The sequence below is a fragment of the Hoplias malabaricus genome, chromosome 2, assembly GCF_029633855.1.
Source record: "Hoplias malabaricus isolate fHopMal1 chromosome 2, fHopMal1.hap1, whole genome shotgun sequence".
NCBI classification, from domain to species: Eukaryota; Metazoa; Chordata; class Actinopteri; order Characiformes; family Erythrinidae; genus Hoplias; species Hoplias malabaricus.
Window position 1 is genome coordinate 60,584,328 of NC_089801.1, and position 72,089 is coordinate 60,656,416.

Here is a 72,089-nt window from a genome sequence, read left to right on the forward strand (position 1 = left end):
GTAAATGATTCAGGTCTTTCTTGTTGGCAAATCATGAACTGATGAATCCTTGATGATCAAGAACAACATCTGAGTAGTTTAAGTGTTCTTAGCCTTTGTGTTTTTGATTATTGTATTCCTGAGTAATGAAAATTCAGCAGTGGAAGATGACATCAAGCAAAAACATGAGAATGTCAGATCACACTAGAACACATTAAGAAACAGCCAAAGTTCCAGCATTGATAACTTCAACCCTCAGGCCCATTAGAGTTCATACTCTAATGGTTTCATTCATTTTGACCTTTAAAACATGGAATGATAACAGCTTTAGAGTAAAGGAGGACAACACTGCTGCTGGTGTGCCGAATGATGTGTTAAATGATGCTTTGATCGAACCTGGGGACTCTGTTACGGATGAAATAAAATCCAATCAAGATCACGAACAACAACAACAACAACAACAAAACCAGGTGAGGGGTTGTATTTGCTCTAACAACCCTGTTAAGTTTATAACGCTGATGAGACAGGAGATCGCTAAAATCTCTATTGAACAGTGTAGGCAGGCTGCTTTAAACCGCAGGCGTGACAATATTATTCAGAAACAGGTTGAACGTATTGAAGCCTTGTGTAAAGAAAAAACAGCTAATACCAATTTAGTTAAGGATATTCTTGGTTTGTGTAAGAAACAGGTTGCGCACAGTAAAACGGCGTTAGAATTGTTGTATAAATTAAACAGACTTTTGCAGTTAAAAAAATCAACACGTATCCCTGTTGCAGGACTGTCTTTCTTGCAGATAATAATAGTTAATATTATTATTGTTATTATTACTATTTGTGTTGATAATTTACTGTAGTTTATTTTCAAGTATGTGTTAAATAAATCAAATCATTAGCGCACATTCAAAAGTAATAGCATTATTTTAAACCATTGACATTTAAAAACCAACAATTTGCGTATCGAAATGCAAATAGGTCTAAACAGTTAAGGCATCTACAGATTTTGCATGTGATGACCCAATATATGAAGCGTGGAAACAGTTGTCTCCGAGTGAAAAAATGCATTGTCTTATAGATGAGTGTGACATGGCTATTGACGAACTTAGTAATAACCAGCAAGACGTAGACACACAAGACAGCGATAACAGTAGTAACGCACATGGATTATTACAAACTACACTGGATGAATGGTTAACAAACACAAGGCAAACATCACATACACAACCGGTTAAGCGTTGTAGATATGATAGTAGTGGAGACCAATCAACAGATTTTGCATGTAATGACACAACATATGATGTTTGGGGGCGATTGTCTCCAAGTGAAAAACTACGCTGTCTTATCGAAGAATGTGACATGGCTATAGCAGACCTAGAAAATGATATTCAAAATAACACACAACACATAAACACTGAACAAACAGGTAGCGGTGTGACGACACCTGGACATTCAACATTTGACCCAACAGCTCCTAACTTTGGTTTATCTGACGGTAATATAGCAGAATTGGTGAGAAATGGTGGTGTTGTAGACAATTATACCATAGTGTCTAGGAATCGGTTTAACAGCGTTGTGCTTCACCGGATGCTGAATTTACATGATGTGCAGACATAGCTTCATACACGTCCTATATACACAATGTGTTGTCAGAAATTGTCATTCTCCAGGGTCTTGGCTGGTTATGGCGGCATTAGCGACATCACCCTAGAGGTAGTAGTTTAACATCTGATGTAAACACGGTGTTGTCTTCAAGGGATGGTTACCGTGTAGACAGGTTTTCAGATGCTATTGAAAGGGTTATGCAGAGTAACAACAGTATTAAAACGGATGAGAGTTTGGCGCTGACTGTCTCGATAGTCGTGGGTAAAAATGGTGGCATTTGTCGTAAGGTGCGTGACCTAGCACACGATCAGGTGATCAAAAAGAACAGACTGAATCTTTTCTGCCCAACAAACATCTTAAACAATCTGTGTTTTGCAATCTGCATTGCTCTTTTTCTGAATCCGCATGTACCACATAACACATTAGAACCTATAGCCGAACAGATACAGATACACATTGGCTACACACCTGACCATAGAGTAGGTTTTAATGATATTGGTCGTTTTGAATATAAGTATGGTATTAAAATATTTGTGTTCCACAAGAGTCGTTTGGGTAAATTAGAGAAGTACCAAACCAAAGACAAACCACATACCAAGACAGTGTTTCTGTACCTCCATGACGGTCATTATTATTTGGTAAAACATTCATGGGGGTGCCGCATGTTTGCGCGTTTTGTTATATGGGCTACACTAACGCCAGAGATCATAGCTGTAAATATAGTTGTGATGTGTGTCAAGATGCGATGTGTCACAAACACCCCAGGCGTGTGAAATATTGTGACAACTGTTCGCGTTACTGCAAGTCCGCCTATTGTTATGAGCAGCATAAGAAACAGAAACAACAGTCTACTACAGGGGTGATAGCATCCTCATGCAATCTAACTAAGTATTGCAAAAAATGTGGCCATCGTTATCACGTAAGTTTAATAAAACCAAAACCCCACAAGTGTGTGTCGGGTCGTTGTCTTCATTATGGTTAAGATTTAATATCGGACACCACACATGAATGTTACATACAGCCGATCAAAATAAAAGAACCCAGTAATTCCTACATCTTTTTTGACTTTGAGACACGCTTTGAAAATGGAAAGCATGAAGCTAATTTTGTCTGCGCTATTACATATGATGGTACAGAATTCACTGCAGAAGGGTCTGACTGCATAGAACGGCTTATGAGAAAGTTTAGACAACTCAAATATCAAGGGTACACATGGTTAGCACACAATGCGGCCGGTTTTGACAATTTTCTATTATTGGAATATTTTTCTAGTGTGGGTGTCGCTGTCAAAATCACCATGATGGGGTGTAGAATGATCTCCGTGTATGATGAAACATACCAACAACGTTATATAGACTCATATTCATTCATTCCAATGCGTTTGGCTAAAACAACATCAGCCTTAAATCTAACATGCTCCGAGAAAGGACATTTCCCACACAAATTCAATTTAAAACAAAATGAGAACTATGTGGGGCCATACCCTGAAAAGGGTTTTTATGGTTATGACACTATGAATGACAAAGACAAAAAAGAGTTTGACGAATGGTACAACACAGTCTCCAACGGTGTTTTTGACTTCCAAAAGGAGTTGCATGTTTACGGCAGGAACGCTGTTGTTTTACTGCGCGAAGCATGTATCAAGTATCGCGAACAAATCATTCAGTGCACAAAGCTAGACCCGTTTAATTATACGACATTAGCATCATGTTGTATGGCAGTATACAAAACACATTTTCTACCAAAAAACACGCTGGCGCTGACACACAACAACGCATATAGTAACCAGCACAAGACATTCTCTAACGTCTCTATTGAATGGCTTGAGTCTGTTAAGCATGTAAGAGATGTTGATGTGCACCACGCTTTAACTCACGGGGAAATGAAGTTTGGCACATATTATGTGGACGTTTATTATGAAAAAGACGGTGTGCGAAAAGCTTTAGAATTTAATGGTTGCATGCATCATGGTCATGAATTTCGTTACAACCCGAACCAGAGCCATCCTATGTCAAAAGTCTTTTATGGTGATTTGCGAATGCGGTTTGATACCAAGGTGGAGACGCTTGTTCGAGCATATGGTCTAGAAGTTGAAGTAATGTGGGAATGTCAGTTGGCATTAACAAATTATTGTTAAACAGCTTGTGGGGCTGTTTTTCAATGAGGGAAAACCTGCCCGTGTCTGAAGTGTTGATGGACTCTGAACAGTTTTCACAACACATCTTTGGTGACGGCTATGAGGTTAAACACTTTTCATTTGTGTCCGACACCGCCGCATTGATTCAGTGGTGCTGTTCGGCTGGAGACAGCTGTCCGACACGTGATATTAATGTATTGCTCAGCACATTTACAACAGCGCACGCTCATTTAGAATTGTAAAATCTAATGGATAAATTGGGAGACAGATTGTTGTATAGCAACACTGACAGTGTTATTTTTGTTTCTCCTGAATGTGATTGGGAACCCCCTCTGGGGCCTTATTTAGGCGATTTGACAGACGAGATTGGTGGTGGTGATTACATTACAGAGTTCTGCTCGGGAGGTCCTAAGACGCAAGGTTATCTTACAGCTGACGGTAAAACATGCATGAAAGCAAAGGGCATTACGCTAAATTCTGAAAACTCAAAAGTTATTAGACTCGACACACTTATTGACCTTGTTGATTATTATGTGACGAATCGCGATACTAGCCGGCACATACTTGCTCGCCTGATGGCATTGTAAGATATAAAAAGAACCTCACACAGAAAAACAAATCAGTAGTGAAGCGGTTTAAAGTTGTGTACAATAAACGTGTCCTGTTGCCTGATTTTTCAACACTTCCTTATGGGTTCAAAGACGGTCGAGGTGTGATAGATGTTGACGGGTTTGATTTTAGATTACAACACCCATTTTCGTGTGTAATAAGCGGACCATCAAATTCCAGAAAAACTTTTTTGTAAAACAGTTGATTGAGCGTTCTGATGAGTTGATTTCAAATAAAATAGAAAACATAGTATACATTTATGACTGCTGGCAACCCCTTTATGATGAAATGTTAAAGATAAGAAATATTATTTTTGTTCAAGGGATACCAACGTCGCTATGTGACGACACACTTTTACCGCTTAACATAAATAATTTGTTAATTGATGATGAAAGACACCAGCAATAATGCCGAAGTGGAAAAGGTGTTTACACAGTATGTACATCACAGAAATTTAAGTGTCATTTACTTAATGCAAAATTAGTTTTTTCAAGGAAAGTCAAGTAGGACAATTAGTTTGAACACAGACTATCTCATATTATTTAAAAATCCTAGAGACAACAATCAGGTTTGTGTATTAGGTAGACAGATGTACCCCGGCAACACCAAATTTTTCATGGAATGTTTTCAAAACACTGTTAGCAAGCCGTTTGGGCACCTTTTAATTGATTATAAAGCAAAGACTCCTGAAAACTTTCGTCTCAGAACAGATCTGCTTTCAAACACACCTGTTGTTTACATTCCGAAAATACACAGATAGATCAGTATGTCGGACAGACTATATAGAAACCTACCGCTTCTTAAACTTTTATTTAAAGCCAAACCAGCACAGAGACGTGTTATTTTACAAACGGTGTCTAATGAACGTATCTTAACTTTGTGTGAGGTTGCCCTTAATGTTCTTAACGGCACCGTACCTCTCACATCAACACAATATCGAGAGTTAAAGAAGAAGTCTGAAATTAAATTTATCGCAGATAAAAAGGTTGGTGTTTCACGGAAAAAGAAAATAATTAATCTGAAAGGCAGCTTTCTTTTACCATTGTTAAGCGTTGCTTTACCGTTTATAGCAAGCTTGATAGCGGCGAGATAAACTGAAGACATGGAGTACGCTGAAAAATAATTTTTGGTACCTCAGCACCAGTTGGATAAGTTAAAGAGTGATAACAGTCGGGGCGCTGTCAGACAAATTGTAGAAAATGATTTGGACATGTCGATCAGAGATATTTTGGCCAGGAGGGATCTCGATCCCCACGAGAAGGCCAAACTTTACACATGCGTGTTACAGAGATATTTAACCATTGCTAAACATGGTGATATGGAGACCAATACTTTAACATAGTCATTGCCGCCTTATTAACAGATACTGTTAATAAGGAAATAAATGTTGTCGATCAGACTGGTAACAAACATTCCATAACCGATGATGTTCTTAGAAATGTATCTTTGCGAAGCAGGCAGAATGTTCAGTATGTTTTAGATACAATGTCTAAATCAAAAGATGTGTCTTCCTGGAATGAATTAGGAGAATTTGTCTTAAATGAACGTACGATCCCAGGGTCACATATTCTGGACTTGGTGAAAAGCATCAACGCCGCACACAATGTTAGCGATGATCGTAGACCTCGGGGGTGGGGCAAGTTTCTAGAGGCTTTTGCTGTTTTAAACATCCCTCTTTCTACCATACCAAATTAGTTTGTCAGACAAAAAATTAATTTGTTAAAAAATAAAAAAGTCTGCTGATTATGCTACTCCAGTGAAAGACACTTTGCAATCGCCTGTTAAGAGTGTTGAACGCCCCAGATTTCTCTCCCCCGTTTTAGACAGAACTTCTAATTGTTATATATTTTATTTTATTTTATCTAATGTGTGATTGTGTTGTTTACTTGATTGTTTTGAATATTTTTCACATTGTTTGAAAAACTGTCAATTTTTGTTTTATTATTGTTACATGTATATTTATAAATAAACGAACCAGAGTTGAAAATCTTTTTGAAAATCAGTGTTTTTACTAGTCAGCTTTACATTACACAGGGACTATACAATAAACATATCTCCTTTTTGAACATGTTATATATAAATAAACAACCTGTTCTTACAAACACACGGATACAAGTGTTTCACAAAGGCTAAAACCATATTGTCATTTTTTGTTAAATTAAAACCATATTTTGACATCACTTCTTCATAATTACACAGTCTAACACACAGTGTTGACCGCATGTGGTTGATGTAAAATCTTGAACTTGTCTGGTAGAATACCTCAAAGTCGTGCATGTTGTTTTAAGAAAATCACTAATAATTTTAGGGAACTTGTCACAGGTAGGTGCATTTCCAAAACTTCGCTTTTCGGTCTTCGCTTATGTAGATAGCAAGCCAGTGTTCGCCAGGAAGGTCAGATGAGTGTGTATTAACAATTGCCGTCGCAGGTAATTTTCATATACCATTTGTTGGTAATTGGTCACATGCTAACACACCGAGAAAATGTGTCTTAACTGCCACTTTGTCCATTACAGCAGACAGCTCCAACGTATTCATCAGTAAATATCCACTAAAACTTGTCTTCGGTTAGAGATTTCAATGATGCTGTCAAAAACAGCATACACAACCAAATTTACAGTATGCGGGAGCGGCTGTCTGAAACGGGTCTCCAGTCTAATATTACCTGATTTGACCAAAGACACGTGTTGACCGCATTCATCATCAGATGTGAGATTAAATGCATATAGAGTGTAGTCCTGTAGGAAATCCTGCCTATCAATTGGCAAAGCCTGGTTTTTCAGATGTCTCCCAGATGTAAGCGCTAACTGGAAGAATTCGCGCACGGCGGAACCAATGTGGAAATCGGGTTGGTGTGGTTTGGCTGGAAATTGTTGGCCATCTAAACAGACCACAAGAAACTCCAAGTTGTAATGTTTAAACGTGAAAGGGTTTTTATTATAGGCGCCTGTGAATTTATCATTATTAACCATGGCTATTATCATAGACTTAGGTAGAGTCCCCAAGAACAAATTTTCTTGGTTAGAAACACGTGTTCCAGCAGGTATGGAAATATTTTTTTAGACACACTCTGTCAATGGGGTATTTAGCCGTTGTTGACAACAATGTCTGGGCATGACCTAACCTTACAGCTGGTGACACAGATACTTTGTTGACAAATAATGATGCAGAGAGAATATTCACTTTGTATGCTAACGCGTCATGTCGCATTAGACAGAAATCATTTTTATTAGGTGTCATGCAAATTTTTATATCAACACCGTTAAGCATCAATTTCTCCTGAAAAAATATGTCGCTATGAATCGGGGTCAGCAGTTCTACCACATTACTAGCATTTGTAAATGCGGCCCTCTTTGCCAAACCGCGATTGTTCCTTGCGGGGTTTGTTTCATCCATATGCCCCTGCAGTGTCCAGATAAAAGAGGCCTGCAGAGAAAACAGTTTCCAGGGTGTCCCGACCATAGTTGGCGAGCCATTCTATCATGCTACGGTATGGGTAGGTACTTGAACTCTGTGATACCAGCCTGTCTCCTAGGGACACGTCGACCTGTGAAAATATTGTAGCTCCTGGATAGTTTATCAACCCCACAGTGGCTCCCGTCAGGTTTTGTGATTTTAAGACGAAGGTACAATAGTGTGCTATTTAGATCCATATAATCTTCACCATGGCCGGCTATGAAAAACTCCAGTGGGGCAGTGTCGGATATTGCTGACAGGGACGGAATTTCGACATAAGTGTTTTTCTCAATAGAGGAAATAAGTAAATAAGTCCAGTTCTGATTTAATACCATGCTCAGAATATGGTATTAAAAGGTTTCCTACAGGTTGGGGTTGTTGTCGGCTTCCCCTTACGCCTTCTTTTTGACACTATGTGTTTTTTCATCTCAAGCTTGGTTTTCTTAGCAGGATGGCCACGCCTCTTACTAGGGGGTCGTTTCACAGATGTTCGAGCCATCACCAACATGCCCGACCCATCTTGATTGTGTGCCATCATACGCGTCAGACCGTTACTGACAACATCGCTTACAATGTTTTTAGCAGCCGTTTTTAGATGTGGTTTGGCTATATTAAAAACCCTTCTTGAACAGTGGTTTAGCCATTCTGAATACATTTCTAAAAATCCCACCAAATCCCGCACCACACATTGTTGGGCTACCTGTATAGCCAGACATGTGGCCTCCGGCCTGACTTTGATAGTAAGAAACGTAACGTTCAGGATCCATGGCCAGTCTGTTGAAAGATTCCATTTCAAAACCTAATTCCTTGTTTTACAGGTCTAAAGTGTAGCTTTACAACCACTTTCCCGTAGGAAAAATTTATGTGCTGGTTCTGATCGGTTTTCACTTCTATAGCGATATCGTTCATCTGTGATTTTGTTATCGGCTTACTGTATCTAACTGTGACAATATCATGGTTGTTCTCTGATATATGTACACATCTTAACAGGGGTACAAAGCTGTCTCCAATTAATTGGTAATCAACAATGTCTGTGTAAACAAACATTGAGTAGAAACCACCATAGATGTCGACAGGGTGCGGCGCGTACTCTTTCTGTATGACATCCGGGTCATTTGTTTTAACTACGCACTCTAGTATCAAACCCGGTTTAAAACCCAAGATGAGTTTACCATTAAATATCAAACCGATATTAGATAACGTCTTAATAAACAACATGTGACTTATTTGGTCATAAACAAGACCTATTGAATGGTCTGCTAGATGGATATTAATCTCAGCAACTAATGCCGGTATATGGTTGTAATATCCTGTAGGTAGAGTTATTTGTGTTGTTTTGCCCGATTTTTTATCAATTACGCTAAATGTGGCATCTAGCTCACAAAAGGTTGTCCACATTCGTGTGTATTAAAACTCTATCACCCGTACTTCTCAGTCACCAGATCAATTGGTTTTGCTAGTTTTGTTCTATAATTAGAAATTTGATTATCAGGGTACACCGACATAGACGAATTGCTCGGCAGTATGACGCAAAAACCATTGTCCCCCATATTTGTCCTTTGATGCAAATGAACTAGTTCACAAAGTACAACACCTTTTAAGGCCTTTGTATGTCCATAACATCATTTTCAGGAACCCAGCTATTAAATTTTGACGACCAACCTAACCATTTCACTAAAACCATTTTTTTTTAATCCAAATTTTTTTCAACTTTGAATGCTTTTTCTGTAGGCATGCAGATTTTTTGCAACTCTTCTTCATAGAAACGGCCGTGTATACTGTCACCGTCATAATCTTTTAATTTATAAACGGGTGGTTGTCGTCGGATACAGTCTGATATAGTGAAAAACTCCTGCGTATAATTCTCCTCATACCCCGTTGTAAACGGGCCCCTGACTTTAGAAATATGCACAACGTCACCAATCTTGTACTTAAATATGGTTTTCTTGTCTAGTTTATTTCTCACAACATACAGCGTTTTAAACACGCTAGATTTGTTTTGTTTCGTCACATCAGCTGGCTTGATTTTGATACTACGGTGGTAACTATTGTTGTAACCGCTCATAATATCTTGTAAAACATCAATGTACCTTTTGGAGTTTACAGATGTTAGATAACGCCACATACAACTTTTTAGCGTTCTATTAAACTGTTCTATGACACTAGCTTTTAGCTCACTATCTGTAGCAAAATGTGTGATTTTGTTTTTTGATACTACATTTTGAAAATGTTTGTTGAAAAACTCTTTACCCCTGTCAGTCTAACTTTTGAGTAACTCTGCCTTCTTCTAATATTGTCACACCTTCGTCCTGTCAGTCTGTTGTCCCCGCCATGTGCTTTATTTGCACATGGCTATGTTTTGTTTATATCCTTGTCTCCGCCCTCGTCCCGCCTCCTCGTCCGTGTCATGTGTCAGCCCGTCCTCGTTATCTGTCCAGGTGTGTCTCGTTTGTGTCTGTATTTAAGCCCTCTTGTGTCACGTCCTGTTTGTCGTACATTTCTCATTTCACCTTTGTTCAGTCGCGTTGGTTCACCTTTCTCATGTCGGTCGTGTTTTCTTGTCTGTCCGTCTGTCTCCTCAGCTTTTCCCCGTCTCTTTTCCTTTATCGTTGTTTTCGCTGTTTGTCCGTCTGTCACGCTTACCCTGTCTAGTTCACCGTGTTTTATTTAGCTTGCTTTGCTCCGTTTGTTTTCGTTCTGTTTTAGTCTCGTTGTGTTGTTACATCCTTTATTAAATATACTGTGTTTTAGCGAGTGCGTCCGCCTCCTTCAATCCGCCCCTCGCTCCTGACAGAATGTACGACCACCAGGACGCAGCTAGCACAGCAAATATGTTCGACAGGGCTGCAATATGGAGTAGTCGGCTCCGGCAGATACACGCCAGCGTTAATCAACGCCTACAGGAAGAGGCAGCTCGTGAATCGAGTGATTACGCCAGCGCGAGTCGAAAGAGTCGGCGTAAGAAGCGTGCTGGAGTCCCCCCCTCGCTGGAGGATTACCCCCTCAGGTCCGGGGAAATTTTTGGGGGGGCGTTAAGGGTAGGGGCTGTTAGCCTCACCTCCGTACCTCTGAGGTCTGAGGCTAACAGGGGCGCACCTCGAGGTGATCTAATGGGTGCGCCTGTGAAACCCCCTAAACCCTTTACAGCTCCAGCGCGAGCCAGGCGAGCAGCACAAACCCCTGTCTTCGTGAGCGCGACGCGCGCCTCTCCTGCCTCCGACGACGACGTCGCAGGTTCCCCTGCCTCTGAGGAAGACGTCGCAGGTTCCCCTGCCTCCGAGGAAGACGTCGCAGGTTCCCCTGCCTCCGAGGAAGACGTCGCAGGTTCCCCTGCCTCCGAGGAGGACGTCGCAGGTTCCCCTGCCCCCGTGGACGTTGCTGCGGGGCTTCCTGTGTCGGTGATGGCGGCACCCGCCGCTCCAGTCCCCGTGATGGCGGCACCCGCCGCTCCAGTCCCCGTGATGGCGGCGCCCGCCGCTCCAGTCCCCGTGATGGCGGCGCCCGCCGCTCCAGTCCCCGTGATGGCGGCGCCCGCCGCTCCAGTCCCCGTGATGGCGGCGCCCGCCGCTCCAGTCCCCGTGATGGCGGCGCCCGCCGCTCCAGTCCCCGTGATGGCGGCGCCCGCCGCTCCTGTGTCCGTGACGGCGGCGGCGCCCGCCGCTCCTGTCCCCGTGACTGTGGCTACGGCCTCTCCTGTCCATGTCCGTAGGTCGGCCCGAAGGACTTCAGGGCCGATCCCCAGAACTGTGCCCAGGCTGGTTCCTCAGACTGCCACACAGACATTAGCCAGTCCTGGGCACCGCCCTGTTATTTTGGTTCCCTTGTCTGTCCCTGTCATGGTTCCCGTCTCTGTCCTTGTCCCAGTACCCGTGTCAGCCTTTGTCTCTGTCCCTGTACCTGTTACTGTATTCATGTCTGTCCCCGTAAACGTCTTGGTCCCTGTTCCCCTACCAAGTCCAGTCCAGTCTCTTGTCCTGTCTCATGTCCAGTCCCCTGTCAGCCCTGTCCAGTCTATGTTTCAACCCCCGGTTCAGTCCCCTGTTAGTCATGTCCAGTCTTCGTATCCGTCCAATGTCCAGTCACCCGTCTTGTCTCCGGTCCAGTCTCTGTTTCAAATCCCTGTCCAGTCTCAAGTCCCGTCTCCGGTCCAGTCTCTGTTTCAACCCTCTGTCTTGTCTCCTGTCCAGTCCCCTGTTAGTCCTGTCCAGTCCCCGTTTCAACCCTCTGTCTTGTCTCCTGTCCAGTCCCCTGTTAGTCCTGTCCAGTCCCCGTTTCAACCCTCTGTCTTGTCTCACGTCCAGTTCCCGTATCCGTCCAATGTCCAGTCACCTGTCTTGTCTCCGGTCCAGTTTCCCTTCCAATCCCCTGTCCAGTCTCCAGTCCCGTCTCCGTTCCAGTCTAGTGTCATGTCACCTGTCCTGTCTTCTGTCCAGTCACGTACCCCTGTCCAGTCTAACGTTCCTATCCTGTCCAGTGTCTTGTCACCAGTCTCTGCTCCCGTCCAGTCCCAGCACCAAGTCATGTCACCTGTCCTGTCTTCTGTCCAGTCACGTACCCCTGTCCAGTCTAACGTTCCTATCCTGTCCAGTGTCTTGTCACCAGTCTCTGCTCCCGTCCAGTCCCAGCACCAAGTTCTGTCACCTGTCCCGTCTTCTGTCCAGTCCCTGTTTCCATCCAGTGTCATGTCCAATGTCAAAAACCCTGTCAAGTCCCATGTGTCCACTCCTGTCCTGTCCAGTCCGTTCTCGTCTCTTGCTGCCCCCCTTTGTCAGTCTCCTGTCATGTCCCATGTCCCGTCTCGTATATTCGGTCCTGTCGTGTCCCCAGCTCCTGTGTCTGTTCCCGTCCTGTCCTGAGTCCTGTCACCCGTTGGTTTGTTGTCCGTCTTGTTTTCCGTGCCCTCTCCAGTGCCAGCTCCTGGGGGGTTTAGGAGTACGCGCCCGGGAGTTGCGCGTTCTTGGGGGGGCATCTGTCACACCTTCGTCCTGTCAGTCTGTTGTCCCCGCCATGTGCTTTATTTGCACATGGCTATGTTTTGTTTATATCCTTGTCTCCGCCCTCGTCCCGCCTCCTCTTCCGTGTCATGTGTCAGCCCGTCCTCGTTATCTGTCCAGGTGTGTCTCGTTTGTGTCTGTATTTAAGCCCTCTTGTGTCACGTCCTGTTTGTCGTACATTTCTCATTTCACCTTTGTTCAGTCGCGTTGGTTCACCTTTCTCATGTCGGTCGTGTTTTCTTGTCTGTCCGTCTGTCTCCTCAGCTTTTCCCCGTCTCTTTTCCTTTATCGTTGTTTTCGCTGTTTGTCCGTCTGTCACGCTTACCCTGTCTAGTTCACCGTGTTTTATTTAGCTTGCTTTGCTCCGTTTGTTTTCGTTCTGTTTTAGTCTCGTTGTGTTGTTACATCCTTTATTAAATATACTGTGTTTTAGCGAGTGCGTCCGCCTCCTTCAATCCGCCCCTCGCTCCTGACAAATATGTTCACAAATGCCTTTGAGACTTCCATACCTGACTTATTTTTTAACAGTTGAGCCCACGCATATTTGCTGAACACCTCAATACATGTCAACATATATTTATATCCGTCATTTTCCCTAGAATACGCACTCATATCAACCAGATCGGCTTGGAATTGAGTGTCAATGCCATATACTATAACCCGGTTTCTTTTGTAATTATGTCGTATGGGTTTGTGGAGTGTGTATGCATCCTCTCCAGCTAACCAGTCTGAAACCTGTTGATCAGACAGACACAATCCTGTATTCTCTAAAACACCACGCTTCAAACGATTTTTACCACCTAATGAAACAGAATTAGACGGCATGTAATATACCGTTCTCATAAGATTTGATGTGTCGATAGATGACATTGTTGAAAATAATGACCCAGATTCGTTTGTTTGACTGTTTTATTCACAATGCATCAATGAAATCTAAAAAGTTTGCACACACATCTACATTTTTCGCAACTAGATATTCACCAAATGTTTCAATCACTTTACAAACATCAATTGGTTTCTTTGTTGAAAGTTTTATCAAACAAATGTCTATTATATATGTACATAGACAAAGCACATAACCAATTTTTACCGCATTTTCGCATTTAGGCATAGAGACAGTAATTTACTAATAGTCACGATTCCTCAGAATCTATACATAACTGTGTCAAATGACGCCAATCATGCGATGTTGATTTAACAATATTCATTTGATTCTTGAAATTTTGTAAACGTTTAACATTGACATCATACACACTATTAATGAGTGTAAAATCATCCACATTATCGTCAATACATTTATACAACAAACGTGTCAATTCGCAGTTCACACAGTGTTTCAGCACACGCTTTGACAGACTCTGGTGTCCGCAAACTATCCCCATTTTCACCTAAACAGCTCTGCAAGTCTTTGAATCACCTTCCCAACAGTCAACGGCGTCGCTGACAAACTGTTCAGACATTTGATCAATCAGCCTTTCTCTTAGTTCCTGCAGCTTTTCCACAATGTACGGCTCGCATTGTAATTCACAGACAACTGTTTCAAAATATCCTTGAATTTTTGAAGGGGTAGTTCTATTCCAAAACACTTTAGAAGCCCAGCTATGGCGTGTTTTAAGGCAGGCGTGAACAATGTCCTTGTTATATCTTTATAGTATTTTTCAAAAAAGAAGATATCAGGTTCAAACAGACACGGATGTCGAAGTTGACTAGGGTGATCCAATTCACAACCAAGACATGTTTCCTTCAGCTTGTTGTTTATGATGTGTTGTAGGATTACAATGACAGTATCAGTTTTAGCACCGTAGAGCTTACTTGCCCGTCCACCACATCAATCGGAGCAGATATAGAATTGTCTTCAGGAGCATTAACGATTGTCAGTTGTTTAGACATCAATGTTGCCAAACCATCCACCAGGTCTTGTCGAAAAACATGCGGGTTCTCCATGTCAACACAACCGAGATCACCACCATATTGACCCAACAAACTGTTGTCTGATACTGCTTCGGCAACCGCCGTCGATTCACTATAGCTGTAGTTTACAAACCCACGACCCGTGTCGATCGGCGTATATTCAATGTCCGACACTCGATAATTTTCACATCACATAGGTCCATGGGTGTCGGGATGGTCTGCTGGAAGAATAACCTCAAACATGATGGCTTGCTTGTTGGTCGTGTCTTGACTTCATGTGGTTTCAGTGCCGACTTATGTTTCTTTTAACAGACATCACTGGAAGGCGGTGATCCACTTTTGACCATCCCACAAACGTCATAAGCCAGAGAATCAAACAGATTAATTTTAACACCCCTAAAATATTTGCGAGGACTGCTACCAAATGCTTTACCATGTCGTTTCTTCCGCAAAAGCAAAGTTGGTTTCACTGCAATAGTTGGTGTAACTGTAGAATCTCTAAAAAGAGACTGATTTACACACACTGTAGACATTTTAAAAGTGTTTAGCCATAGAAATCCTCCAGTGTCAATTTAAATGCCACATGCAAGCACAACCACACCCCAACATTTTGGGGGTGTGGGGGGGTAAGGGTGGGAGTAGGTGTGAGGGGAAGCCCATATAAGGACATCCTGTACTGACCTGTCAGCTAGGTAAATCAGGGTAAATCAGGGGTTATAAATCAATCACAGAGGTGTTTGACAGAAGGTGTAGGATATATACTACTTATATTGTTTTATCTCTCTGCTCTCACTGTTGTAGTTTCACATTCTTCTGATTTTATTCTTATTGGAATGTAGCATGTATTTTACACACTATTATTAATTTAATTCATAACAGTATTAGTGAAAACATAGAATGTTGAAAAGCAATTGTACAGTATAGCAATACAAAAATCTTGTAATTCCTGACATGAACATGAAACATGAAAAAAAATGCATGATTTCTGTAGTGCTCATTGTATAATCTCCTTGAATATTTAAAATATTTGTCTAGTCTTATAGTACAGTACACAGGTTCAGTTATTAGTCAGTGACTCCTATGGAACTAAATCAATGACATAAGTATTTGAATCTGAATTTGGAATTATGTTTGTCTGAATATTTCAGATTTTAGATCATTTAAAAATCTGATTAAACTCAGGGATTTTTTAGAAGCTCACGCACTAAAACCAAAGGTCAGAGCTGGATATTTTGTTTGAAAATTATAAGTTTTACATTTGAGATTAATTTTTTTGTGCGATTCTTTTTGGCACAAATCTGATTCCATATGTTTGAGCGTGCAGCGTCGTCGCGGCGGTGGAAGCTGAGTCGGGTTTCTCTAACTGAATTAGAAGCCAAGTGTCCCAGGAGTTTTAAGCAGGTTTCTAGCCTCCCTTACAAAAAAGAACTACAGTTACTTTGCAATTAACTCCAATTATACTGCAATATTTTGCAGTATAAAGCAGTTTCAGTGAAGTACCTCGTGGGCAAAACATAGTTATCATGCAGTTTGTATACTGCACTACTGAAAATACTGCAATATTAGGTTTCCAAGGAACTGCATGTGTGAGCAGAACTGCATAATTTTTTCAGAACTACAGTAAAGCTGCAGTTCAGTGTTAACTCCTATCACTGTATTTTGTGCAGTTGATATATATTGAGTTAATTAACAGAATGAGGTGTATGTTTACTTAAGCCCCAACAAAATTATTTTCTTAGTTAATTTTCTACTAAGAAGATTAGTTTTAACTGTTTGAATAGTTTGTGTTTTGCGAAATGCAAAACTTGTCCATGAAATTACATGATAGGTTATGTAAGCTATTAAAAAGGTCCATGTCTATAATGCCACAGATACTTCATGGTTGTGTTGTAACGGCTTTCTGTACATTGCATTTAAAAAAAAACACACACACACAGTGGTAACTATCCAATGAAATTTTTATTTTTTGATTATTTGATCACTACAAAGTATTTACTTACTACAAAGTTATCGTATTACACTATTGATAAAACCATTTATAAAAACAGGGTAAACTATTTGAAAAGTTTAAGCAATGTTAAATGTACACTTGCTGAACCACATACAAATGCCACAGAATATCATCTTGCTCTGTCATTAATCAGGTTCATGAGTGTTTGGTAAAGGTAAAATAACCAGTCCATCCTTTGTTTTTCCAACTTCTATGCACTTATTTGTTATTTCAGATGGAAGCATTGCTGCATAACATGAGGAAAATTTTACTTGAAGCAAATGTGAATCCATGCACACATACTCTGTCTGTGTTTTAAGAAAAGGCTGGCTTTGTGCATAGTTTACAAGTAAGACTGGTTGATCTTGCACAGACTGGGTCTCAACAATAATTATCTGTTCAATTCTTGCAACTTTTTGCCGAACTGTCACCAGTGAATTACATCTTGAGTATTTTGAATCATACTGGGAAGTGGAGTACAAAGTCCCATCAAAAATGCATCTCTGGAAGCATTTTGCTTGTTTTCGCACAATAGAAATCCCAGTGGTCTGCAGTGTGATTTCAAGAGACAATGGCAGATCTTTAATCTGACCTGGACCAAAATATTTGTACTCATTGACTTGTTCTATCTTTTTACGCAATGAGTAGCCACGGAGTACTGTATAAACAAATTCATTTGCTATTGAACATTCTGGAGTGTAAACTTTTGATGTTTTGAGCACTTTCAGTCTTGTCAGAGCTTCAGTTATCTGCAAGGGCACATGCTGTGTGCCATTGAAAAGTTTCAGCAATCTACCATTGTGTCTTTCAAATACAAATGTTGATGTCAAAGACAAAGGGCCATGCCTCCTAACACTCTCAGCAAGGTGGGTGAGAAGATGAATGTTATAAGAGACTTCTTCTCTACCATACAAACTTTCTGCAAGAAGTACAAACTCACAAAGAGCCATATGAGCCTTGTCAATATTCACATGTGGAATGTTTGAGCTAGTTAACAAGTAAATAGCATAGACAAGTAGCAAGTGTCTTGATTTTATGCTGGGTTGACTGAATAAAGTATCACTTGTTAAACAGTCTTATTACTCATTTATTTGAGAAACCTGACAGGGATCCCCATACCCTTTAGACAATCGGGGTGGCGTAGTCTTGGTTACTGTATGTGGTGACAGCTCTTTATTATTCTATAGAGGGCGCATAGTAGCCCTAGAGCGTACCCATTACACTACTCTGTTATACACTCCGACCAAGACTCAGAATTAACCCATTCCGGCTGGTTCTGTATTGTCTTGTGTTCTGTGTTTGCTCTGTTTTGTCTATCACTCCCTCCATAGCTTGATGAATAGTTCGCTCACTAAAATGGCTCCTAAGCTTTAGCTCAGCTGTCTCTTCGACTCAGAGAGGAGGTGTGTCTGTGGTAGCCTTTTGATTAGTAAGTGTAATACTGACACTTTTTAAACTTTCCACAGTTTAGAATTACTTAAAAAAAAACAACAAAAAAAAAACACAACATTTCAAACTAAGCTCTCTGGGACTTTAAAGGGACAGTACACACACTAATCAGACTAAGAGAGATAAACAGTATACTATCAGATCAGTAAGATAAAGAATCATGTGCATGTTCCTCTCTGCAGCAGCAGCCACTGATTCCGAATAGGCTCCTGTTTGCGCGATAAGTTCAGGATCATAAACATAACTCAAGGCCACTCCAATGTATTAGATGACGTTACATTACTCCAGAGAACACCAAAGCTGGGCACTGTGCATCTTATTTCATTCCACACTTTCATATTGGTTTCTTCACAGTAACTGAAGTTGCTAATACTGTTGTGGTTGAAATTGTTGGACATTATAGTTTTACTGATTATGATTGTGCAGAAGTTTAAATTTAAGCTTGTAGCTCACTGTATCTAAGGTCACATGTTTCCTGTGAGAGAGAGAGGTGTGATTACTCTTCTCAGCAGCTTAGAGATGTGGTAACAATGGGCAGTTTATCAGTTTACACCCTGCATCTTCCTCAGCATTTATCTGGACACTGGTGCTGGGCCTTAATACATAACAGTTAGAAATGGTTATAGTACTAAAGACTTTTATGATATTTACTTTCCAGAATTTCAGATAATAGCCATAATTAAACACATTGTATTGTTTGTGGATTATATTATACTCCTGAGGTGTGCTTTTACTTTCATGCTTTCTGTAAAACCAAACCTTAAAACTGGACTAAGAGAGGCAGGTCAATAAGTAACAAATGTAACCCTCCTTTATATACTGTCTTGGATGTATTTTCTCATGAGTAATATATATATATATTTGGTGTATATTCTACTTGATGAATGAATAAAGAAATAAGCAGGTTAAGGCCTTTTACAGATGACAGTCAGCTGACCCTGTGTGTGTGCAGCAGTGATGATAATCCACCTGCGGAGCTCTACACCTGGTTTATAGAAGGTGGAGTCTCACCTGTAGGATCTGGACACAGTTACAGTCCTCTACAGAGTGGATCCTACTACTGAGAGGCTCGTAATGAAGATGGAGCTCAGAGATCAGCTCCAGTTTCTGAACGGAGATTCAACTGGTAAGATGTTACTCTCTGCCCTGTGACCCATTATCTACATCACATCATTAACACACTCATCTATTCAATCATTATAATTTTCACAGTCTGAAATGTATTTACTCTCTTTGTGTGTGTGTGTGTGCATGTGTGTGTGTGTGTGTGTATCAGCAGGTCTCTCTGTGATTCTGTACGTAGTTGTTGGGGTCAGTCTCTGTGTCAATGCAGCGCTGCTTACTGTAGTGTTCTGGAAGACGTGAGGAGGGGATTGTCCAGTGTCCAGTTCTTTATGATTCAGATCTAGAGAGTTGTAGTGTGTGTAGTTTACTGTAGAAGAGCAGATACATAATGAATCCTGTCTCATTTCACTTGTGGGAAGTAAATGATGTGTTTCTTTCAGAGGCAAGAGGAGAAACAGATCCCAGACCGAGCTGAGAATACGGTGAGTGTTGTTCTGCTGGATGATGTCTGTGATTGCACATCTCTTCCTCTAGAGGGCAGTGTAGTGGGATGGAGCTATGAAAAGGTGAGAGTGTTGTCCAAGGTACTGTTCTCAGAGCTGCACTGAAAGAGGTAGTGGTTACAGTCAGTGAAGAATCATCAGTGTGGTTTGGTTTTATTAAACTAATTTATTTAACTTATTCCACTGGTCAGTGTATGAGTTTGCATATGCGTGCATGTGTGTTTTGTTACAGCTGAGGCACTGTGTGTGTGTGTGTGTGTTCTGTTTGATGTTGATCTGTGGAATTGTTTTGATTGTTAAACATAAATCTAACTATTGCAATAAAACCAGGGCTGTGTCTATAATGGCCCTATATTCCTCAATGTACTACTATAAGGAACTGAAGGCAGATTATTTTAATAAGGTATTTATTTATGTGTTTATTTATTTGTATTTTATTATATTATATTTTTTTCAGTAGATCTGGGATTGTTTGAGTGCATTTAAAATTAGAGATCAAATCAAATTTATTTGTGTAGCGCTTTTCACAACTGATGTTGTCACAAAGCAGCTTCACAGAATTCCAGTAAGACAAAGATTTGACATGAAATGTAAAATTACCCACTATGTGTATTTTCTTGTATTTTTATTTGTAAAATTAAATTGTCTTTAAAACTATTCATTTTCAGTTCCTGTTAAAACTTTTGTTCAATTTTAAATTCTATCTGTTTACTTCTAAATAGAATAAAAGCACTGAATCAGAAGGAGGTTCTCAGGAGGAAAAGCAGCTCAGTGAGACACTTATTAAATGGAGCTCTTGTGTGTGACGTGTGTTTCTGAAGCTACTGAAAGTCTTTGTTCTATTTTTATCAGTGTTTTAAATCTGTGTGAATTCTCTGAACGTGGCTTTGATTGGATATGGAGTGTGTGTGGATTTCAAACTCAGACCTTATGAGGAGTTACTGGCAGCCACATAAACATTAGTGAGGTCAGATACTGATGATTAATGATTAGTTCTGGATCACAGACATCAGTCCTATAAACGCCAGATGAATGGTGGTGCTCCGTCACTCCAGAGAACACAGTTCCTCTGCTCCACAACCCAGTGCTGGAGGCTTTGTACCTCTCTAGCTCAGTGACCTCAGTCCTGGTCCTGGTGCTCCTCTGCTCTGCACATTATTCAGAGATTATAACACACCAGATACGCTAATGAACTAATTAACAGTCCTTTCTGAATATAAGGTGTGAGGTGAAAACATGCAGCACGGTGGCCCACCAGAACCAGGACTGAGAATCACTGCTCCAGCTGATACGTGGCATTGAGTGCAGTGCCCTTAAACACAAGTGAATTTGTTTCACGGCATCCTGTGAATTCCCTGCTTTTCTCTGGAGATCTTTACTGTACTGAACTCACTGATGTTAAGGGCGTATTCTTCTGGACACTGTAGATTCACAGATGATTATGATTTTGCAGAAGTACAAATTAAGCTCATATTTCACTGTGTCTAAGGTCACATGTTTCCTGTGGGAGGGTGGTGTTACTGTTCTCAGCAGCTTAAAGACGTCTAAATCATAGGCAGATTATTAGTTTACTCACTGAAACTGTTCACACCTTTATCCTTTTAGTGCAGGAGCCTCATCACAGAATGGTAAGAAGAGTTTTTAGTTCTGAAAGTTTTAATCTCTGACACAAACTGGTTACACCTGAACATAATGTGAATGAAGCTTAAGTTCAGAGTTATTTCATCATCTTTGTAGAATTTTGAGGGAAAACTCAGCTCTGCTGGTTGGTGTGTGTAATGTTGTGTTCAGCTGTATGTAATGATTTCTGTTTATGAAAGTCTGTGTAGTCCACAGTAAAAAACAGATACTGTAAACCAATCCAAATAAAGACATTATGTATGAAATATAAATGAAGACTGATTAAAACATAGTAATAAAGTGTGTGTGTGTGTGTGTGTGAGAGAGAGAGAGAGAGATGGAGGAAGGATGATGTAATAATTTAAAGGAATAAAGTTCAAAAACTTGGTGCTGTGGAGCGTCTCTGTATGTAAATGAGGTCAGCTGACCCTTTGAAGTAGTGACAGAGTTCATTAAATATCCAAAATAGAGAACACAGTGTTCATATATGAAGCTGGTCTTGGCTTTATGAATATAAATATAATTAATAATAATAATAAAACATTATATTGCTCAACTACTGTTACATTTAGGATCACAGACAACAGGAACAACAACAATAAAAAATAACAATACTGAATATAAACTTAATAACTTATTTGGGCAGTCCGTGTTATGACAGATTGTAAGCACAGGTGAAAAGAGGTGTTTTTAGATTTGATTTTAATGTCTAGATTTGAATAAAGATAAGAGAGGGAGGCTGCTTAATTGAAGGGGATAATGCGGAGGGGGTGGGGGGATGTACATTGTTAGGAGCTTTGTAATATGTAGAAGATTATTAAATTGTAAGTGATATTTTATAGGAAGCCATTGAAGATGCTGAAGATCATGTGTAACATCTTGGTGAAAGCGGTTGTGAGTAAGGAAGCAGGCACCTGGAGTTTGTGAATGGAGGAGGAGTTGATACCAGCTAAAAGTGAATTATAGTAGTCTAATCAACTGGAAATGAGGGTCTGAATAAAGGGGTTAGCAGCAGCCAGAGAGAGAGAGAGAGAGAGAAAGAGAGAGATCAAATCAAATCAAGTCAAATCAAATTTATTTGTATAGCGCTTTTCACAACTGATGTTGTCACAAAGCAGCTTCACAGAATTCCAGTAAGACAAGATTTGACATGAAATGTAAAAACAAATTGTAAAACCCTCAAGTGAGCAAGCCAGGGGCGACAGTGGCAAGGAAAAACTCCCCCAGCTGAGGAAGAAACCTTGGGAGGAACCAAGGCTCACAAGGGGTGACCCATCCTCCTCTGGTCAATCTACTGGTAATAATAGTTATTAGTCCGTGAGAACTTCAGTGTAGGGGTAGCTTCAAGGCACTTGGTGGTTGCTGGAGCGTGGGCAGCTGGTCTGAAACGTGGAGGAGGATCTCGACAGTCATCCATCAGTGTCCAGACAGACAGGTGGGAAGTCGTTTACTCGGAAAGATGTAAAGGGATGGAATTAGTTTTGAACTGTTTTGTGTTTGTAAAGTAGAAAATGTGAACATTTCCAGAGTGTGGCTAATGGCTCCGGCAGATCTGACTATGACAGCTTTAACTAAAAGGAGAGAACCAGGAGGACACACAGACACGGGAGCATCCTGAAACACTGGCATCCCTCCGCTCCACCGTCAACAAACCTGAGTGATCGCGAGAAGCGGCGGGACGACAGCATCAGCGTCTCAGTTTACTATAATTCCCTGTGTCCATGGACCCCCCGGATCTGCCGCCTTTATCTATGGGGGAGCATTAGCTACCAAAAGATAAACTAAACAAATGAGTTTTTAGCCTAGATTTGAAGATTGCGACTGTGTCTGAGTCCCGAACATTTTCTGGAAGATCATTCCAGAGTTTGGGGGCTTTATAAGAAAAGGCTCTTCCCCCAGCTGAGGCCTTCTGAATTCTGGGAACAATTAAAAATCCAGCATTCTGTGATCTGAGTGAACGTGGAGGCTCATAATAGGAAATTGTATCTTGAAGGTATTCAGGAGCAAGCCCATGTAGAGCTTTATATGTTAATAACAGAATTTTGTAGTCAATGCGGAATTTAACAGGCAGCCAATAAAGAGATGATAGAACTGGGCTGATATGTTCAAATTTTCTAGTTTTAGTGAGGACCCTAGCTGCAGCATTTTGGACTAGTTTAAGTTTTCTTAAATTGCTGCTGGTGCATCCTGACAGTAGTGTGTTACAGTAGTCAAGCCTTGAAGTAATAAAGGCATGTACTAATGTTTCTGCATCCTGCAGGGATAAGGCATTTCTAATCTTAGCAATATTGCGAAGATGTAAAAAAGCTGTCCTAGTGATACTACCTATGTGTTGATCAAATGATAAATCCAGGTCAATTATGACACCAAGATTTTTTGCTGCTGAACCAGGTTTAACTGGAAAGTCAGCGAGATTTAAAATTAAATCTGATAATTTATTTCTTGCCACTTTTGGACCCAAAAGCAGGACCTCTGTTTTGTTGCTGTTTAGAAGGAGGAAGTTACGCAACATCCAGCCTTTCACGTCTTTTACACAGTCCTCTATTTTCTTTAATCTGTGTTTGTCATCGGGCTTGGCTGAAATATACAATTACGTGTCGTCTGCGTAACAGTGAAAGTTAATGTCATGGTTTCTTATAACTGTGCCTAGCGGTAACATGGATAATGTAAATAATAATGGTCCTAAAATAGAGCCTTGTGGAATTCCAAATCTTACTTTAGAATAATTTGAATATAGATTGTTTACTTTTACGAATTGGTAACATTCCGTTAAGTAAGATTTGAACCATAATAGGGCTGTCCCTGTGATTCCAACCATGTTTTCTAACCTTTCTATGAGAATATTGTGGTCTATTGTATCTAAGGCTACGCTTAGGTCAAGAAGCACCAACAGGGATACGTGGCCTTGATCAGAGGCAAGAAGAAGATCATTTGTTATCTTGACTAGAGCTGTCTCTGTACTATGATGTTGCCTGAATCCAGATTGGAATTTTTCATATATATGATTCTTATGTAGATATGAACTAAGTTGTTGGGCCACGGCTTTTTCTAAGATCTTGGACAGAAATGGCAAATTTGAAATAGGCCTGTAATTAGACAGTGTACTAGCATCAAGATTTGGTTTCTTGATCATAGGTTTAATAACTGCTAATTTAAAAGCTTTGGGTACATGGCCCAGGCTAAGGGATGTGTTTACTATAGCTAAAAGAGGATTGATAATAGCTGGTAGTAGTTCTTTAAGCAATTTTGTGGGAATTGCATCAAGTGTGCAAGTTGTACAATTTGCAGAAGAGATAATCTTCTCTAGTTCTAACTGTGGGAGTGGGTAAAAGGTTTCAAGTCTTTCTTTTACAGTTACATTATGTTTTATATCATTCACATCGGGTGGCAGCCAGGACGGATTTAATCCTGTGGCTTGAGTTTGTTGTCTAATGTTCTCAATTTTATTATTAAAAAAGTCCATAAAATCTTTACTGGTGAGAGTTGCTGGAATTAGTTGTTCAGAACCTGCTTGATTTTTTGTAGTTCTGGAAAACACACTAAACAGTGCTCTCGGATTATTTTTATTATTGGAGATCAGCGAGGCCAGATATGCTGAGCGAGCTTTAGTGAGGGCATTTCTATACTCTATAAGGCTGTCCTTCCAGGCAGAACGGAACACTTCCAACTTGGTTGATTGCCATTTCCGCTCGAGAGAGAGATGATTTGATTTTAGAGATACTACAGAGATGACACAAAGAGATTTTAATGACATTGTTGATGTGAGTGGGAGAGTTGGGTCAAATACAACACTCAGATTTCTCTTCATTGGAGAAGGAGAGAGTGGCATCAGTGTTGAGACTAAAAGGGGCATGGTTCAGGGTTGATTTGGAGCTGATTTGGATCTCATTACTGTGCTCATAAATATCTGATACAAACTGGTTATAGCTAAGGATTTGAGTATATTCATAAGAATTCACTTCAAAAAGCTGTGACATTAAACTACTGTAAACTGAGCAAAACTAACGCAATGAGATTTTAGGCACAATAAATGCCCTCTCTTTTTGGTTCCCTGCCCGATTCTCAAAAACCTGCTCCATTTTTAAATACAGCAGGAGATCAAGGTGTGGTAGCCGACTGCCTATCCACTCCCGTGGTTTGGATATGGGGGAATATTTAACATTTATATGTCTCTACGTTTTTAACATTTATGTTGTTTTTAAGGTTTAACATTTTTGTGGCTCTCACCTTTTAACAGGTTTTGGTCACATCCTTCTCTTAGACTTCACATCCTCATCCTCTATATCCTTCTCTCTGTCTTTACATCATCTGTATCCTTCTCTCTGTCCCTATGTCTCTCTTTACAACCCCTACAATGCCATAAATCTTACAGGATGTCCTGATGATATCACTCAGACTTGCTCCTCCTCTTCTTGTGATCTTTCTGCTGATGACTGTGGGTAAGTCAAAAGGTCCAGAACATCTCAGCTGCTCAAATCTGCCTGTACAGTATAATACCCGTGTTTAGAGTGTTATTATATAATACACAATTTGACCAAAATATAATATAATATATAATTATTCTATATAAATAAATATTATTAGACATACAATTACTTATTGGGTCCAGGTATTACCCTCACATTCCCTTTGCTATGGTGTTTTCAGACTTTTTTCTCTTTGTGCTTTCTCTCAGAATCAGCTCAGTGTTGTACAGTAGCAGCTGGAGTTGGAGAGAAGTGAAGCTGTAAACTACAGTAACTCTGACTGTCTTATGGGCTCCAGTCTGTAATCAGCTCTTTCATCAATCCTGTGTTTCAGGGGCTTCTGGAGCAGAGTGGAGTGTGAAATACAGCCAACAGGAAATATGTGCTTTAAAAGGGTCCACAGTGTTTATGAACGGCTCTTACACTCACCCAGATGGTCTTAGAGTGACAGAGGCTTTTTGGATCATATACCCAGTTCAAGGTGTAGAGAACCCTGATCTGAGTAAAGAGTCAGATTATTCAGGAAGAGTGGAGTATTTTACTGATGAACAGAAGAAACACTTCTCCCTCAAACTGAGTAATGTAGAGAAGAAAGATGAACATGAGTACTGCTTCAGAATCATAACAAATGACAATAAAGAAAGATGGCTAGGCATACCTGGAGTTCCTCTGACAGTTACAGGTGAGTGATGTCATATTCTCCATCAGTGAAACATAGTTCATCATCTCACAGTGGAGTCAGAAAACTGCACCTGATCAGTTACTAATGAGTTCCTGCTGAAAACAGTCAGTGTCTTCATTCCACTCCTGTGCTGGGCGCTGCATGTTTTGATTTCCCCTGTTTGAAAAAACCTGACTCTGTTTATCCTCTGGTTCCCTTTGTGATCTGATCTGTTTCACAGTGTAGAACATATGAACCTGAGCAGCTACAGCTTTACACTTTCTCTTTCCTGATTTGATCTACTCTCATTGTCTTAGAGCTCCGTGTAGAAACTCCTGGAGCAGTGACAGAGGGAGGAGCAGCAGTTCTGAAATGTGTAACCACCTGCAGTCTGACTGCCCCAACATTCATCTGGTACAAAAATGGACGTCCTTTAACCACAAAGACCACCACCAACAACCAGCTCCACCTGCAGCCAGTCAGCAGTGAGGATGCAGGCAGTTATAGCTGTGCTGTAAACGGATATCAACACCTCCCTTCCCCTGATCACACTCTCACTGTCAGATGTAAGTAGAGTTCATGTTCTTTAATACACTTTATACATATGCCTTTAATCAGCGGATCATGTTAGGGTACAGATATAGTTTAGTGGCCAACCTTGATAAACACACCATGCAATATCAATAAGAAATTTTTGAAAATTACAAACATTAAAATCCTCCACATATGTAATATGATTTGAAATGTAAGTTGTTCTGGATACGCTTGTCTGCCCATTGCCATGAACATATTTATACCACAGTTTAATCTATGCAGTGTGATTGGATGAGAGATGTTCTAGGATGTTCTCTTTCAGGTATTACTCTGCCACTTCAACACACAACCTAAAAACACCAGTCAGTGCTTAAAAGCCAGCAATGGCATGCCTAGCCTATTTCAATCAATGGGCAACTGGTTTGGTTTCACACATCTAATTTGGAACAGATTAAAGAGTTATGGTGCAGCAGACCTGTTATCTTTCTGATTTGAAAACATGAAATCACATGGAAACAAAAAAAGGAAAACCTTTCATTTGTGTGTTTTCTTTATTTTCCAACTGTTCTCATTTACAAAACAAGCTCAGAAGGACGAAACACACTCAAAAATAATTACTTTGAACATTAACAGACAATATTCAGCATTATTTACACCTATATCACATAATCACTTTAATCTATATTGTTACGCTGCGCTGTGTATGTTTGCTCTCTCTCTCTCTCTCTCTCTGTCTCTGTAAAATTCAAGCTTCTGCAATCTGTTCCAGTCTGTGTGCTTGTTCATCCATCTAGAGTTTGTTTCAGATTACAGTTCTTGTGTTCTGTCTGTCACCGTTTCCTCTACGTCCTCTCAGCGAATCATAAATACATCTATGTGTACGCTGCTAGTCAGCCGTGTTTGGGCTCTGTGCTTCTGTGATTTTGTTGTGTATATTGAATCTTGTTATTGACTTTGTGACATTCCTACTTATATCTTATATATATATTTCACCAGAATAGGGTTGGCTGCCGTTTGTTTTGGGAGTGGGTTTTGTGTATGTGTTTTTGTATATACCTAGGGAGTGAGGTAAGACATTGTCCTTTGTTTCCTTTTTGTTTCACTTAGGAAAGTTAGAGTTGTCTGTGGGTCAGTTAGGAGGGGCGTTTGTTTGTTATTTTTGTCGACATAAGGCTATCCCCAAGTTCACTGGTGTTTGTCTCTATGTACATATCACATTTACAGTATATATTCTATTCATTATCCATTCTGTGTTTCCGTTTGTGTCCTTTTCGTCCACATTTTTGTCCACATTCACCTCTCTGTTACAGTTATTCCTTTCCCATACATTAATCCTAACACACACCTCATTCTGTTACGGCTCAACCCCAGACAGGGTCGTAACACTATATTCACTCTAAGCTGTGGATAAATCATGCTATTTTATTGATTCTAACCATTTATTTCTGGCTCAGGTGCTGTCTTGGTTAAAAAAGGTCTGGACTGATGCTGTTGCATTAAAACTGTTGCAAACATGGACTGACTCGCCTGATAACACCAGAATCCTGACCAGAACCAGTTTAAGATCCACAGTTTATTGAATAGGGCTCAAAGAAATGTGTAAATAAGTGGAAATATTTTAACTTGCAGAATGTTGATAACCGTATTTTTTCTGTCCTCTTTATCTTAAAACTCAAAAATAAATGCAGAATGACAGAACTGTGGCATAATTGCAATAATGCACTTGACTTAAAGTGAGGTAAAGTCACTGGTGTAATGATTGACTTTTATGATAATGTTATAACACTATTGATTAAAAATTTACCTGACATGTGGAACTACCAAACTGTACTGGACATTAACTTCATTTGACCCCTGTCATACACAGTGTTCTAACCAGGAAAACAAGGCAGTGTGCAGTTATATGTTTAAATTTTACCTGTACATGTATGTATATTTTTGACAGCAAATGAGGACTAACATGATTTATCATGGATTTTACTATGACTAAACACCGTGTTTTATTCCTTTGACGTTCTGCAGGATGAACATGTATCATCATAATGAGATCCTAGTATTACTCCTTAATATGTAATATCAGCACAAATGATATTTCTTATGATTTATTACCAGTCAGTACACCTGTGTAAGACTGATATAAGTAGCTTGGTACCAGCAAGGTTTATCCACAAGTTAATTATTGGCCACACATGTGGATGCCCACCATGGTCTATGTAGAGTTACTGGGCTGCTGTTTTTTTCATTATATGTAGCACACCTGGGTTGCATTAATAGCCCATATACCCATACTCTATGGCCTTCTTGAACCCAGGACGACCATGTTGATCTAGGTGTATGAATTATTAAAATAGTAATTATTAAAAATAGGGTGGTACAGTGGCAGAACAGGAAGTGTCACAGTCACACAGCTCCAGGGTCCTGGGGTTGTGGCTTTGAGCTCCAGCTACAGTGACTGGCTTTGAGGAGATTCATGTGCTCTCTTTATGTTTGCATGGGATTGCTCTGGGTGATCCAGTTTCCTCCCACAATACAAAAACATGTTGGAAGGTGGATTGGTGATTCAAAAAAATATAGGTGTAAGTGTGTGAGTGAATGAGTTAGTGTGTGATGCCGTGTGACTGGTGCCCCCTCCAGGTTCCTACCTTGTGCCCAGTGATTCCAGGTGGGCACTGGACCCACCATGACCCTGAACTGGATAAGTGGTTGCAGAAAATGAATGAACAATTATTAAAAATCACCTCTATTTTCTCTCTGACTCCTAAGCCCTTACACTGCTCTAAGTTGTTCTCTAAAGTCTGAATGCCTGGTTTGGTCCCACATCTCACCACTCACCACTGATCTCACCAATCAAGTCCAAGTACATGGCCAAGCCCCCAAGTTTTAAAATTAGCTGCAGTAACATCTATCCTTAATAGCCTTTACCCATTACATTTGAATATCTTTCTGTAAAAAGTCATTGGAAGACTTATGACTCAGGTCAAAACCTACTTAGAATCAAGTAATGTGTTTGATTCTTTGCAGTTTGGACAGGTTCTAAATCTATAATAAAACTGGTTCTGTTAAACTTTCAGTTCACAATGTTACTCTGTCTCCTTTCCTTCATCCTTGACCCCAGCCTCAATCTTGACACTCATAATGTCTTCATTGTTCTTTCACCTGCAAAATAATGCTAAAATCCATTCATCTCTCTCACAGACCACTGCTGAAACTCTCATCCATGCATTAAACTCCAGCCATCATGGTTATTGAATATCCACTATTGGCACTAGTGTCTTCATTACTCCATAAGAATGCTACTTGCCTGGAACTCTCTCCCTCCACAAATTCAACAGTTAAATTCTCTCTATTCAAATCTAATCTTAAAACACATCTGTTTTCCCTTTTATAAACTTCCCTCTTTACTTCCCTCTTTACTGAACCATATTTCTCATTCCTGTACTGTGTTATATGTTCCTGTCATCTATATGAATTGCATGATGTTTTGTACATTGCATTGCCAATCCTTTTGTAATCAGTATAGTTGAGTGATTGAAAATGACTCTATATATACCATTTAGAAGAATAGTATAATAATTATTATTAATATTTAAACCTTTATAAACATGCTTCTGTATGTGGTCATAATAATTAATGAAGCCAAATCCATGATTTTCCCAGATTTTATTTTATTATTATTATTTTTTAATGATATGTTTAATAATCACAAATGCACTGAGTTCCTATTTTTAACCTATTGCAGTAGTAATAAATGCATCTAAATCTGCAGATCCCCCAAAGAACATCTCAGTATCCATCAGTCCCTCTGGTGCAATAGTGGAGGGCAGTTCAGTGACTCTGACCTGCAGCAGTGATGGTCATCCACCTGTGGAGAACTACACCTGGTTTAAAGGATCAGTGTCTATTGGAACAGGAAAGAGTTTCAGAATTCCCAACATCAGCTCTGAGGACAGTGGAGCATACACATGCCAGAGTCAGAATCAACTCGGAGAGAGAAGATCTCCTGCTGTGGATTTAAATGTTCAGTGTGAGTTCATTTTGATTTATTGATCAAATATTAGTTGTTTATTAAGCTATTTGTCTATTGTAGATCCTCCTAGGTATGTCTCAGTGTCCATCAGTTCCTCTGGTGAAATAGTGGAGGACAGTTCAGTGACTCTGACCTGCAGCAGTGATGCTAATCCACCTGTGGAGAACTACACCTGGTTTAAAGAAGGTGGAGTCTCACCTGTAGGATCTGGACACAGTTACAGTCCCCTACAGAGTGGATCCTACTACTGCGAGGTTTGTAATGAACATGGAGCTCAGAGATCAGCACCTTTCTCAGCTGAAGGTATCTAAACTGACACAATACAAACTGTGTCACAATACAAGCTTAATTATGAAGGAGAACTAGTGGAGGACTGGTTTGTGCAGTTGATTGAAGAAGGTGGAGACTCAATTCTAGGATCTGGACACGGTTTCAACATTACTCCTGACCTCACTGGACTGTACCTCTGTGAAGCTCAGAATCAACATGGAGCTCAGAATGGAACTGTGATGATCTCTGTTGAGAGTATGTTGTAAACAGAAACAGAAATAATGCAGTGTTCATGTTTAAAATAATGACAGATGTCTTCTGTCCTGCAGTGCGGAGTTGGTCTGTAGGTTGGATTGCAGTGGGAGGAGGAGGAGGGGGCTTTCTTCTGTTCATTGTCTTAATCTGCATCTACAAGTCAGTGAAAAATAATGAAATATCTTCCTAAGGTTTGACATAGTGTTGAGTTTATTAGTAAAAGCAGTGCTTTGTGTTTCTCTCATATTGTTTTCTTGTGTCCACAGGATGAAGAAACAGTCCACTGAACCTGACCAAGATCAGCTAAAACAAGTAACCACAACCCACAGTCACTACATCACATATCTCTGTCCTGCAGTATGTATCATTTCCCTGAAAGAATATATTTGGTTCTTGTTTGAGAACTTTATAGAGTGAGCTCCAAACTTAGGATCTATGGATAAAGTGTAGATCATTGTATTTCAGCCACTGTTTCAGACCATTAACACGTCTGGGTGTTTATGCGTCTGGGTCCTGTATGCTAGATCTCTCTCTCTCTCTCTCTCTCTCTCTCTCAGGATGATGTAGAGTATGCCACCATTGAAGACAGCCAGTCTAGATCTGTACAGTCCACTGCTGAGGCTGCTGGAGCTGAAGATGACGTCCAGTATGCTACAGTCAAGTTTCAACGACATAAAGTGTCCGTGACTGACCACCAAGGGGAGCAGCTCTATGACCATGTTACTGTTCAGAATCCTCCTGCTGCTGCTGAGTGAGTTTGCTGGCTTTTAATGTTATTTATTATTAAATGTAAAAGTGAATATGGGATTCAATATCTATGCAACACCATCCAAATATCCTTTCCAGGTATGACCAAGTTTTTACCTGGCTAAACTGACATCAACCTGGGCAAATCTAAAACAAACAAAACTTTGACTGAGCAAATTCCTGCTACAGCTGAGCAGAATTTGAATATATCTGAGCTAAATCCTGCTATAAGAGTTACATTCCACTCTAACTGAGCTAAATCATTAGGGAATATTGACTAGATAATATTTCAGGATACTGATTGTTCAGGATAACACGATAATATCACTCTCAGTTACAATATGACCTTCTGATATTGCAGCACAAAACAATCATAATAGTTAATGCATTGATAACACTTTTAAATCCTTTAATAATTTCTGCTTTATGCTTAGGGATGTAAAAAATATATATATAATATACAAACAACTTTGGTTAAGTCTACGTCAAGCTCTGATTATATATGCAATAGTCTCCCATGATTTAGCTTGATGTGTAGAAAAAGGCAGGTAGCCAAGCAGAGTGCAACTGGCAAAATCCTTACACTCAGGTCAACTTAACGCACTGAAAGTATCAGATTCTCTGTCAACTTGGTGGAGAATTTATACGCTATAACATGACTTTATCAGCATCAACACTACAGTTTAATAATATGTACTTACACTATAGGACTTTAATACCCTATACCCACAGAGGGCTAGTGTGGGGGTGCAGGTTTCCCTTCCAAACAAGAAGAGCACAGCTGATTACACTTGTTTATTCAGTCAGTCTTTAAACAGTCAGGTTTTAAAAAAACAGGTCAGTTGATCTCCTTTTTTGCTGCAACTAAAAAACACATACACATACAATATTGGACTCTGTTACAGCTATCTTGTAGCACAGACTGTGCTCTCTCCTTATTTCTCCTTATGGGCGAAATTCAAACAAATCCTGCACCCATCTGCACAATTCACTGGTTTTATAGTTGGGGTCCTTTTCACAAATAAAGACATGTATGCCCTAAACAAGATGGTTATTAATATCCAAGTAAGAGATTAAGGAAGCAATGCAAGATCAATGTCCAACTTTATTGTCTGGTCATATTGAGAATTATTATTAAATGTTGAAAATGTATCCATGGCAGAGATACCCTGATCTCTCTGCTAGGGTTTGTCTCTGTGTGAAATAGATTTTACTCACATTTTTAAAGTTGAGGGTTTAACCACAAGCTGAGCCCAAACAGAGAAGGAAGAGTCCTGGGCATCAGTGAGGGTCTGTTAAACCGACCCCAGCTCAGTGTAAACACAGACCGTCTCTAGTCTCTGGTCTGGAGGACATGTTTCTGAACAGATTTTCTCAAGCACAAACTTGTGCTGACGCCATTGATAAAGCAACAACTCGCAATTTATGTTGACCACACTTTACAGTTAATTTGTACAATAACATGAAATATTGGTGATTCTTCAAATAGAGAATAATTCTGTGGCATTTTTTTTAACAAAAATAATATCTTTGTAGGAACATTACTGAGAAACTGGAGGATCCTGCAGTGATCTACAGTACCGTCAACAAAAACCATGCTAGCTGAGGATGTCCATACAGATAGAGTTGTATTACTGGGGTTGTCTTGTTATTACAGATATTCTTTATACACAGCAATTTGTATTCTTTAGTTTATGCTAAGTGTGCCATAATTAATACCTTTTCAATGTATAATTTAATTCAGTTTATAATTTTAATATAATTTCAATTCAGTATTGTTTTAAAAATATTAGATTTTTAAAATATGTGATAGGAATGTTTTTTTTTATAATTTTGTTTTCATATATATTGGGGAATTTATATTCTCTCTCCTTTAGTTTTACATGTATATGGATGGTCTATTCTTTTTCTTTTTCTTCTTCTTATTACTATTGTCGTTGTGTTATACAATTATTTATTTTTATATAATGGCAATGCTTTGACACTAGAAATGCAAGTTTGTCATGCTAAGGAAGCTAATCTTAAATTGAATGTAATGGATTGTAATACATGCAGTATAAAATATGTTGTTAAATGTGATTATATCTCATTTTTCTGTTTATTTTAAACTCATTTTGTATTAAAATGGACTGTGTAGTGTGTAGTGAATGTCTTAATTTATTTTCACATTCATCTGCCTAATGCCATTAATGTACAAATGTTCCTCTTGGGTTTAATTTAGATTTTTGCTGTTAAATTAGTTCTCGTACTAAACTCAACATTTCTGGGAAACACCTGACAGAACCACAGTCAGTGTGACCACGTAATATGTTCTGTTTTGTCTTCAAAGTAATAAATATTTGAAATATAGCAACAAATTTATAATATAATGCTCTGAACATGACAAGGTTTAAAGTGTGTTACTGACAACATCTGAAGAAATAAACATGGTATTAGCTGTTTAAAGTAACTCTGGGTGAACATATTATTTTAGTGAGTACTAGGATATAGTGGTCTGCTTTCCTCTAGGATTCACAGGTCTGGTCACAATATCCTGCCGCCTGGGACTAAATTTCAGTGTCCATTTATTTTTTTTTATTCAAGGTGAAATTAAGCTACATATACTCCACAGAGAACACATTTAAACATGCCATTTTTATTTGACATAATTTTAAAAATTTGTTTGTTTTTTTTTTGTTTTTTTTTTTAGCTAAAAACAGTCCTGACAGAATCATAACTGCTTTGTTGTGCTTTGCTGAGATTTGTGCTAAAAACACAAACTGAAGGGATGTGGTCTTGATGGGAAACTCATCTTAAAAGCCAGATATGCTGGTGTTCTAAAGTGAGTGGCAATATGTCAGACCTATCACATTCAACACAGTGGAAATGCAATAAAACATAAAATATTCCATGTGCCATAACTTTGAAGAGGCTATTTTGTCTGAATATTATCAATTTAATAAATAAAATATATTGATGGTACAATAAAATATGCCAAACTGTGTTCTCTGTTGAGAAGTGATTCTTATGCGCACTCAACAAAACTCATTGGACCAGGGGAATCCAAACTTTTACACAGTTATATTTTTGTTGTATTCCATGTATTTTATTAGTTTAAACTTGTAAAGCATATTTTGTCTGAAATTGATTGCTATTTGTTGTTGTTGTTGGTATTATTTTCAGTATTGAGATTGTTTAGGAATTTACAATGTGAAAATCCTTATTTCACCCTGAAAACAACTATGTCCCTTTCTTGCCAGTTCACAAACTGCAAACAGTCCCAGCAGGATGACGTCACACTGCAGTCTCTTAAAGGGTTCATGTGTGTTCATTTATTTATTTATTGTACTTTGAGGATACACTTAAGTAGGAAAAATATTATGAATTGCAGAAGTTTGTTTTAGGGTCAATAGTGAAAATGAACTTCATTTACACTCAGTCATCACTTCAAAATAGAATTAAAGCACTGAACAAAACAAAGATGTAGGTTTTCTGCTGGAAATCAGCTCAGTGAGACACTGTTATTAAATGGAGCTTCTGTGTGTGACACATGTTTCAGAAGCTACTGAAAGTCTTTGTAATTATATTAATCAATTTTATAAAACTGTGTGGATCCTCTGAACTCTGGACTGTATGAAAACCCTTGACTCCAGAGAACAGTTCCACCGTTCCACAGCCCAGTTCTGGGGGCTTCTTACCCCTCTGGCTGATGCTTAACATTCAGCAGTGCTCTTCACTGTAGCTGAATTTGCTGAAACATTTGGACACTGGAGGTTGACTGATGATGTTGATTTTGTGGAAGTTTAAAATTATGCTGATACTACACTCTATTTAAAGTCACATGTTTCCTGAGAGAAAGAAGGTTTGTGTCATGTGTTCACAGCAACTTAAAGACTTGTCAGCCACAAGTAGTTTATGCCCTGCATCTGTTCTCAGCTTCTATTATTGGGACCGTGGGGTTGAGACCCACCACAGAATGATAAGAACTGTTTTATTCAAAAGATTATTATAGTTTTAAGAGATTACAATCTACAGTTTTTATAGGGTGACCAAACGTCCTCTTTTCTCTATATTGTAAAAAACTGAAAGTCGTCACTTCTGTCCCTATAACGGCACAAATACACAGACACACCTGACCAATAGTGACTTTCTGTTATCCCTAATCAAGTTACATCTGTGCAGTTTTTCTGTTTAAAATTAACTTTAGAAGAAAACAGGACAACTCATTAAATCCGGAACAGGGGACTGAATTATAGCTCTCACATACAGCACGTTTTATCAGCCAGACCTTATAAAATATAAGTATTTTTACAAAAATGTCTGGATCCTAGCGATGCTCTGATCATTTATCAAGTCTGTATTACTTCTGGTTGATAAAATGTGGTGCTTGCTTTTAGGAACGTTTAAAAAAACAGTTAAAAGTTAAACTCGTCAGTTTCTGTTATGATCATGAGTTTTCTGGTGTAAACAAGTCGCTTTAATACAGGACTTCAGGTTTGAAGTTTGGTTTGAACAGAAAATGTAAAATGATAATAAACTGTCGAGAAATGACAATAAATATTATTTTATTGTTTTTGCTTAGGGCCAAATGTTGTATGGAAAGGAATCTGTCCAAAAAGGCATTTTTTTAATCTTGTTAACGAGTATCTGTTTGTGCATTGCATTTCAGCAGCATAGTTGCATGGTTATGAACAAAATTGTGCTGCCACCTGCCCCATGTGTCCTCTTTTATGAGAACTCAGATATGGTTCACTCTAGTTTATACATTGTATACATTGTTATTTTTATCATTATTTTGCTTTTGTTTCTACTTCAATGGTCTCTGTTAAATCAAACCTTACAGCTTCACTTTGTTACTTGTTCAAGGATGTGTGTGTGTTTGTGTGTACACATATAAATGAGAACTTTCAAGTGTTCTTTATTAAAAACCAATGGCTCTATTAACATACTGTGGCGACCAGAAGAAGAAAGAGGCTCCTTAGCTTTTCTACTATTCCTGAGCTCACCTGGTGGTGTACCACAGAAACTGCACCTTTATTGACAAAGCCAGAACTCCCCACGCGGGAAAAATAGCCCAAGGTCATTCATTGCCATACACATGTTGGTCATGGTGGCCACCCACTATAACAATGCATCACTGACATCACAAACCAGAAACAACAGTAAGAGCAACACAACATCACTGACTAATTGAAACCATTAATAACTAGAACATCTAAGCATGAACACAAACAGTCCCATGAGCCTCTGCTCCAGTGGCACCTCCAATTGGCTGCCACGATACTTTATAGAAATATTTGTCTTTCATAAAGGTCCTTTGATGCAAAAAGAGGTATTCAGTGACAAAATCCACAATAACAGTGAGATTGTGCTGATGTGTATGTTTGTCATTTATATGTGATACAGAGAGAAACCTTGAGTGTGAAAGAGCAAGACACAATGAGGGAGTGAGTTCAATTGCAGAGAGAGAGAGAGAGTGCTACACAGCTCCAATTTCCATTATTCTCCAAAATGTCCAAACTAAATCTTTAAAGGCAAATTTTACCATTTTAATCAAAACTGATTTTTCTTCAACATTTGCTGCTCTCCAATTGGTTTTGTGCTGGAAAACGGTCTCATGTAGGGCTGCAACTAATGATTATTTTGATAATCGATTAATATGTCGATTATTTTTTTGATTAATCGATTATTGATCGAATAAAAAGGAAGAAAAGACAAATTTGGTTTCCTGTCTGTTACTAGTATATTCAGGATTCCATCAGTGAGAACAGCTGCTTGCTGTGGTGTGCAGATCTTCTTAAAAACATAGTCAGCAATGCTGGGCTGTTTCTATCTGAGGTGAGAGAGAAAGTGTCGATATGAACATACATCTTTTTTAAGTTAATAACTACTGATCTAAAATGCAGACAACAATGAAGGCAAATTGAAATTACATAAATGGATATTGGGTGCTATGTGCTGAGAATAAAAGGAAAATTCAACTAACACATATGATAAGATATCGTAAAGATATTTAAGATTTTAGAGAACTAATGTTGTAATTGTATAAGGAACACACAACCTACCATTATTAAAAATTAGCGTTTACATGAAGAATTAACCCAACCGTTACATTAATTTTATATTTATCAATATTTAACACAGTGTATGTAATGTAATATACACTTGGCTGTGATACTCAAACACTAACACGCAATGCCAGTCAGAAAAGACCTTAAAACAGGCTTTAAATATATTATTTAAAAAAATGTTTGGATTGATTTTTTTTTTAACTCTGAATGTAACTGCCGCCACATTTAAGGTGGAACGGAAAACTCACTAAATACAAGAGTGATATAAATTTACTGAAGATGAGACCTCTTGTTTAACTACTCTAGCAGGCTCTAGTGACATTGAGTGAGAGAAAAAACTTGTCGCTAATGTTAGCTTGACTAAAACTACGGTTTGTTTTGGAACTGCTGGTCGAGCTGACACATTTAAGGTGGAAGAGAAAACTCGGGGGGATGCTAAGGCTTGTTCGCTAAACGCGAGTGTAATATCAATGTACTAAGAAAACAAATGTTGTTTAACTACTCTAGCAGGCTCTAGTAACATTGAGTGAGAGAAAAAGTAGAATTAACTTACTATATTTAATCTCTTTCACACATAGCTCCAACAGGCTTCATTTTCAGATGCTCATGCAGTGATGTTGTGCTGCTGTGCCATGCGAGATCAGCTGTGCACATGTTGCACCCAACGCTGCTCCTTGAAGGCGTTAATGTAAAGTGTTCCCATACGTTTGAGGACTTGGGTCGTACATTTTTCTCTCTGCTTGTGCTAACATTATCCTCTGCTGTGACCGCCTCCGCCATTTTTCAAACCCTTCTTAACCAGCATTACCACAAGTTCCAAAGATGTCTACACTGGTTAATCTGCCCCAGGCCACTTTAGATGAATTATTGTGAGATTCAAGAATCTAGGAGCAGCAACAGAACAGCCATGAAGCATTAAACCATGTTGAAGTAATCTGGTTTTGGTGGATTCCAGGAAAATGCTGCCTACTGGACCACACAGTGATAAAGTTTTATTTGTATCTGTGCCACTCGCTCTCCTTTGCCTGCACTCAAAAAAATAAATAAATAAATACAATTTAAAAAAGTACATATATATGTATGTAATTGTCAACCCCTCCCACTCCCTTCTGCAGTGTTTTCAGACTCTTTTCTCTTTGTGCTTTCTCTCAGAATCAGCTCAGTGTTGTACAGTAGCTGCTGGAGTTGGAGAGAAGTGAAGCTGTAAACTACAGTAACTCTGACTGTCTTATGGGCTCCAGTTTGTAATCAGCTCTTTCATCAATCATGTGTTTCAGGTGCTTCTGGAGCAGAGTGGAGTGTGAAATACAACCAACAGGAAATATGTGCTTTAAAAGGGTCCACAGTGTTTATGAACGGCTCTTACACTCACCCAGATGGTCTTACAGTGAATAAGGCTTTTTGGATCATATACCCAGTTCAAGGTGAGGAGAGATTTGATCTGAGTAAAGAGTCAGATTACTCAGGAAGAGTGGAGTATTTTACTGATGAACAGAAGAAATACGTCTCCCTCAAACTGAGTAATGTAGAGAAGAAGGATGAACATCAGTACTGCTTAGAAATCTCAACAGATAATACATTTGAAAGATGGGTGGGCACACCTGGAGTTCTTCTGACAGTTACAGGTGAGTGATGTCATATTCTCCATCAGTGACACATCATCATCTCACAGTGGAGTCAGAAAACTGATCAGTTACTAATGAGCTCCTGCTGAAAAGAGTTAGGGTCTTCATTCCACTCCTGTGCTGGGTGCTGCATGTTTTGATTTCCCGTTTGAATAAACCTGACTCTGTTTATCCTCTGGTTCCCTTTGTGATCTGATCTGTTTCACAGTGTCGAACATATGAACCTGAGCAGCTACAGCTTTACACTTTCTCTTTCCTGATTTGATCTTCTCTCATTGTCTTAGAGCTCCGTGTAGAAACTCCTGGAGCAGTGACAGAGGGAGGAGCAGCAGTTCTGAAATGTGTAACCACCTGCAGTCTGACTGCCCCATCATTCATCTGGTACAAAAATGGACGTCCTTTAACCACAAAGACCACCATCAACAACCAGCTCCACCTGCAGCCAGTCAGCAGTGAGGATGCAGGCAGTTATAGCTGTGCTGTAAATGGATATCAACACCTCCCTTCCCCTGATCACACGTTCACAGTCAGATGTGAGTACTTTTATTATTTTCTCAAGGTTTGGAATTTTGAAAAGGCCTCCAAATGTTCAGGGCTTGGTTAAATTTTAGGAAATGCCCATGAAGGAATCAACAAGATATGTAGTCATTTGCAATTACTTGTTATGCCTGTATCTCCAGATCCTCCAAAGAATGTCTGTGTCCATCAGTCCCTCTGGTGAAATAGTGGAGGGCAGTTCAGTGACTCTGACCTGCAGCAGTGATGGTCATCCACCTGTGGAGAACTACACCTGGTTTAAAGGATCAGTGTCTATTGGAACAGGGGAGAATTTCAGAATTCTCAACATCAACTCTGAGGACAGTGGAGAATACACATGCCAGAGTCAGAATCAACTCGGAGAGAGAAGATCTCCTGCTGTGGATTTAAATGTTCAGTGTGAGTTAATTAATTTATTGGGGTTTCATTGAGTGATTAATTAGTAATCCTTTTTAAAGACAATTGTCTGTTGTACATTCTCCAAAGAGCATCTCAGTGTCCATCAGTTCCTCTGGTGAAAGAGTGGAGGACAGTTCAGTGGCTCTGACCTGCAGCAGTGATGCTAATCCACCTGTAGAGAACTACACCTGGTTTATAGTAGGTGGAGTCTCACCTGTAGGATCTGGACACAGTTACAGTCCTCTACAGAGTGGATCCTACTACTGCAAGGCTCATAATGAACATGGAACTCAGAGATCAGCAGCTTTCGCAGTTGAAGGTAATAAGACTGAAGTTTTGTCACAATACAAACTTAATTATGAAGGAGAACTGGTGGAGGACTTGTTGTGCAGTTGATTGTAGAGGGTGGAGACTCAGTTCTAGGATCTGGACACAGCTTTAACATCACTCCTGACCTCACTGGACTGTACCCCTGTGAAGCTCAGAATCAACATGGAGCTCAGAATGGAACTGTGATGATCTCTGTTGAGAGTATGTTGTAAACAGAAACAGAAATAATGCAGTGTTCATTTTTAAAATAATTACAGATGTCTTCTGTTCTGCAGGGAGGAGTTGGTCTGTAGGTTGTGGGAGGAGGAGGGGACTTTCTTCTGTTCATTGTCTTAATCTGTGTCTACAAGTTAGTGAAATATAATGAAAGATTTTCCTACAATTTGACAAAGGTCTCTAATTTTATATAATTTTTCTTCTTTTCACAAATCATTCACGATGGAGTCTTCCCATGATAGCATTGTTTTCCATTTGTATTCCTCTCTTTCACACTACCCCAGTGGTGCAGTTTGGAATTTCACTGGCCTCTAAGTTAGGAGTACAGCAGTTCTAGTCTCAGGCAGGGCTGTTCTCAGATGGTTGTCTCTTTCTCTCTCTTGGTCCTCACCAACACCTTATTAGTACCTTTTTGTTAATCTTTAGTTTTATGTTTGTTCTGCACTTGAGTCCATTAACAAACATCTCCTTTGGTAGCTCACTCACTTAACATTCTCCTTTTACATAAAGGGTTCGTGGTTCAAACCCATCCCTGTACAAGCTACAGCTTCTAATGATTAAATTAAATAAGTCTGGATGTAACTAAGCTAAATCTCACCATAACTGAAAAATAAGCTCTGCTTTGATAAACAAAGTTTAGGCAGTTAGCCTGAATCCAAGATTCTAGAAGATAAAAATATATAGCTGCATTGTGATACATGCCTAAACAAGGTACATGTTAAAATCCACTGTAAAGTGGCCTATAATCTGAATTTCCACAATAATATATTTACTTTGAAAAACACTGGTAGGCTAAATCTCTCCAGCATGACGGTGCATGAGGGGAAGAAAATAACATGCTACAGTGGAGGGTAAACATGGGCCTTTTTAAAGCTGAATTAGATTAATTCACTTTTTTTTCAGTTGGGTTTACTCACATGCTGCGTCAGAGAGGACCTGTTAAACTGACTGCAGCTCAGTGTAAACAGAGACAGATTATCTGGTCTGGAGGACTTGAGCTGTTGTCACTGATAAAGCAGTTTTATTGACAATTCATATTCTTGTGAACAACATGAAACAGTCATTTAATATGTGCACTTTCGTCAACTGATGGATGGAGTTAGAATTGCAGTTGTAGCGTAAACAGATTTTAAGAAAAATTATAAATTGTGGTTAATTCTAAACAGTAATTATAGATGTTTTGTAGTGTTTTGAAAACAAGTCCTCAAATAACATAAATTTCACAACTTTATGTTGAAGGACTGGCACCCCCTCCATAATGTGTTCCTGCCTTGCACCCAAAGAGTCCAGGTAGGCTCTGGAACCACCGCGACCCTGTACTGGATAAGCGGTTACAGATAATGAATGAATGAATGAACTTTATGTTGTTGCTTTGTTATTCTTTTGCACCTTTGTATTTAAAAACAAAAATCTTATTGGTTTTGTAGGAAATTGACTGAGAACCTAGAGGATCCCTCAGATCTACAGCAGCTCATTTGAAACAAGATTAAATTAGTGTGCTGAAGTAGATTAGAATAAATAATAAAAAAATCACCCCAGAAAACACACCACTCTATAAATAGATGAGGTGAGTGCTGACCTCCTACGCTGTAGAAGCTGAGACACAACATGTATGGACTTGACCCATAGCCACATCGCCAGGTCCTCTGCCCAGTCCAGACCAGGTCCAGTAACATCCACTATTTGACGAAGTGTGAATACATTGGAGGAGATCAGACTGCTGTGCAACGAAGGGGAGATCAGGCTAATAATGTCTAGCCAGCATCCAAAAAAAGGAGTTCCTTTTAAAAGTCTTGTCACCCGTTATTGTCACTTTATAAAAATTGTAAATCCTAAAAATTCCATGATAATACAGGCAAGCCAGTGGTTTCAGAGCATTAATGTCCATTAAAAACAAGGCTCTGTCCAACCCCAGTCCACTAAGTTTGTAAGGTCTTGTGTGCAACAGCTCTCCACACAAGACCTTTGGGACCAGTAAGGAGCCTCTGTACAAACTGCAGTCTAAATGCAGCAGTCCTAGTGGCCAGGTGGACCAGCCCCTGTCCTCCTTCCTCTCTTGGGAAATGAAGGACAGGCTGAGGAATCCAGTGCAGCCGGTCCCAAAAGAAATCCACCAGCATTGCTTGAATATTGGATAAAAATTCAGTGGGGCATCTACACAAGCCAATTTATGCCACAGCGATGAAGCAGCAAGGTTATTAATAACTAGTACACATCCCTGATATGACATCTGGGGACCTAGCCATGACCATCCATTAAGATGTCATTTTACTTTGTTAAAGAGGGTAAATCATCACTCGGTGTTGCACAAGATGTTGGTTGTTCACAGTCAGCTGTGTCTAAAACCTGGACCCAGTACCAACAACATGGGAATGCGGTTAAAGGCAAGCATATGGATAGACCAAGAAAGACATCAAAGCATCAAGACAGGAAACTTAAAGCAATATGCCTTGAAAACAGAAAATGTTCAACAAAACAAATGAGGAACAAATGGGAGGAAACTGGAGTCAACGCCTGTGACCGAACTGTAAGAAACCACCTAAAGGAAATGGGATTTACAAACAGAAAAGCTAAAGGAAAGCCATCACTAACACGTAAACAGAAAAAACAAGGTTCCAATGGGCTAAGGAAAGGCAATCGTGGACTGTGGATGACTGGATGAAAGTCATATTCAGTGATGAATCTTGAATCTGCATTGGGCAAGGTGATGATGCTGGAACTTTTGTTTGGTGCCGTTCCAATGAGATTTATGCAGTCGACTGTCTGAAGAAAACATGCAAATTTCCACAGTCATTGATGATATGGGGCTGCATGTCAGGTAAAGGCACTGGGGAGATGGCTGTCATTACATCGTCAATAAATGCACAGGTTTACATTGACATTTTGGACACTTTACTTATCCCATCTATTGAAAGGATGTTTGGGGATGATGAAATCATTTTTCACGATGATAATGCATCTTGCCATAGAGCAACATCTGTGAAAACATTCCTTGAAGAAAGACACATAAGGTCAATGTCATGGCTTGCAAACAGTCCGGATCTCAATCCAATTGAAAATCTGTGGTGGAAGTTAAAGAAAATGGTCCATGACAAGGCTCCAACCTGCAAAGCTGATCTGGCAACAGCAATCAGAGAAAGCTGGAGCCAGATTGATGAAGAGTACTGTTTGTCACTCATTAAGTCAATGCCTCAGAGACTGCAAGCAGTTATGAAAGCCAGAGGTGGTGCAACAAAGTACTAGTGATGTGTTGGAGTGCTATTTTGTTTGTCATTTTTCCATAATTTTTTCCTCAGAATTGAGTGATTCCATAATTTATTCCCTGTGCTTGTTCTAAAAATCTAACTGTTACTGGCTACCACAATTATTTTTCTTGATGTCTTTTAGTGTTTCTTAAAGCCAGAAAGTTGCCATTTGAAATGCCTTTAGTTTTTGTCATGTCTGAGATCTGGTTTTTTTCTACAAAATTAAAAAACTGAAGGAACATCCTCAGATACTAATCAGATTCCTGAAAGAGAAGTGGGGTTAAAGCTGTATCATCAGATCAGTGAAAATAATGATCACCAATTGTGTGTCTGCCATTTTTCACGAACAGCCTCTGCTCTTCTGGGGATTGAAAGATTGTTGTGAGAATATAACTGCAGCCACATAAACATTAGTGAGGTCAGATACTGATGATTAATGATTAGTTCTGCCTCACAGACAGTGCTCCATAACTCCAGAGAACACAGTTCCACTGCTCCACTGCCCAGTGCTGGAGGCTTTGTACCTCTCTAGCTCAGTGACCTCAGTCGTGGTCCTGGTGCTCCACTGCCCTGCACATTTCAGAGATTATTCTGCTCCCAACACACCAGATACACTAATGAACTACACTCCTGATACACATCGAACCGTGTCCTTAACAACTTGGGCGCCCGCTGCAACCATTCTGGCAATTTTCAGTAAATATACTCCGCTATATGGAAAGATGTGGTGTTTTGGCAAAATATAATTGTAGTTCGTTCTCTGATCCTCGAAAATTAAGAAAATGAAGTTTCAGAGATTTTAGGACATTGCTTGTAAGCAGGGGGAGGGGCGAAACCCGAATATCTGCTGAATATACAAAATAAACCTAACTTTACCGACCTGAGATTAATCAGCACAGTAATGAGATTCCTTTATTTTGCAGATCTCACTTCACTCATACATCACACAGATAACCTTCCCGCAGTTCATGTTTATAAATTATATTATATTATTTTTAAAGCCAAGCCAAACAAGCTTCAACTAGAGACTCCATCAATTCTCCATCCATTCTCAGACAGTACAGGGTGGGCAATTTATATGGATACACCTTAATAAAATGGGAATGGTTGGCGATATTAACTTCCTGTTTGTGGCACATTAGTATATGGGAGGGGGGAAACTTTTTAAGATGGGTGGTGGCCATGGTGGCCATTTTGGATCCAACTTTTGTTGTTTCAATGGGAAGAGGGTCATGTGAAACATCAAACTTATTTCTATCTATCTATCTGCACTGAAGCTGGCACGTTCCCTGAGTTTTTCCAGCAAGATGGTGCACCACTATATTATGGGTGTCAGGTCCGAAGATTCCTAGATGAACAGTTTCCTGGAAAGTGGATTGGTCGTCGTGGGCCAGTTGAATGGCCCCCAAGGTCTCCCGATCTGACCACCTTAGACTTTTATCTTTGGGGTCATCTGAAGGCAATTGTCTATGCTGTGAAGATATGAGATGTGCAGCACCTGAAACTACGGATACTGGAATCATGTGCTAGCATTTCTCCTGCTGTGTTGCTATCAGTGTGTAAAGAGTGGGAGAAGAGGGTTGCATTGATAGTACAACACAATGGGCAGCACTTTTGAACACATTTTGTAAGTGGTCAGAAACTTGTAAATAACTCATGAAAGAATAAAGTTACATTAAAACCAAGCATACCATTGTTTTTCTTATGAAATTCCCAATAAGTTTGATCTGAAAATTGGATCCAAAATGGCACACTTCAAAATGGCCGTCATGGCCACCACCTATCTTGGAAAGTTTCCACACTCCCATATACTAATGTGCCACAAACAGGAAGTTAATATCACCAACCATTCCCATTCCCATTTTATTAAGGTGTATCCATATAAATGGCCCATCCTGTACATGGTTTTGCGCAGTGCTTCACAGTTGGGGAGGCCGCCTTGACAATGTCGTCCACCCCCCACACCTGTTGTAAAGACTCAATAATTACAGATCCTTCAAAGTCCCAAAGTACTTTCTGTGTTTAATGCATTGATCCTCAGTTTTCAGTCACAAACACACATTCTGAAGTATAATCCAGCGTTTAATCAAGCTGTGTGTCGTCTCTGAGTTTCCCCGTGACTGTGTACACTGTTTTGAATCATTGATTTGAATTTGCATTCGATTAGTGTACAGATACACTAAATGAGTCGACTCTACACTCAACCCATCGTATATGTTTCTCAAAGCATCCAAACACCACATAAAGTGCATAATTCACCAAATATCAGTGAATTTAAAAAAAAAAAAAACGTTTTGATAACGTTTCTTGAGCTTTGATTCCAAACAGGAGCGCGTGTTGAGGTGGGATGATGACGTCAGTGTTTTTTCTATTTTATTTTAAGAACTTCCTTTTCTGTTTGTACATCATTATTCTCTCTCTCTCTCTGTCTCTCTCATTCACACACACACAGACAGACACACACACACATATTCTGAGGTAGCCAATTACAGTCACTGCACAGTATATATATTTCTATTTTATTTTAAGTACTTCCTTATTTTAAGTAGTTTTTGGTACTTCTATTTAATTACCTTCTCTCCCTCTCTCTCTCTCTCTCTCTCTCTCTCACACACACACACACACATTCTGAGGTAGCCAATTACAGTCACTGCACATGGTCATCTGACATGTGTGCATGGACTTATGCTGCATATTTTAGCTTATATATATTTAGCTTATATATATATATATATATATATATATATATAGTTCCTATCTTGGGCGTCAAAACATCAATGCCCCCAACCCCTGGCCCCACGTTCCTTATTTCAGTTTCTTAAAATACCAACCCCTAAAACACTTTATATCAGCTTAATCATACATCCACAAATATTAAGCCATATATTTATTATTAATGTCAGTGTGAAGTCTTTCTAAACAATATCCTATAATCTTGAGAAGTAAAGACTGTTCTTACCGTTCTGTGATGAGGCTTCAGTATGTGAACTAATAATCTGCCTATGACTTACGTGTCTTTAAGCTGCCAAGAGCAGTAACACCACCACAGGAAACATGTGACCTTATATACAGCTATGTAAGAGTTTAACTTTATACTTCTGCAAACTCATAATCATCTGTGAATACATATGGTTCAGAAGGTTAAGCTCATTAGCATTTACAAATTCAGTTTCTGTACAGAACTCCAGAGAAACTTAGGGAATTTTACAGGAAACTAGATTAGTTTCTTTTTAAGGAGCAGCGAGCAAGTGATACTTATAAAGACTCAAAACATAACGTACAACAAACGGGAGGTACACACCAACCCTCTCAATTTTATTCATTTATACATATGAAAATTTAGTTTTAAGCAATGTATACATTGTAAACATTTACATGCAGTGCATTTATATCAAATAAACTGCTGCTGTGAAGCATCCATATTACTTACAAAAAAAAAACAAAAACAATAAAAAATGTGATTCACAGAGATATACCTTAACAAAATAACACATTTTATTTTGTAAAATGTGCCTCTGTTCAATTTTAATATTTATTCTTCATAAAATTAACTGATATTCTCAGACATTCATATGGCATACAGATCTAAAATCATTTGTAGTCTAGCGAGACTTTAAATATGTCTTTGTTAAATTTTGATAAATTTGTTAAAGTTACAAATCGCTACTGTGAGACATCTGTATGATATATGGTTCTAAAATCAGTTGTAGACCGACTGAGACACATCTGAGCAACATACTGCAACCTTAAGTTTTTAAAAAATCTTTGTTAAATTTTGATTAATTTTTTAATGTTACAAATCACTTCTGTGAGGCATCCATATGATATACAGATCTAAAATCAATTGTAGTCTACAGAAATACATCTGACCAACATAATACAACCTTTACTAAAAATGTTTCTGTTATATTTTAATTATTTTTCAGGTAAACAAAGCATCCATATGATATGTAGATCTGAAATCACTTGTAAAGTACAGAGGCACTACAACAAGAAACAGTACAACCTTTCAGTTTGTTAAAATACTGAAATGTGTTTTAATGAAGTTCTTAATGTAAGAAATTGCTATTGTGAGGCATTAGTATAGCATACAGATCCTAAATCAGTTGTAGTGTACAGCAACATATCTGGCAAACAGACTACAACTTTTGGTTTGGTAAAAAAAATATTTCAGAATTTTAATAAATTATTAGATAATTTAGATCTCTCAATTTCAGCACTTAATGATTTACTCAACTCAGATGGGGGTGAACATTTTTTTGTTCAACCTCCATTTGTCATGTCCTCTCCTCCTTTGGGGGTCCCACTGTCCTGCTCAGCCTCTGCCACTTGCCAGCCCTTTATCAGTATGGATAGGTTTGAAGGGCTGGCAAGTGACTCTCATAAGGACCCTAGCAGCACTGTCCTGAATGTACAAACCGGATTCCAAAAAAGTTGGGACACTAAACAAATTGTGAATAAAAACTGAATGCAATGATGTGGAGGTGCCAACATCTAATATTATATTCAGAATAGAACACATATCACAGATCAAATTTGAAACTGAGAGAATGTATCATTTTAAGGGAAAAATATGTTGATTCAAAATTTCATGTCATATACAAATCCCAAAAAAGTTGGGACACGGCCATTTTTTACCACTGTGTGGCATCCCCCCTTTTTCTTACAACACTCAACAGACGTCTCTTCGGACAAAGGAGACCAGTTTCTCAAGTTTAGAAATAGGAATGCTCTCCCACTCATGTCTAACACAGGCCTCTCACTGTTCAATCGTCTTGGGCCTTCTTTGTTGCACCTTCCTCTTTATGATGCGCCAAATGTTCTCTATAGGTGAAAGATCTGGACTGCAGGCTGGCCATTTCAGTACCCGGATCCTTCTCCTACGTAGCCATGATGTTGTGATTGCTGCAGAATGTGGTCTGGCATTGTCTTTTTGAAAAATGCAGGGTCTTCCCTGAAAGAGATGACGTCTAGATGGGAGCATATGTTGTTCTAGAACCTTAAAAGAGTTCTCTGCATTAATGGTGCCTTTCCAGACACGCAAGCTGCCCATGCCACAAGCACTCATGCAACCCCATACCATCAGTGATGCAGGCTTCTGAACGGAGCGTTGATAACAACTTGAGTTATGCTTGTACTCTCTGGTCCAGATGACATGATGTTCCAGTGTTTCATAAAGAACTTCGAATCGTGACTCATCTGACCACAGAACAGTCTTCCATTTTGCCACACTTCATTCTAAAAGACCCCTGGCCCAGTTCAAACCAGTACAAGCATGTGGAGCCTGTTTAGAAATGGCTTCCTCTTTGCACTGTAGAGTTTCAGCTGGCAACAGCCGATGGCACGGTGGATTGTGTTCACTGACAATGCTTTCTGGAAATATTCCTGAGCCCATTCTGTTATTTCCTTGACAGTGGCATTCCTGTTTGAGGTGCAGTGACGTTTAAGGGCCCGGAGATCACCAGCATCCAGTAGAGTTTTACAGCCTTGACCCTTACGCACAGCAATTGTTCCAGATTCTCTGAATCTTTTGATGATGTTATGCACGGTTGATGATGATAACTTAAAAGTCTTTGCTATTTTACGCTGGGTAACACCATTCTGGTATTGCTGCACTATCTTTCTGCGCAACAATGGTGGAATTGTTGATCCTCTTACCATCTTGGCTTCAGAGAGACACTGAAACTCTGAGAAGCTCTTTTTATACCCAATCATGTAGTCAATTGACCTAATTAATGTTAATTGGTCTTCCAGCTGTTTTTTATATGCTCAATTACCTTTTTCCAGCCACTTATTGCCAACTTTTTTGGGATTTGTTGACTCTGTGAAATTTTGAATCAACATATTTTTCCTTTAAAATGTTACATTGACTCAGATTAAACTTTTGATCTGTCATCTATGTTCTATTACGAATAAAATATTGACATTTGCCATCTCCACATCATTGCATTCAGTTTTTATTCACAATTTGTTTAGTGTCCCAACTTTTTGGGAATCCGGTTTGTACTGTAATCTCTGAAGACCTTTCACAGTAATCCCTATGAGAAGTGCATTGCAATAGTCCAGTCTGGAGGAGACAAAAGCATGGACCAGCTTTTCAGCATCTGATGAGGTGAGAGTGGGGCGTGTTTTGGCTATATTTCTGAGATTATAAAGTGCTACCAAAAATTCTAATCTCACTGTCCATATTGATGCATATGCACAAAATAGGTGTACTTTAAAAGATGCCTTGTATGATTCCATTTTTTTAACATATGTGATACTGCCTCCTGTTAGCTATTCTCAACTCTCTCTATATATACAATTTAGTAGCATTAGAGCTCATTTTTCTGAACTCTGCAACTACTTATTCCATGTCTTTAAACACAAATGAACTAAAATCAATTACTCCTTTACTACTTCCTCAACATATACCATCTCTCCTTCTTATTACAGTATTTAGCCTCCTGAGTTTCCATTATTTACTCTGCTTTTGAGGCAGTGAGTGATTCTCTCATACTTAACGTTATTTCTAAACACGCTACCTTGCACTCTCTACACTCATAGCCAAAGCCTGTATGCCTACCTTGGTCCCCTACCTCATGTCCATTATCAAACAGTCGTTAATCCATGGCCATATCCCCTCAATTTACAAAATTACAATATTAACACTAATACTCAAAACACCTGATCTAAATCAGACAAACCTAAACAACTACTGCCCACTATAATCTCCCATTCCTTTTAAAAGTTATTGAATAATTGTTGCCATTCAACTCAAATCATATCTTGAATCAAATAACATGTTTGATCCAGTCTAGTATTCATCCATTCCATAGCACTGAAACTGCCTTATTTAACATTATCAGTGACTTGCTTATAACAGCAGATGCTTGAGGATTATGGCAAACTGTTTTAACATTAAATCGACTGCATTTACATATTACGATACATATACATATACATATAGATACATTACATATATCTGCCAATAATTTATGACTAGACACAGTTCTAAATTAAGATATCTCTAATTATATTTTGACTAGGCGAAATAACAATATATTGAGATGTATTTAATTCAATATATGAGATATATTTAATTACATTTTGATTAGAGTAAGTAATGTCAAATTTACCATTGAGTTCAATGGAAGCTCCAATTTAAGGTATCTAAATTACTGAATATCTTAAACTTTCATTTCAGATATCTGCATTTAAATTATGGCTAGTTAAAACTAAATTAGAGATATCTTGCCTAGTTTTCTGACTAGACATAATTCCAATTAAAGATATCTTAAATTCCCTCCTTATTAAAAATATCTTAATTATAATTTAAGATAAACTAAATTGTAGATATCTGAAATTAAATGAAAGTATGAATGAAAGTAATGACTAGTCAGAGTTAGAGATATCCAAAATTTTGACTAGTCAGAATACCTATTAAGATATCTTCAAATACAGATATCTTGAACTTATTCGCCTTTTGTATTTCTGATATCTTTTAATGATAATTCTGACTAGTCAAAATGTCTGTATATTATAGAAGACTTTAGATTTATATTTTCAGTAAAGTCACTTACAAATAGTTGTGTTGCTTTTTTTTTTAGCTTGTTTTTAAAATGTTTTTTTTTTTTTTTTTTTTTTGCATCATATATAGACATAACGTCTAAGAAAATAAGCCAAACCTGTATTATGTCCTGGGTATGGAAGTCATGTTCATATGTTGCCTATTGGTGACATAATGCAATTACTGCACCATTTAAGGTGGAACAGAAAATCAGAATAAGAAGCTGTTGAATAAGAAGTCAACTTCAGCACTATAGATTTTTCTGTATTTCCTGTTTTTCTGTATTCCCTCTGTATTTCCCCCAATCCCTGACATGTAAATAAACTTATGAACATTTCTCATTGATGGAGCATTGGCTGGTGTTATTATGACTAGTTTTGATGTATGTGGGGAAGGGTAGGAGGGAAAAGACAACCTGCAAATAATATTTTTAAGCGACTTTACAGCAAAATAAGCCCAAAATCGGTCAAACTTAACACACCTGCAACCGTGGTGGCACAGGGGGTGGCTAATGCACACAGACTATAATTCAGATAACTGAAAATGTCATTTTGACTAGTCGAATTTGAATTTGAGATATCTTTAATACTAATTCAGGATGTATGACTCATCAGATGATGAATTCGCGGACATTGTTAGACATATCTTAAAGACATATTGACTAGTCAAAATCTAATTGTAGATATCTTAATTTACTGTTCTTACTTGTCAGACTGTAAATGCAGATATCTTAAATTGACATTCTGAATAGTCAAAATATAATTGTTACTAGTTAAAACTCTGTTGTAGATAGTCAGTATTTAATTAAAGATATTCAGACGAAAGTGATTTAATGTTAAAACCTCGTGCCATATGAGGGGAACCTCAAGGCTTTGTGCCGAGACCCTAGCCGTTTATAATCTACATTCACCCACTTATCCAGTTTGTATGTCTGTCTGTATGTGTGTGGATGTAACTGATCGTGATTCTCAGAAATTAAATGTTGGATAAATAATAATTAAACAGTGATAAAAAATATTTTTATTTCTTCAAAGGCTTTTCTCAATAGAATCAGTTCCTTTATTGTCATTAACAGCATTTTTCTTTCCCAGAAAGAAGAAGATCTGAAACCATTCAGTTTAATAACATAATTTAATGTCAAGTCCTACAAGTTCTCCTGATGATGTCACCCAGAATGGCTCCTCCTCTTTCTGTGATATTTTTGCTGATGACTGTGGGTATGCCAGCAGATCCAGAACATCATCACTAAAAAAAGCAACACACATGCATGCACAAACACTCAGAAATACACACATATATAAAATAGTTATTTATCTTCATTTACAATTGCAATTGCATATAACTACAATAATTACAAATAAATACAGTAAATGTGGTAGATGTGTTGTCAGTGAGTGTGAAAAACAAAGTTCCAGATATTCTCTGTGATTTATTGGATTTGTTAAATCAACAACACACTTGATTTAACATAATTAAATATTTATTAACCAGTACCAGACAGTTGCTAGTTTGATCCCCCCAGTGGCAGGAACATCCACAGCTGGAGTGCCCTTGAGCAAATAACCTAACTCCCAAAATGCTTCCTGTGCACTGAGGATGGCTGCCCACTGCTCTGGGTGTGCTGTCCCTAATCACCAGTGTGAGTGTGTTCACTGCCATGGATGGGTTAAATGAAGAGTTCAAATTTTGTTGAGTGGTTGTATGGAGAGCATAAAGCATGCCACACTGAGATATTTGGAAAGGGTTAAACCTACACACACACCCACAGAATATCACTACTTACTCCAATGTTATTTCATTCTTATTTATTTTTTCACAAATAACCTAAAAGCAAGTCAAGTAAAAAAAAGAAAAGAAGTGAAGCTGTACAGTAACTACAGTAACTCTGACTGGCTCCAGTCTGTAATCAGCTCTTTCATCAATCATGTGTTTCAGGGGCTTCTGGAGCAAAGTGGAGTGTTACTTACAACCAACAGGAAATATGTGCTTTAAAAGGGTCCACAGTGTTTATGAACGGCTCTTACACTCTCCCAGATGGTCTTACAGTGACAAAGGCTTTTTGGATCATAGACCCCATTGCAGGTGGTAAGAGATCTGATCTGAGTAAAGAGTCAGATTACTCAGGAAGAGTGGAGTATTTTACTGATGAACAGAAGCAATACGTCTCCCTCAAACTGAGTAATGTAGAGAAGAAGGATGAACATCAGTACTGCTTAGAAATCTCAACAGATAATACATTTGAAAGATGGGTGGGCACACCTGGAGTTCTTCTGACAGTTACAGGTGAGTGATGTCATATTCTCCATCAGTGACACATCATCATCTCACAGTGGAGTCAGAAAACTGCACCTGATCAGTTACTAATGAGTTCCTGCTGAAAACTGTCAGTGTCTTCATTCCACTCTTGTGCTGGGCGCTGCATGTTTTGATTTCCCCTGTTTGAATAAACCTGACTCTGTTTATCCTCTGATTCCCTTTGTGATCTGATCTGTTTCAGCGTAGAACATATGAACCTGAGCAGCTACAGCTTTACACTTTCTCTTTCCTGATTTGATCTTCTCTCATTGTCTTAGAGCTCCGTGTAGAAACTCCTGGAGCAGTGACAGAGGGAGGAGCAGCAGTTCTGAAATGTGTAACCACCTGCAGTCTGACTGATCCAACATTCATCTGGTACAAAAATGGACGTCCTTTAACCACAAAGACCACCATCAACAACCAGCTCCACCTGCAGCCAGTCAGCAGTGAGGATGCAGGCAGTTATAGCTGTGCTGTAAACGGATCTCAACACCTCCCTTCCCCTAATCACACTCTCACAGTCAGATGTGAGTAGAGTTTATGTTCCTTACTACATACACATATGTCCTTCACCAGAGGTGCACAGTAGGTTACAGAGTCCAGTGACCAGGCTGGCTAAACACAACATGCTAGAGCAATAAAAAAAAAACTTGGACAATAATATTAACCTCTCAAATCCCTACATCCGTAAAATGTTTTGAAATCTGAGTTGCTCTGAAAAAAAATTCTGCCAAATGCCATAAATGTAAAAATGTGCCTGAGCTGCAGAGCTACCAAACTGTGCTGGACATTGGCTTTATTGGACCCTTGTAAATTTTAGCGCTGTCTAAAAACTAACACCTACATCCAAAATTCCAGTAATTAAAAATGCTCGCTTTGCGATTAAATCTAAACCCATGGTTTCTATGAAGATTAATAAACAGGATATACACAAGTATCATATCAGTGCAATAAACAATTATGTGGAAATAATATTGAGTACTTCACATACTAAAGTAATCCTGAATTAGAATCTAATTTTGATATGCAAGGCATGAAACTGTCTGACATTAACAAGTAGAGTTTTAACCACTCTCTACAATAGCTTAACTGCTGCCAATATCGATTATCCATATTAGTAAATTATTTACATTAAAAGTACCGAGGTAACTATTACCAATTTCTAGAGTGCTAATTTAACATTGCAGAGCTAGGCTGAAATAGCATACTGTCCATTTAAGACTACACAGAAGCTACCTCTCTAAAAGCACACAAAGCAACATACAGCCGCATGATAGATTCACAGAGTGGGTAACAGAACTGAACTTGACTGTCTTTCGCTTCCCAGTATCTAAAGCAGTGATTATTAATGCTAAACTGAGTAAACAACTTTAACTTAACACTTACAGTGTCATGGTCACACGGTACAAATAATGATAAAGAAATTGTCCGTCATAAAATTTTGCAGTAACCACACAACAAGGGTTACACAGCTGGGCATGGCAAGTTAGGGTGACAACATTCTGAACACAAATGTTATCAAAAATGCTGCTGAATGTTTTTCCATCAGACACTGACCTTATGTTTATCACACAAATACACTGCCTTTAGTTTTTTTTAGCATAGTAACAAAGACATCTAAATCTGTCTCCAGATTCTCCAAAGAATATCTCAGTGTCTGTAAGTCCCTCTGGTGAAATAGTGGAGGGCAGTTCAATGACTCTGACTTGCAGCAGTGATGCTAATCCACCTGTGGAGAACTACACCTGGTTTAAAAACAATGAAGAAGTATCAGGAGAAAAAGGAGAGAACTACACTATCATCAAGATCAGTTCTAAACACAGCGGTGGATATCAGTGTAGAGCGACAAATGAATATGGGAACAACAATTCTACAACTCTCCACGTGAACGTGCTGTGTAAGCTGATATAACACAATAGCTTCTGACATTCTGCTATTATTTAAAACTGTAGATGATTTTGAAAACTAGTTTTTTGTGCCTTTTGTAGATCCTCCAAGGTACATCTTAGTGTTCTTGGTGAGGAACATCAGTTACTCTGGAGAAATAGTGGAAGACAGTTCAGTGACTCTGACCTGCAGCAGTGATGCTAATCCACCTATGGAGAACTACACCTGGTTTATAGAAGGTGGAGTCTCACCTGTAGGATCTGGACACAGTTACAGTCCTCTACAGAGTGGATCATACTACTGTGATGCTTGTAATGAACATGGAGCTCAGAGATCAGCTCCATTCCTTTTCAGAGATAGGGCACATGACTGTAGCTGTTGACATGGTCTTTGTTGTGCTTGATTCCTAACACATAGCTTGTTCTTGTTTGCTTGTTTACCAAATTAATGAAACACTAAATTATGTTATACTTAACAATAGTACATATAGGAATAAATGATGTTTCCTTATTGTCTGTAAATAATTATATAACAACAATATTACTGATCATGTCCTCTTTGGATTACACTTGACTATTTGTTATTCCTTGGTAGAAAAATAAAGAAGCAGAAGAGAAATATGGACAGAAACTATGTGGTGAGTTCTAACAGAACTGTTCATGTCAGTCAGTCAGTGACGGGACCTGTATTTTCTCATGTTGACTGTTGAGTGATTTATTTAACAGGTTTTAGTCTGGTAACTCTCTTCCACATATTTGTTTTTTATGTCAGTCGACATATCTGAAGATGATACATCCAATCCTCCTGACTACAAAAATCTAAATGTAAGTACCTGTTTTAATGCTGTATTAGAATTGTATATGGTAAACAAGGAGGCTTTCTCAATAGCTCTTCCTGCAGCAATATGACAATAAACACTCAGCCAAAACTTCAGAAGAGTGTTTTATCCATCTAGTTATTTTAGCACAGTATAATTGAGTTTTTTAATATATATATTTGCTGTCTTTGCTAACTTACTCTCACTCTTTGCTCTCTAAATGATTTTCACCTGTTTTCTAAATCTCTGTTCTTTGGGAGATTAATGTCCATCCTCTTGACAATGATGGTGGTTGTGCGCATTAACTGCATAAACTCCATTCAGCAAAGCAGCTCTGTGAATATTGTGCTCTAGGAATTATACATTATATTTTTGAAAAAGTGTATTCACTATATCCAGGTAGGCTCTGGACCCCCCGCGACCCTAAATTGGATAAGCGGTTACAGATAATGGATGGATGGTATTCACTATATTCTGTTATTACCTGAAATATAAAGATAATTCTGAGCCAATTTTATCATAATTCAAGACGTAGAGCCAAAATGATCCTATTGTTAATGAATGTTCATCTATCTCAGTCATAGCCAAGTTAAGCTCAGGCTCAGACATAGCTGGGTTAGCTCAGGTATTGCTACCTCTATTCGCATTTGCTTTGCCATCTCCAGTTCGGCCTACAAAGCTTTGTGTATGCAACATGGGTGGATTCCAGTACCAAATATTTAGGACAAAACAATACATTATTCTCCACTGAGAATAAAACACATTTTTCAGCAAAATCAGCTTCTAAGAAAGACTGAAAGGATCTGCTGAAAGGATCCAACAGCATGACTCTGAATTCAGGTTTATTAATTCTGAAGTGCTCTGCTGACTGCCGAGTGCCTCCTGTCCCTGCTGATGTGGTGTGATGGTGCACTGGGAAAGCCTGCTTTCACTGCTTCTCTATCTCTCTTGGTCAGGTAAATGTATGCTAAAAAGGCCTGTGTAAAAAGCCCTGGCTTTTTATTTACATGTGTCTTTACAGTGTTAAAACAGTGTAAATGCATCACCACTTTAAGGTGGAATGGAAAAAAATAAAGAAACGTTAAATGCTTGGTCAGACACAAGGCTTCCCTTTCCACCTTAAATAGTACTCTAAATTAAACATATACAGTTATAGTTGGATGTTCCTTTTTTCATTTGGGGTATATGCACAGATTTTTGTTGACTTGTTAAAACACAAATTTTCTACACTTCACAGATGGAAGATGCCTGTTTTTCATCAAATTAAAAGAAATAAACACTTGAAATATATCAGTCTGTGTGTAATGAATGATTATAATATACAAGTTTCACTTTTTGAATGGAATTACTGGAATAAATCAGCACTTGTACATTGTAGGAATATTGGAAATCTCTTGATATAAGGAGATGAGGAGGTGTCCCAAAAAGAAAAAAATATATATATATAGCGCCCTGTGAAGTGTGAAGGGGCTCTATATATATATGGCAATGTTTCCACTGTTGTGCTGAACTGGGCAGTATTTCCAGTGCTTGATGATGGCAGAAACAAAGGTAAATAAAAGCCATTGCTGACAGAAAATATGCACATATAAATTGGTTAACATAAATTTAACCTAGGTGAAGAAACTACAGGTCAAAGAGCCGGGTCCAGAAACCCAGACACACTCACACACACACACACACACACACACACACACACAAACATTGGTTCCATTATAAGAGTTTCCATAGATACTCTTATTTCCAAAGATTACTGTGGCTAACTATCACTACACCTCACTCTAACCCTAACTTAAGCAGTAATCTAAAGAAAAAAACTTCTGGCAATGTAATATTTTTCCTTTAAAATTAAAGCTTCAAAATCATTGTGATGCTCCAATAACTTAATAGGGAGAATAGGGTCTCTGTCATTGTTATAATGGATCGAGCACTGAAACTGCCCTCCTCGGAATAGGGTAGGAAACCACTCACCCTCCTTCTCCCACCTTATAAATTTCAGTACAGCGATGTATAACACAAATTACACTAGGGGGCGCCCCAGGAGCCAAAAACAAAACTAGGAAAAAATGACTATAGACTATAGAAGGAAACCGGAGCACCCGGAGGAAACCCACGCAGACACAGGGAGAACTCACCACACTCCTCACAGACAGTCACTCGGAGGAAACCCACGCAGACACAGGGAGAACACACCACACTCCTCACAGACAGTCACCTGGAGGAAATATGTCTCACAGTGGGCGGCACGGTGGCGCAGCAGGTAGTATCGCAGGGTTCGGTTCCCGCTCCGGGTGACTATCTGTGAGGAGTTGGTGTGTTCTCCCCGTGTCTGCGTGGGTTTCCTCCGGGTGCTCCGGTTTCCTCCCACAGTCCAAAAACACACGTTGGTAGGTGGATTGGCGACTCAAAAGTGTCCGTAGGTGTGAGTGAATGTGTGTATGTCTGTGTTGCCCTGTGAAGGACTGGCGCCCCCTCCAGGGTGTATTCCTGCCTTGCGCCCAATGATTCCAGCTAGGCTCTGGACCCACCGTGACCCTGAATTGGATAAGCGGTTACAGATAATGAATGAATGAATGTCTCACAGTTGCAAACAAAGTAATATTCTGACATTTCTGACACCCTTTTACCTCCAGTTTGCCTGCTGGGTCAAATTGACCCAAACAATATCTATGTAATATAAATATGCAGGGAGTGGTTGCAAATATGTGAGATGAACCATTTTTATATTATACGTTGATTACACTAAATAAGGCAAGCAGAAGAAGTTTCAGACTGAAAAAAATACTTTTAACTACTTTTCCTAGATCTTCAAATTTTAAAACGAGGCAATTTGACCCTCAACAGAAGGGTTAATATTAAAACCAGGCATTAGTTGTGAAACATGACAATTTAACTTACCTGTAACTTTGAGCTGAACTAAACAGGTTTACCCACCCATCTTTGTATATTTGTAATTATACTTTTCATCCTCCATCTCTGCATTATACAGCTGAGGGAGTTGTTTCTGATCATCAGTAAAATACTCCACAGTTTTTGAGTAATGTGACTCTTTAGACATATCATTTCATTCCTTATCTGGGTCTATGGTGCAAAAAGTCTCTTTCACTCTGTAGCAGAGTCAGTGATAATTAATTATTATTTGATTAATAATTAATTATTTAATTCATTTTGCTAAGTTCCATGGTTGGGAGCCATTATATAATATGTAGTTTCTTTACCTGTCCAATTTTAGCTCGGACAATTAGGTCATCGTGGCGGCTGACTTTACACATAATATAGCAGAATTAGCTAGAATTAATTGCTATTAATAATTATGCTCATTGACCCGCTGTAGGTTCTTGGCTCCGAAATTGAATCTGACCTAAAAGTAATAATTCCATACAAGAAAGGTGCACACACAAACAAATAACCAAGGATTGGTTTTATCACACAACTGGTTTATTAAATGTAATATCAAATAATGAATATTGATTATACATTCATATAATGAAAAGGATTACAGTGATACATGAGGGAGCAGGAATATTAATATATGAGGGAATTTCTCTATAGTTATCCTAAATACTAAAAAGGCTATAGTTTATCCCAGCAAAGCATTCAGCACTAATCTCCTGAGCTATGAACAAAATTAAACCATGTGACCTTACATATCCTTGCAGAGGAGTATAGATGGCTTGTAGAACATCACAGACGGGCTTTCTGGAGTGTCTTGTAAACAGCATGTAACCTCTTCTTCCATTTGGCTTTTGGTCAAAGGGTTGGATGTGGCCTTCTTCTTTGTCACTGATCCTGAAGCTCTAGTTACTACTTTGAGGGTCAGAGGTTTGAAGTCTCTTTCATGCTTTGGGCATAGCATTGAGCTTTGCTGGATTTAAACTATAGCTTTTCTTAAACTATTTTTTTATTTTCTACTAGAAATAAATATAAAACTTCACTGTTCAAATTTCTGGGCTCTCTTAGCTGAGCTTCTGGTCTAGAAGCAGATTCACCCTTCAGTGAATCTAAATTTCTCCTTCATTCCATCTCTCCTCTTTCTTTCTCTCTACATTTTCTTTCTATCCTCTGGGTTTGTTCTGCCTGGACCCTGCTGGAAAACTCTAAGCCTGTTTTAGGAGAGAGCCATAGGAGAGATCTGGAGAGCTGCTGAAGAGTGCTGAAGAGTGTTCTCTAGAAAGTTCTGAACTGAAGAGAAGAGACATAAGTTTCTTGTGCAACCGAACTTTAGGCCAGATTTGTGGAAACCCGCCTTGAAGGCATGATTGATTCTCAGGGATTGAGGATTGCAGCATCTCTTGCTCGTGATTGGAAGTTTCCTGTACCCATACAATTTATGACACTTGACAAGACAAAGACTTAAGGAAGATTCCTATTGAGTGACCCTTTTATATATTCTTTTGGTTGTATTTCAGACTCACACTCCTTCACAGGGCAACACACACTCACACATTCACTCACACCTACCAACACTTTTGAATCACCAGTTCACCTGCTAAAGTGTGTGGGAGGAAACCAGAGCACCCGAAGGAAACCCACACGGACAGGGGAGAACACACCAAACTCCTCACAGACAGTCAGCCGGAGTGGGACTCGAACCAACAATCTCCAGGTCCCTGCCCCACCTTGCCACCCGTTCCAACTAATTCATTTTAGAACATTTAGAATAATGTTTGTTTGAAAAACCTGCTCAAGAAAATCTCAAGAATCAAACAAGTCACGTTTAATGACATTCAAGTCCAAGAAATAAAACCAACACGTGACTTTTACATGTGTTTTATATTTCTGTAATATTTTCAGTTGAAGAAAGTAGAAAAACACATAGACACACAAATACAGGGAGACATAATCTCAAAAATATACATAAATCCAATTTAAAGGAAATTTATAAGACTGTAAATTAAATTCAGCAAAAGAACAAGGCTAAATATTCCTGAGCATAAAAAAATAAACAGAATAATTTCTGGTTAAAATGTAAATGTACATATAAATGTAAATGTAAAAGGTAAATGCCATAAAAAAAAGGAAAGCTGCATATGTAAGTCTACCTCATACTGCATTTAAAAGAGGACTGACCAAAGAGAAAAAAAATGTAAATGTTCATGTTTTAGGTCTTTTTTTCCTTTTGTGAAAATTAAAAACTTTATAAGAAAGAGGGGTCTGATCCACTTGATGATGGCATGAGTGTAATGTGGTCCATCACCTCCAAGGAATCTAGTAGAATAATTTTACTGATCCTGGTTAAGTAATCTGCCTCTTTTTCACACTGCTGTATATCACTGAAGGATCCTCTACTGCTGCTTCACTCTTTCTGAAAGAAAAGGCAAACCACATTCATGTAACACAGCCTTGAACAAATACAGATCTGCAGGATGAATATGAAAACAGTCCTGTCCCAAAATATGAACACTCCTGATCAAATGACTGGTTTAAATAATTTTCATCAAAATGGTATTCTTCAGCAACTGCAGGATATGTCTTCCTTTACTTCATTCAGCTTGGTCCGTTAAATAAATTTTCACTAGAATATAAAATTTGTACATTCTAATTTTTTGTAATAAGTTTTCACCCATATTGAACTTCATGAATAGCATAAATAGAAACAGTAAGTTTGTGTTACTCACTGGGTGCAGAGAATGGCTCTATGGAACTGAACACTAGCATAGTGAATGTCATTTCCAGATGTTTCATCATTTTTATGAAGAAATTTAACGCTGGCATAATGCATAGAATCCTCAGTGCTGGAGTGGGACATCTGGTCAGGAAAGCTATTTAGTGGTGTCTGAGTTGAAACACTGGTATACAGAATTCCAGCTTGATTGGGTGGATCTGGGTCACATGATATAGCTCCAGTGGATCCAACTGAATTAAGGCTATTTATGTCCTGCTCATGAAAAATTACATTGAATTCGATACAAACAGCAGTATGACAATAAACAGAAAATGTGTAACTACTAGCAGTGTAAAAAAAAAAATCTTTACCTATGATTTATACAAGTTAAAATTTATTTAAAATAACGCAAATCAGCAAACAGAATGGAACTCATGATAAATAAATAAAAACAGCCAGACATGCATGTTATACTGCTGTATATACAGTTACATCATATGTATGAATATAAATAAATATAAATATACCTTATTGATCTGTCTTACCTTGTTAGGAATTTCTTTCTTCTTGCATCTGAAACTGCGGCATATATAATCGTGAAAAATATATAACAACACTTTGTTGTATAGAAAATAAATTTTGTAACACAAAAACCTCCACTTACTAAATGCAAATTATGGCCAACAGAATAACACCCTAAGCTGCTGCACAAGTAAGCGCGTATTTCATATTGTTAGATGGTACTGGAATGGAATTACATTAGTTTACTAACACTTTCATGACTTATGAGGCCAAAGAGGTGGATTACTCGTTAAAACACCATCACACACTGAAAGTCATATCTCCTAACACATCTTACAAATCTCTGATTGGTGTTATATGTCTATCATGTCTCCATGGAAACTCCATTGTGTGGGGAATTTAATACTACCCAAAGAAGGTAATATAAGTAAAAGATCACAGACATGCTAATATATTATTGACTTGAATAAATTTGACAATGACAAAGGTGAAAGGGTATTATAGCTGCATGCTGAAGTATTTATACATACTGGGGTCCAAAACTGAAAGTGCAGCAGACATCCTAGCTCCCATTAAATTTTGAGCTTTGCAGTAAAATCTTCTTTTGTCCTCTTTGGTGAAGTTGAGGAGGCTGAAACTGTGTCCAGATCCTACAGGTGAGACTTCACCTTCTATAAACCAGGTGTAGTTCTCCACAGGTGGATTAGCATCACTGCTGCAGGTCAGAGTCACAGAACTGTACTCTCCTATTTCACCAGAGGAACTGATGGACACTGAGACACTTCTTGGAGGATCTACAACAGACAATTAGGTCAGTATTTAGAACAAACTGAAGAATGTCAGAAGCTATGGTGTTATATTGGCTTACACAACACGTTCAGGTGAAGAGTTGAAGAGAGGCCGGTGCCATATTTATTGCTGGCTCTACACTGATATTCACCACTGTGTATAGAACGGATCTTGGTAATAGTGTAGTACTCTCCTTTTTCTCCTGTTACTTCTTCATTATTCTTAAACCAGGTGTAGATCTCCACAGGTGGATGACCATCACTTCTGCAGGTCAGAGTCACTGAACTGCCCTCCACTATTTCACCAGAGGAACTGATCAACACTGAGACATATCTTGGAGGATCTAGAGAAGAAAAAATTAGCTTCGATAAGCATCTTTAAAAATATACATATTCATTCATTATCTGTAACCACTTATCCAGTTCAGGGTCGCAGTGGGTCCAGAGCCTACCTGGAATCATTGGGCGCAAGGCAGGAATACACCCTGGAGGGGGCGCCAGTCCTTCACAGAGCAACACAGACACACATTAACACCTATGGACACTTTTGAGTCGCCAATCCACCTACCAACATATGTTTTTGTACTGTGGGAGGAAACCGGAGCACCCGGAGAAAACCCACGTGGACACGGGGAGAACACACCAACTCCTCACAGACAGTCACCCGGAGCGGGAATCGAACCCACAACCTCCAGGTCCCTGGAGCTGTGTGACTGCGACACTACCTGCTGCACCACTGTGCCGCCCTAATATATAAATATATATTATTTATTTTTATATATTTATATTATTCAGAGGGCAGAATGGTGGTGCATCAGGTAGTGTCGCAGTCACAGAGCTCCAGGGTCCTGGGGTTGTAGGTTTGAGCCCCGCTCTAGGTGACTGTGAGGAGTTTGGTGTATCCTCCCTGTGTCTGTGTGGGTTTTCTCTGGGTGCTCTCATTTTCTCCCACTCTCCAAAAACATATGTTGGTAGGTGGATTGGCGACTCAAATTTGTCCATGTGTGTGAGTGAATGTGTGAGTGTGTGTTGCCCTGTGAAAGACCAACACCCCCTCCAGGTTGTGTTCCTGCCTTGGCCCAGTGATTCCAGGTAGGCTCCGGACCCACCTCGACCCTGAACCAGGCAAGCAGTTACAGACAATAAATGAATGAATATATTATTCAGTACATTTTCAGAAGAACAGTTTTAATCAATTTAACTAAAATCCTATCTGTTTCAATGTAACTTTCCAGTATTAGAAATGAAGGAGAAAATAATCTCCTGTCTCACTAGGCCAGAATATGAGTGCAGATATCTGAAGACAACTGAAATGTTTATAATAATGTTCCAAAACATTAACTGGAATGTGTCACAAGAGAGTTGAGGGGCGTGGATAAACGTGTGAGGTAATTTATTAAGCAAAAAGCACTGATAAACAAAATGGAAATATGTAATTCAAAAAAAATTCAGGAACACATTCAGTTACAACTCACGGACCAAGACAATACCAGGCAAAGACTCAGAGTGAATGGTATACTCATATACAAAGACAAACAAATAGGAAACAACTGGGGAACACCAACAGCAGGAGGACATACCGAACATAAAAACAATGACACAAGGAGCTATGACAAGGTCAAAGCAATAAACACATGAGCATGGGGAGAAGAGAACGTTGACAAGTTCCTAGAGCTGTAAAGCCCAATCCTATTGATGGTCCGGACTTCATTGAAATATGATGTCTATGAATAACCCAGACTGTTTGTGTGTGTGTGTGTGTGTGTGTGTGTGTGTGTGTGTGAGTGTGTGTCTGTGTCTGTGCATGTTTCAAAAGCATCATGGTCTATACTCACAGGAAACAATTAGTAGCATTATGTCAGACTCTGGACCTTCTGGTAAAGGCAAACATCTGTACTTTCCAGTGTCACTCATGCTGACATTTCTGATTACATACATTTGTTCTGTTTCATTTTCGATGACTTTCATTGTAAACACTTTTCCTTGATTTTCATAAAGATCTTTTGCCTTATACCAAATGTATCGCTCCACAGGTTTAGCATTAGTGCTGCAGACTAAAGTTACTGTGCTGCCCTCCACTATGGCGCCAGAGGGACTGAGGAATACCAGGGTTTTTCCAGTATGCTGCTGCACTGAATATGATGCAGCAAGTTTTGCTGGCTCAGCCAAAACCACAAGCAGGAAGATCAGAATAGGAGGAGGAGCCATTCTGAGTGATGTCATCAGTTTCCTCTGCAAAATCAGAACAGTAGCTGATTGAGAACTTGTAAAAAGCTCACAAAATAACATCAATACCCAAGATCCCACGGGCTCTTCATATTTACCAGATGTAGTTGTGTGTTACTACACTTGTCTAGCTCTTTGTATTTTAGTTTAGTCTGCTTAGCTCCCTTTGTCTGTCTCCGTTAGCTCCCTGTGTGTTGCCTTTCTGTTGAAGTCCTTTTGTTTTGTTATTTTGTTTAAATAAATAGAACTGTGTTTTAGCATGTGCGTCCACCTCCATCAGTCCACCCTGCGATCCTGACAACACTCAGTTGGATTCACTTTTTGATGTAAAGAATGCTTTTTATCTGAACTTTATTCTAAATGTTAAACTGGAGATATCAAACTTATATAACTTTTATTACTAAGCCCTTACACAATGATGTCTGTAAATGAGTAAAAAAATAATAAATAAACTGTCTCTGCCCAGTATGTTAGTCCTGTATACTAGTATGCTTTTTCTCTCTCTGCTCATGGCAGAGGCATCTGGATTATTTTAGACAATGGAGAGAACTTCAAATTTTGAGAGGCATGAACTGACATGAGGATTGTTCTATTACATAGGTGAGTAAAATTTAAATATTTATACTGTATCACTTAAGGTGTAAATGTCTCCAAACTCCAGAGACAGCTAACTACATTACTGAAAGTGCTACAAAACTAAATTCAGCTTGATCTACAAATGTGTTTCTCTGGTAACACCGAATAAAAACTTGCAGACAAGTTAAAATACAGCCATGTACAAACAACGGTCATTATTTTCCCTCAAATAAACCATTATATCTTAAAAAATGCAGCACTTAGAACTGGATTTTCCCACAATTGTAGATATTCCCTTTAAAAGTATGCAATATTTGAAGTCACCCCAATCTAAATATATTACATAAACATACACACCGTATCAGATAGCTAACACAAACACATGCATGCACAGGTAGTTGTAATCAGTCATAATTATTTAAACATTCTGTTTTGAATATAAAATTGACAATGTATTGAAATTAAATGCACTGTCTACTGCAAATATTTTGATTCTCTATTTATTCAGATTTTATTCCCAAAATATATATTTCTTTAGGTATTCTGACTTTAGAGTCAGCCAATCTTAATGTGGTCTTTGCTAAAAGCAAAAAAAACTCAGATTTCTATTTTGTTTTATTTTTTTCCTCAATATTTTAAACACATTGCATAAATAGAATTGGTGAAAAAACATGCTTTTAAGATTTAAAATCTCAAAACTAAATCCAAAATTTGTTAAGAGTTATACTTAATTTGGGTTTAACACATGGTACTGTAGATTTAAGCTACAGGAAGCATGGGATATTTTTAGCTACAGCAAGAGATGAGTTTATTTTTTTAAACTGCAAAAGTTTTTTAATGATCTTCTGACTTGTGAACCAAGATCAATAAAGCTTCAAGGAGGACTGAAATTATATTTTTCAGATTAAACTGAACTTGTCCTGAGTAAATCGGCAATGTTGTTGTTTGCCTCCAGATTTCAGTTTGAATTATAATTCACTACTTTATTTATTTAGTTATTTATTATACTTTAGTTATTTATTAATGACTTTATTTCATACTTCATTTTAAATGCACCTCAATTTGGGAGGAATAAATGACTCTTCATTCCCTTCTAGTCTTTTTTTTTTTTTCTGAGAGCACTTATGGTGGCCTGGAAGGAGTAAACTTACGTAAGTACCAGGAAACATTCCAGAATAGAAAATTTGAACACATTATCATTTGTAACAAATCTGGCCCACGTTATGAGTACAGCTGTGCTGAATTGCAGTGCAGTAACATGGCTAAGAATTCAAGATCACAACCAAATGACACCACTCCAGTGTACTTCATAATTTTGCTAATTAGCTCAGACTTGCTTTAAAAGAGTGCAGTCTTGTTCATGAATTTACCAGTCAAATTTCAGTCAAATTGGTGCTCAGTAAGATGTTCTGTATAATGGAGCACCAATATTGTTTTTTCAAACTACTGCAAACATGAGGCTGCTGGGGAGCACATATTCACACACTCACACAATACTCCCCATGAGAATAACACTACTACTTTTGAGGGCCATTTGTAATTAAACTTCACTAAATGTTCAAACATAATGATGTAAACTTTTAAATGAACTCTGAAAATATCCAAAATATTAACAGTAGTTTACAAAATAGGCATTCTTACCTGACTGTATGAAGTGGTACAAGCAAGTGAAGGAAGCGCAAAGGTGTTTGTGGTCGAGTGCACTCCGACTTGCTCAGTATAGGTGGCTCTGCAAACTGCCCTCAGACAAAAACATTTCTGACCTGCTGTAATTTCCCCACAAATACAAATACAAAAATTAACAAAAAAGAATGATCACCACGTGCATTCGGATTACTCAACTAAACATATTAAATATCCTTAACCAAATATATTCAACTCACATTTGAGTTGCATGTATTTCATTAGCACGAATTTGAGTTTTTGCCAGTGAAACCACAGGAAGTGATGGATCAGTTTGAGCAGTGAGTGGGATGCTTTCTGCTACTGGTTAGTTTTGTGTACATTTCCACTGCAACCAACTTGCCTGAGGCACTGCTGCATTATTTGGTTAGTTTCTGTAACTTGTATTTACTGTAATGACTTTTTAACACTACTCCAATTAAACTATTGCTGAGCGATAGACCCAATAGGACAATGCTGAAGTTAGTTACTAGTAGTATGTATCCTACACCTTCTGTCAAACACCTGATTTTTGACCTAGGTGACAGGTCAGTAAAGGATGACCTTACATGAGTATGTGCGGGGCGCGTCCTACCAGCACCAACAAACCCTAACACCCCGCCCCACCCAGGTATGTATAGTTAAATTACAAACCTGTGTAGCAAACCCCATTCGAATACCATTCAGACACCATTTTGGAAGCTGCAATGGACTCTTACATTCTGTGTAACTATGTAGTAGATTTCTACCTAAGTTCAGCGTTATAATCTTTTCTTACTTACTTAACAGGAGCTTTTGTTGATAGCAAGGAGACGGCGGACCACTGTTGGCCCACTGAGGGCAAAGTTGGAGGTCCTCTAGTGTTTTGCACAGCATTTTCTGGGTGGACCACTGGTGATTAAACAGAATTTTAGACAAGCTGCCACATTTTAGCACTTTTCCATTTACAGTCCAATATACATTTTTTTCCTTCATTAGGTTATTTTGTTATCCTTTATAAATAAGATTAGTAAATAATTTTAATCCAGCACAGTGTCAACATTTTTAGCATAATCATTTTATATCAGGCTTATACTCATTATGATATCTCTCTTAGTTGTTTGTAATATTTAATATGTATTTGTTTGTTTTCTGTGAATTTAAAATCTGTTTGAGGAGTGCCTTGCAAAAGTATTCGGCCCCCTTGAACTTTTCAACCTTTTGCCACATTTCAGGCTTCAAACATAAAGATATAAAATTTAAATTTTTTGTGAAGAATCAACAAGAAGTGGGACACAATCATAAAGTGGAATGAAATTTAAAGTGGGATGTGTCAAATTCTTTTAACAAATAAAAAACTGAAAAGTGGGGCGTGCAATTTTATTCGGCCCCCTTGCGTTAATACTTTGTAGCACCAATTGCTGCATTTAAAGCTGCAAGTCGCTTGGGGTATGTCTCTATCAGTTTTGCACATCGAGAGACTGAAATTCTTGCCAATTCTTCCTTGCAAAACAGCTCAAGCTCAGGAAGATAAATTCCGTCCCAGTCTCAGGTCTCTTGCAGACTCCAACAGGTTTTCTTCCAGAATGGTACTGTATTTGGCCTCATCCAAATCTTTTTGTATCCAAATCTGGCTTTAAACTTCTCCACAACAGTATCTCGGACCTGCCTGGTGTGTTCGTTGGTCTTCATGATGCTCTCTGTGCTTTGAACAGAACCCTGAGACTATCACAGAGCAGGTGCATTTATACGGAGACTTGATTACACACAGGTGGATTCTATTTGTCATCATCACTCATTTGGGACAACATTGGATCATTCAGAGATCCTCACTGAACTTCTGGAGTGAGTTTGCTGCACTCATAGTAAAGGGGCCGAATAATATTGAATGCCCTGCTTTTCAGTTTTTTATTTGTTAAAGTCTGACACATTCAATAAATTTCATTCCACTTCACGATTGTGTCCCACTTGTTGTTGATTCTTCACAAAAAAAATTAATTTTATATCTTTATGTTTAAAGCCTGAAACATGGCAAATGGTTGAAAAGTTCAAGGGAGCCGAATACTTTTGCAAGGCACTGTATGTTCGCTGTCTGGGGGTACATATGAGTTAGAAACAATCCATGTCATTAGAAGTATTGAAGGTTTATCACAACTTTATAAAGGTATGCCTCTGTTTCATATTATTTTATTTTGTCTTTTGATCTTTCAGATCAGATCATTTCTTACATTTCTTCAGAAATTGTGAAAACAACGGGGTACTTGAATCCTCTTGGTAAGTTATTGGTGTCATCTTATATCTCATTGTTATATTATATTTTGATTTTGTGGCTAATTTAATTAAGGATATTCTTGGGTTGTGTAAGGAACAGGTTTAATGTATAAATTAAACAGATGTTTCCGGTTAAAAATATCATCACAGATCCCTGTTGCAGGACCGTCTTCTTCTAGATAATAGTAATTAATATATGTATTGATAATTTGTCAAACGTGAACAGTTCCCTGTTGTGTAAATTATTTGGGTCAATAGTGTTTTTAAGTTGATGTGTGGTGTTTATTTAATTTGATTTGCTAATTGGATGTGAGACGGAGTGCTGGTGAATGGATAGATGTGGAGGAGAGAACAGTGCGGGGTTCTTTTGAGGGGCAGAGACGACAGAAGGGTGTAGGGTGAGTCGGGCTGTTGGGCCTGGTGTGGAAGGTTTGCTGAGTGAACAACTGCGGATCGGCGGGAAGTGGAGCCAGATTCGAGTGACACAGTGGCTGTACATCGAGTTTGATTCATCGCCCACGAAAGCTAAGTAAAGAAAATTCAGACTGCCGCTAGTGGTAGTGTGTGTGTGCGAGCTGTGTTTGGATGTGCCGGTGACTGAGCAATTTTTCTTTCCATAGTGTGTTCATTTAGGGTGAAAAGACATCTTCTTTTACCCGGACATGTCCTTTTTTTAGACTTTCAAAATTTTTCAGAATTTCAGAAACGTCCTCTCTCTCTCTCTCTCTCTCTCTCTCTCTCTCTCTCTCTCTCTCTCTCTCTCGCTCTCTCAAAAGAGAATTATCTCGGGCACATATGTTTTCTTATGAATCCAATTATGTATTATGTAATGTGTTATTAATGTTTATCCTCTGTTATTCTCAGGTGAATATATACTAACCATGAATCGAATAACATGAATCAGGGTACTCATCATGTAAACCAATTTAAAAGAATGTTAATTAATCTCTAATAACTAGAATAGTTGGTGTAATTACATCAGTATACTCTGTATGTTATATTCAAGTATATACGAAGTATTAATTCTAGGATGTGCTATTTTCACCAAACCGTAAGTAATTTTTATTTCTCTGGGAACTTGAGACGGTCACGTGTACTCCCCAAACCCAGTAACAAATCAGAGAACGGCAACCTCCCAAGTGGGCATGACAGCGCCACATAGAAAACAGGAGTTCGCTCGGAAGGACACTCGCTCTTCTTCCCTTTTTTTCCGCTCTCTTTTTCTGCTCTCACTTTCC

General features: G+C 38.7%; 1 pseudogene; it reads left to right on the forward strand.

Moving 5' to 3' along the window:
• Nucleotides 1-25,621: 25,621 nt before the first annotated feature.
• On the forward strand, nucleotides 25,622-56,787 carry LOC136677527 (B-cell receptor CD22-like; annotated as a pseudogene).
• Nucleotides 56,788-72,089: the final 15,302 nt, after the last annotated feature.